General features: G+C 50.9%; 4 protein-coding genes across 4 annotated transcripts in view; all 4 read left to right on the top strand.

The window, feature by feature from the left end:
* The window catches only part of LOC142070056 (sulfotransferase 2B1-like), a 17,084-nt gene extending 4,018 nt beyond the window's left edge, over window positions 1–13,066 (top strand). Inside the window, exons 4-6 of the mRNA XM_075123031.1 lie at window positions 11,981–12,189; window positions 12,474–12,600; window positions 12,933–13,066. Coding sequence (XP_074979132.1) covers window positions 11,992–12,189; window positions 12,474–12,600; window positions 12,933–13,066 — 459 coding nt within the window. The 5' untranslated portion in view covers window positions 11,981–11,991. The remainder of the gene's footprint in view (window positions 1–11,980; window positions 12,190–12,473; window positions 12,601–12,932) is intronic.
* Window positions 13,067–14,838: 1,772 nt separating this feature from the next.
* LOC142069972 (sulfotransferase 2B1-like) lies at window positions 14,839–19,262 on the top strand. Its single transcript, XM_075122829.1, has 6 exons — window positions 14,839–15,376; window positions 17,193–17,401; window positions 17,684–17,810; window positions 18,143–18,237; window positions 18,737–18,917; window positions 19,111–19,262. Exons 1-6 carry the CDS (start codon window positions 15,241–15,243, stop codon window positions 19,218–19,220), a joined length of 858 nt encoding a protein of 285 aa, XP_074978930.1. The 5' UTR covers window positions 14,839–15,240; the 3' UTR covers window positions 19,221–19,262.
* A 12,868-nt stretch (window positions 19,263–32,130) lies between these two features.
* Window positions 32,131–59,791, top strand: LOC125626106 (alpha-tectorin-like). Its single transcript, XM_048828791.2, has 7 exons — window positions 32,131–32,161; window positions 49,455–49,618; window positions 50,348–50,629; window positions 52,329–52,466; window positions 53,369–53,528; window positions 54,079–54,500; window positions 59,219–59,791. The coding sequence occupies exons 1-7, from the start codon at window positions 32,131–32,133 to the stop codon at window positions 59,789–59,791; spliced, it is 1,770 nt and encodes a 589-aa protein (XP_048684748.2).
* Window positions 59,792–68,936: 9,145 nt separating this feature from the next.
* Window positions 68,937–70,496, top strand: part of LOC125626107 (IgGFc-binding protein-like) — a 12,808-nt gene continuing 11,248 nt past the window's right edge. The window contains exon 1 of the mRNA XM_048828792.2: window positions 68,937–69,016. Coding sequence (XP_048684749.2) covers window positions 68,937–69,016 — 80 coding nt within the window. The remainder of the gene's footprint in view (window positions 69,017–70,496) is intronic.

Here is a 70,496-nt window from a genome sequence, read left to right as displayed (position 1 = left end):
TTATATGAACTCTGGCCGTTAGGGCACACTACTCCGACCAAGGGGTGATTGCGTGGAGGGAGGCTATTAGGCCGCATCGGGCCGCTCACAGAGAGGTGAGCATGTGAACTTGGGAGTAGAGAGGTTCTGCCACCCCATTTCTCCCCCCCGCCCCAAAGGGGCTGTGCGGTGCCAGGCCCACCCCAGTATCACATTAGCTACCCTCCAGTCATCTGGTACAGAAGCTGATTTAAATGACAGGCTACAGACTACAGTTGGTAGTTCTGCAATTTCACCTTTGAGTTCCTTCAGAACTCTTGGGTGAATCCCATCTGGCCCTGGTGTCTTATTGCAGTTTAATGTATCAATTTGTTCCAAAACCTCCTCTAATGATACCTCAATCTGGGACAGTTCCTCACATCTGTCACCTAAAAAGAATGGCTCGGGTTTGGGAATCTCCCTCACATCCTCAGCCGTGAAGACCGATGCAAAGAATTCATAAGACCAATGCAAAGAACTCATTTAGTTTCTCCGCAATGGCCTTATCATCCTTGAGGGCTCCTTTAGCACCTCGATCGTCCAGTGGCCCCACTGGTGGTTTAGCAGCTTCCTGCTTCTGATGGACTTAAAAAAACTTTGCTATTACTTTTTGAGTCTTTGGCTAATTGTTCCTCAAATTCTTTTTTGGCCTTCCTAATTGTATTTTTACACTTCTTTTGCCAGTGTTTATGCTCCTTTCTATTTTCCTCACTAGGATTTAATTTCCACTTTTTAAAGGATGCCTTTTTCCCTCTCCCAGCTTCTTTGTCTTTGTTGTTTAGCCACGGTCATAGGCGCCAACTCCGCGGGTGCTCTGGGGCTGGAGGACCCATGGGAAAAATAGGGGGTGCTCAGCGCCCACTGGGGTGACCAGCTGTTGGCAGCCAGGGATCAACTCTTTTGTGGGTGCGGCAGACGAGCTGTTTCCTATGGGTAGCCTGCGCGCAGCTGCGATCAGCTGTTTGGCGGGCAGGCTCGGATCAGCTGTTTCCCACCTCCCTGCTCCAGTAGGGACTGAGTGAGTCTCACCAAAAAAAAAAAAAGCCTTCCGGGGTAGGCGTGGGAGGGAGTGTGGGGCTATCAGCAGCAGCACAGCCAGTCCCTGCTCACCTAGGGTCTCCCCACACCTCTTGGGCTGATGGCCAAGTCCTGCCTGTGTATGGTTGCTCCTTCCCAGCCAGACTCAACTCTGACCACAGCAGGCATCAACCCAAGGGAGCCCAGCTAGGCTAGGACTGGGGGTGGGTGCAGTGGTGGATTAGGGGGAGGAAAAGCCTTGGACCCCGGCAGGAGACGCACTGAGGGGGGGAGGGAGGAGAACCCCGGAGCCCGTCAGGAGCCGTGCTAGGGAGAATCCCTGGCAGATGCCACGCAGGGGGGCGGGGGGAGGAGAAGCCCCGGACCCTGGCAGAACATGTGGGGCTGTAGTCCCCGGCTTGGGAGCCCCAGCCACCCTAGTGGCAGAAGTTGCAGGGCTGAAGTGTCGACCCCACTCTGTGCGGAGCTGGACTGAGCCCCTCTCTCTTCCATCCCCTTTGCGCGGAGCTGGCTCTCACTCTCTGGCTGTGGAGAAATTCAGCTCAGATCTACTCATATTGGTATCTCCATTTCCCCCATCATCACACAGCCATGAATGGATTTAGCCTAGGAGGCAGGGTCAGCATTAGCCCCATTTGGCAGGTGGGATCTAAGGCACACAGAGGTGAAGTGACTTTCCCAAGACTAAGCAGGGAGTCTGTGGCAGAGCAGAGACTCAAACCCAGAACACCTGAGCCCGAGGCCTGTGCATTAACCACTAGGCAACCTCCCTACCCAAGGAGAGGGAACCTCCTCTGCCATTTTGAGTGGGTGGGTGGGAGGAGGCACTAGACAGAGCCACTGTTACCAGATATGCCTGTTACTTTGGGGTACACTCATTTATTAGGATTACTCTTCCGGGGGCGGCGGGGGGGCGGTTTCTATAATTCTGTTAATGTACGGCTTGTGTCACTTGTGTGTTCCTAGGGAGCTCTACTCCTTCCTTCTGCAAGTCCCCTCCCAATGGAGCTACCCTGCAGGACCTCGGTTCCCTAGGACTGGGTTCCTGCAGCCCTAGGACTAGATATGAGCACGCGCTCACGCGCACACACACCGGAGTGGACCAGGCCAATCAGCACTCTCCAGCTGATCCCCTCATATGTCCCCGTAGTCAGTGGGCTGGGTGAAGCAGCCTCTTCGAGCTGTCACCCTCATGTGCCCCTGGTCTCAATAAGCTGGGCCGAGAAGCACTTTCAGCGGCCCCCCCGCCCCCTCCCCGCCCCTTATGTGCCACAGGTTTAACATGTCACGTCACAACTGTACTGGTCGTAACCCACTTGATGACCAAACCCCACAGGACTTTGGGCGCTGTAGGGGACCTTTAGCTTCGGTACGAGGAGCGTTGCTGCAGAGTAAATGGGGAAATCTAAAAACACAGAAGAGTAAAGTTCAGAGAGAGAGAGAAGCAACCAGCTTAACCATAAAAGTTATTTATTGAATAATAGTGATAACCCAAGGAGAGCCTAAAGCAACATAACATATATTAGTAAAGGTTAATACCTGAGGTAGAAAGGAAAACAGAGAGAGAGAGAGAGGGATCTCACTGCTCCCTGAAGCATGAACTGGTCGGGGTTCCCAGGTGATGGTGGTAGTTTAGGGTCTGGAGGGCAGGAGACAGGCAGAGCCCCCAGTACGATCAGTCAGGAGATGGAGTCCCAGTGGAGCTGATGCAGAGTTGAGTCCATGCATCAGAACTCTTACTTGGGCATAGGTAGGGGTTTTTGTAGAGAAAATACAATGGTTCAAGGGAGAACACTAGATTTGTTTATGGGTAAACTGATGACTCAAGGGTTTTCTTTAGGTTAGACAATAGGAGCTGATCACTCCTGGCTATGGGTGGTGTTTTCTTCCAGGGAGCTCACAATGCAACTAGGCTGCTTTATCGATCAAGGATTTATTACTAGAATTGGTCTGATAACTGGAAGTCCTGGCACAGTCAAGGAATTATGATGTGATTGGAATAACAGAGACTTGGTGGGATAACTCACATGACTGGAGTACTGTCGTGGATGGATATAAACTGTTCAGGAAGGACAGGCAGAGCAGAAAAGGTGGGGGAGTTGCACTGTATGTAAGACAGCAGTATGACTCCTCAGAGCTCCAGTATGAAACTGCAGAAAAACCTGAGTGTCTCTGGATTAAGTTTAGAAGTGTGAGCAACAAGGGTGATGTCGTGGTGGGAGTCTGCTATAGACCACCGGACCAGGGGGATGAGGTGGACGAGGCTTTCTTCCGGCAACTCGCAGAAGTTACTAGATCGCAGGCCCTGGTTCTCATGAGAGACTTCAATCACCCTGATATCTGCTGGGAGAGCAATACAGCGGTGCACAGACAAACTAGGAAGTTTTTGGAAAGCGTAGGGGACAATTTCCTGGTGCAAGTACTGGAGGAACCAACTAGGGGCAGAGCTCTTCTTGACCTGCTGCTCACAAACCGGGAAGAATTAGTAGGGGAAGCTAAAGTGGATGGGAACCTGGGAGGCAGTGACCATGAGATGGTCAAGTTCAGGATCCTGACACAGGGAGGAAAGGAGAGCAGCAGAATACGGACCCTGGACTTCAGAAAAGCAGACTTTGACTCCCTCCGGGAACTGATGGGCGGGGTCCCCTGGGAGAATAACATGAGGGGGAAAGGAGTCCAGGAGAGCTGGCTGTATTTTAAAGAATCCTTATTGAGGTTACAGGGACAAACCATCCCGATGTGTAGAAAGAATAGTAAATATGGCAGGCGACCAGCTTGGCTTAACAGTGAAATCCTTGCTGATCTTGAACACAAAAAAGAAGCTTACAAGAAGTGGAAGATTGGACAAATAACCAGGGAAGAGTATAAAAATATTGCTCGGGCATGCAGGAGTGAAATCAGGAAGGCCAAATCACACCTGGAGTTGCAGCTAGCAAGAGATGTTAAAAGTAAGAAGGGTTTCTTCAGGTATGTTAGCAACAAGAAGAAAGTGAAGGAAAGTGTGGGCCCCTTACTGAATGAGGGAGGTAACCTAGTGACAGAGGATGTGGAAAAAGCTAATGTACTCAATGCTTTTTTTGCCTCTGTCTTCACGAACAAGGTCAGCTCCCAGACTGCTGCACTGGGCAGCACAGCATGGGGAGGAGGTGACCAGCCCTCTGTGGAGAAAGAAGTGGTTCGGGACTATTTAGAAAAGCTGGACGAGCACAAGTCCATGGGACTGGATGCGCTGCATCCGAGAGTCCTAAAGGAGTTGGTGGATGTGATTTCAGAGCCATTGGCCATTATCTTTGAAAACTCTTGGCGATCCGGGGAAGTCCCGGACGACTGGAAAAAGGCTAATGTAGTGCCCATCTTTAAAAAAGGGAAGAAGGAGGATCCTGGGAACTACAGGCCAGTGAGCCTCACCTCAGTCCCTGGAAAAATCATGGAGCAGGTCCTCAAGGAATCAATTCTGCAGCATTTAGAGGAGAGGAAAGTGATCAGGAAAAGTCAGCATGGATTCACCAAGGGCAAGTCATGCCTGACTAATCTAATTGCCTTCTATGACAAGATAACTGGCTCTGTGGATGAGAGGAAAGCGGTGGACGTGTTGTTCCTTGACTTTAGCAAAGCTTTTGACACGGTCTCCCACAGTATTCTTGCCAGCAAGTTAAAGAAGTATGGGCTGGATGAATGGACTATAAGGTGGATAGAAAGTTGGCTAGATTGTCGGGCTCAATGGGTAGTGATCAATGGGTCCATGTCTAGTTGGCAGCCGGTATCAAGTGGAGTGCCCCAAGGGTCGGTCCTGGGGCCGGTTTTGTTCAATATCTTCATAAATGATCTGGAGGATGGTGTGGATTGCACCCTCAGCAAGTTTGCAGATGACACTAAACTTGGAGGAGAGGTAGATAGGCTGGAGGGTAGGGATAGGATACAGAGGGACCTAGACAAATTGGAGGATTAGGCCAAAAGAAATCTGATGAAGTTCAACAAGGACAAGTGCAGAGTCCTGCACTTAGGACGGAAGAATCCCATGCACCACTACAGACTAGGGACCGAATGGCTCGGCAGCAGTTCTGCAGAAAAGGACCTAGGGGTTACAGTGGACGAGAAGCTGGATATGAGTCAACAGTGTGCCCTTGTTGCCAAGAAGGCCAATGGCATTTTGGGATGTATATGTAGGGGCATTGCCAGCAGATCGAGGGACGTGATCGTTCCCCTCTATTCGACATTGGTGAGGCCTCATCTGGAGTCCTGTGGCCAGTTTTGGGCCCCACACTACAAGAAGGATGTGGAAAAATTGGAAAGAGTCCAGCGGAGGGCAACAAAAATGATTAGGGGACTGGAACACATGACTTATGAGGAGAGGCTGAGGGAACTGGGATTGTTTAGCCTGCAGAAGAGAAGAATGAGGGGGGATTTGATAGCTGCTTTCAACTACCTGAAAGGGGGTTCCAAAGAGGATGGCTCTAGACTGTTCTCAGTGGTAGCTGATGAGAGAACAAGGAGTAATGGTCTCAAGTTGCAGTGGGGGAGGTTTAGGTTGAATATTAGGAAAAACTTTTTCACTAGGAGAGTGGTGAAACACTGGAGTGCGTTACCTAGGCAGGTGGTGGAATCTCCTTCCTTCGAAGCTTTTAAGGTCAGGCTTGACAAAGCCCTGGCTGGGATGATTTAATTGGGGATTGGTCCTGCTTTGAGCAGGGGGTTGGACTAGATGACCTCCTGAGGTCCCTTCCAGCCCTGATATTCTATGATTCTATGAATTGCTGAGCTGGGTGTGTGCAGGCGTAGGTTCATTAACATCTGGAGCAGGGATTCCCCTGATGCAGTGGGTCCCTGCTTTTCTGGTTCCAGAGTTCGGTGCAGTTCTCTGTTCTTCATTCTTTATGCTCATCCCTGTCCCATCTTTCATGCAGATGAGGCTAGGGGAGTTGTCTCTCTTCTTCAATCTGTATGCTAATGGAGATGTCTTAATCTTGTCAGGAGGAGTCTAGGTGTGTCTCCCAACACCCTTCACTGCTCTCTGCAAGCCTTTTCTCTGGTCGGTTTTGGTTCAAGCAGAGACTGGTGGCTGTGGGGGGAGGGGGCTGTCTTTAATGAGTCAGACAGGCTAGATACTGTGCCCTGGTTCCCCCAAAACACAGAGCTGACTGGTATCACCACCAGGAGGTGGGGAGCAGAGAGAGAGATGGGAAAAGGGACATGGGTGGGAAGCAAGAAGGGGGAACATCAGGAAGGGGAGCAAGGACTTAGAGAAGAAACAAGAGAAAGAGAAAGGGAAAGGGGCAGGGAGAGCGAAAGGAAGGGAGAGGAGAAAGGGGCAGGGAGAGAGGAAAGACTCTCCACTGCTTGTCCCTCCCATCCACCTTCTTCCCACAGCCATCAGTGGCCTCGGTTCCCAAACGGGCCTGAAGCAGGTGTGAAGCGCGGAGCGAACATAATGTCTTTAAACTGGGATGTTAGTGAAGACGGCTTCTAGCTGAGTGTAATGATTTTAGTATACTGTAATTCATGATAATATAATGAGAGATTTCATGACTATTTTAATAAATGATTACAATGTTAAGATGCCAATGATAGACACACATTCAGTAACAGAATATGAAAGAAGTGTATAAATATGCTGAAAATTGCCAGTTTTGGGTGGAGGCTGAGCCCCCAAACACACACCTAGCCTTCAAGGCAGGAGGGGGCAGAAAGGAGTGAGCAGTGGGCAGGAGATGCTCAGGGGAGAGGACCTAAGGGGAGGGTGCAGAGCAGGGGCAGGAAGAGGTGGAGTGGGACAGAGTGGGGTCGGGGCCTTGGGGAAGGGGACGGGGCCGGGATGGAGCACCACCAGCAAAATCAAAAGTCAGAACCTATGGCCACGGTGGCTTGTTTGGTTCTCTTACTGCGGTTTTTACTTTGGGGTATACATTTAAGTTGAGCCTCTATTACGGTGTCTTTGCAAAGTTTCCATGCAGCTTGCAGAGATCTCACGTTTGGCGCTGGACCCTTTAATTTCTGTTTCACTAACCGCCTCATTTTTGTGTAGTTCCCCTTCTGAAATTAAATGCTACAGAGTTGGGCCCCTGTGGTGTTTTTCCTGCCACAGGGATATTAAATTTCATTATATTATGGTCACTATTACCAAGCAGTCCTGCTTTATTCACCTCTTGGACCAGATCCTGTGCTCCACTTTGGACTAAATCAAGAATGGCCTCTCCTCTGCTGGTTCCAGGACCAGCTGCTCCAAGAAGCAGTCATTTAAGGTGTCAAGTAACTTCATCTCTGCATCCCGTCCTGAGGCGACATGTACCCAGTCAATATGGGGAGAATTGAAATTCCCCTTTATTATTATTATTTCATTTTAATAGCCTCTCTAATCTCCCTGAGCATCGAACCCCGGCCCAGAGGGCTCCCCCCAAGAGCTGGGAAGGAGCTCAGCTCGGAAATAGCAGCACTACTGACTGCAGAATGAAAGGGCTAGAAACTAAGACAGCAAATAGCATAATTGGGCTCTATGAAGCCTGGGTGCGCCCCGTCTCAGAAAGGATACAGGGGTTTGCAAAAGGTGCAGAAAAGGGGAACAAAAGTGCTGAGGGGGATGGCAGAGCATCCGTGGGAGGGGAGATTCTAGCCCGGGACTGTTCAGCTGGGAGAAGAGACGGCTGCGGGGGGATGACAGAGGTCTATGAATCCTGCCTGGGGTGGAGAAGGTGACTAGGGACAAGTAACACAAAGACTAGGGGTTGCCCAACAAAGACAAAGCAAAGGAATCCCCCCTTCAACCAGCACACTGGAAGCTGGGCCCCTCGCTGGCCGGGCGTGTGGTAACGGGTTCAACGGAGCATGAGGTGAGCACCTGAAGGACGGGACCTTCGCTGGCCGCTGGCCACTAGCCAGTGTTAGGGGGCTTATTCCTTCACCCACTTACTTCCCTGGTCCTTCTCGCATGAACAGAGAGCAACAATACCCGAAGTCCAAAGGTGCAAACAATTCGATGTTTATTGGGGTGAACTTCCAGCAAGCATGATTCCAGTTTCCTTCCTTAGTATCCTCCTTCCCAGCTCTGACACCACAGAGCCTTACACCTGTGTCCCTGTTCCCATTCCTACCCTTAGCCAAACATGATTCCAACTTCCTTACTCCCATTCCCTGTTCCCATTTCCCCCTTTAGCAAAACATGATTCCAATTTTCTTACCCCCATTCCCTGTTCCCATCTCACACACCCACATGCCCACCCCCCCGTCACTTCCTCATTGACTACAGATTATATAGTAAAACTTGAGTTCTGCTTAGCTATACCTTAACCAATCATTTTCCTGAAATTTAACTAACCAATCCTAACATATTGTAACATGATTATGTAACCAATTATATCCCACCACCTCAATTAGTTTACACCCAGCAAAATTAATTATACAGCAGACAGGAACAATCACAGAACCAGACAGAGATTATACAGACCAACAGTAGCAAAGTGGGAGCTATAATGACAAGACAATACAGAAGTGAGGATTTCACATCCCAGCTATTGATAAGTGAGTTCTTGCCAGACAGGATGCTATCAAACTAAGTTTCCTTTTACATTTTCTAGGCACTTCCCTTTCTCTGGAGGTGATAGGAATACAATCCTGTCCTGATAGTGTCTAACAGCCCAATAGCACCTTATTTCAATGTGACTAGTTTGGAATGTGAGGATGTAACCGGTCGCTTCCCAGTTTATGGCTGCCTCTGCTGCTTAGCCAAAGGCCTGAGCCTAAGCACAGGGCCACAAACTGTCACAGTAAGAGAAGGCCCTTACACTGGCAGACAGTGTTTTTGATTCTTTCTTTTATACCTCTAGAACTAGCCAAGTGATAAGAATACACCTAAATTCTTAGAGTATAGGCCTTTACAGACAGGCCTGAATATCTATATCCTAACAGCCAGGATGAGCAGGACGCAGCCCCACGTGCCGGGGGTCCCTAAACCTCTCACCACCAGAAGCCGGCAGGATCACTCCATAACTGCATCCCGGGGTGGGGGGCGGGACATTGTCAGACAGGATCCCAGGCTAAATAGACCCTGGGCTGACCCAGCAGGGCCCTTCTTAAATATCCACATCCCGCCCCGCACACACAAAGCTCAGGGACGGTGCCCAGGGGCCCATGTCCGCAGCCTGACCCTCTCCCTGCCTGAGAGCCCACGGGTGTGTTTCCCTCCAGGGCGCCAGCTCTGATCTGGCCCCAGGGCAGGGCCTGGCTGGCTTGATGGGACACGGGCCTTTCCCCCCCAGGTGCCAGCTCTGATCTGGCCCCAGGGCAGGGCCTGGCTGGCTTGATGGGACACGGGGCCTTTCCCCCGCAGGGTGCCAGCTCTGATCTGGCTCCAGGGCAGGGCTGGCTGGGTCAGGCAGAGGCAGGGCAGGGATTAGCTGTATCCCTGGGGTGGAGACATCTGCAAACCCAAACCCACAACGGGCACTAATCGGCGCCCCCTGTTGGCCGCCCTCGTGGAGCTGCTGAATGGGCCATGGAGCCTGAACTCCCAGCTCCCCATGGAGGGGTTGATGTGGAGCAGGGAAGAGGGGTGACTCGGGCTGGATGGTTCCCCCACCCCCGAGGCTGATGACCTGCTGCCATGGAAGCGACCCCTCCGGGGCGGGGAATGACAGGATCTGCCACACGCCTGCCCCCTCCACTCTCACACCAGGACCCGGGCACCTGACACAGCTGGGCAGGGGCACAGTGCCCTGGGGGATTAAAGGTGCCAGCTCAGCTCAGGTCCAAATGTCACTGTGCCGGGCAGGGAGCACCCGGCAGGGCCTCCAAAGGTTGAATGGCACTGGCTCTGCCCAGGCCCGAAGGTAGCTAGGGGGAGAGCAGAGAGCCTGGGCCTGTTGCAGAACCCCACAGAGGGCTCCCACCCCAAGCACGGGCTGTTGTCCCAGCCACAGCCACCAGCAAGGGCCCTACAGTCATTCCGGGAACAAGCCACGGAATCGGCTCAATCGTTGCTGAAATGCAGCTGGCTCTGGGATGGGACAGCCAAGTAACAGCTTCACCCCGTTCCCTGCAGCACGGTGCCCCCTACTGAGCCCCTGCCCCGCTCCCTGCACGACAGCTCCCCCTACTGAACCCTTGCAGCACGATGTCCCCAAGTATCACACAGGGGCCAGCACCGATGCTGGGAGGTCTGTCTCTGTCCCAGCCTTGCCATGGCACGTGAATACTTCACCCACAAGGGGTTGCTGTTCCCATGTCTGAATTACTCCCCCGAGGCGCTGAGCTACGTGGAGAATGAATTCCAGGTGCGGGACGACGACATCTTCAACGTCACCTACCCCAAGTCAGATAGAGGAGAGCGGGGGCAAAGCGGAGTGTGTGTGTGGGGAGTGCGTGGGGGGGGGTTCCTGACACACACAAGAACATTATCATAGAATCATAGAATCATAGAATATGAGGGTTGGAAGGGACCCCAGAAGGTCATCTAGTCCAACCCCCTGCTCGAAGCAGGACCAATTCCCAGTTAAATCATCCCAGCCAGGGCTTTGTCAAGCCTGACCTTAAAAACCTCTAAGGAAGGAGATTCTACCACCTCCCTAGGTAACGCATTCCTGTGTTTCACCACCCTCTTAGTGAACAAGTTTTTCCTAATATCCAATCTAAACCTCCCCCACTGCAACTTGAGACCATTACTCCTCGTTCTGTCTTCTGCTACCACTGAGAACAGTCTAGAGCCATCCTCTTTGGAACCCCCTTTCAGGTAGTTGAAAGCAGCTATCAAATCCCCCCTCATTCTTCTCTTCTGCAGGCTAAACAATCCCAGCTCCCTCAGCCTTGCCTCATAAGTCATGTGTTCTAGACCCCTAATCATTTTTGTTGCCCTCCGCTGGACTCTTTCCAATTTATCCACATCCTTCTTGTTGTGTGGGGCCCAAAAGTGGACACAGTACTCCAGATGAGGCCTCACCAATGTCGAATAGAGGGGAACGATCACGTCCCTCGATCTGCTCGCTATGCCCCTACTTATACATCCCAAAATGCCATTGGCCTTCTTGGCAACAAGGGCACACTGCTGACTCATATCCAGCTTCTCGTCCACTGTCACCCCTAGGTCCTTTTCCGCAGAACTGCTGCCTAGCCATTCGGTCCCTAGTCTGTAGCGGTGCATTGGATTCTTCCATCCTAAGTGCAGGACCCTGCACTTATCCTTATTGAACCTCATCAGATTTCTTTTGGCCCAATCCTCCAATTTGTCTAGGTCCTTCTGTATCCTATCCCTCCCCTCCAGCATATCTACCACTCCTCCCAGTTTAGTATCATCCGCAAATTTTCTGAGAGCGCAATCCACACCATCCTCCAGATCATTTATGAAGATATTGAACAAAACCGGCCCCAGGACCGACCCCTGGGGCACTCCACTTGATACCGGCTGCCAACTAGACATGGAGCCATTGATCACTACCCGTTGAGCCCGACAATCTAGCCAGCTTTCTACCCACCTTATAGTGCATTCATTATATGGAAACACCAAACCCAGTAGCTGGAAGGTTGCAACATCATATGACCTGCTTTACTAGATGTCAGAGCCCGGGCTCCCATACCCCCAGCGAGACAAAGCAGGCTGCTCCCTGGGGCCCAACTTGCCCACCTGGAGCTAAGCTGGCTCTCTGCAGACGCACTCTGATCACAGGCTTTCTCCAGAGCTGGCGGCAGGGCCAGGAGACCCCGACACAGCAAAACAAGACCTTCGGATTTTAGCACTGTCAATTCACCTCCGTGAATGTGGTGTTGGGGCTGGGAACCAGACTCCTGGAACCGATCCCCAGATCTGGGAAAGGGAGGCTGGTAGGTTAAAGCAGAAGCACTGGGAGCCAGGACTCCTGGGTTCTCTCCCCAGCTCTGGGAACGGAGAGGGACCCAGTGAGTCGAGGGATTAGTTCAGGCCCATTAACCCTTTCATCCCCAGGCACTAACTGGATGCTGGAGATTCTGAGTCTGATCTGTTGTTACGGAGACCCCGGCTGGGTGCGCAGCATGCTGAACTGGGAGCGGTCGCCCTGGGAGGACAACCAGAATGGGCTGAAGGCTGCCCTGAAATACTCCCCGCCCCGGCTGATCTGCTCCCATCTCCCCGTTCAGCTCTTCCCCAAGTCCCTGCAGCGCTCCAAGGCCAAAGTGAGAGGCGGGAGAGCGGGGGCTGCGGGTCAGATTTGAGGGGCACCTACAGGGCTGTGCGTCGGGACGGGGGTGAATCCAGGGCTGCTGCTGGGTGTGAGTTACAAGAATGTGGGCGTGCGAAAGTGCAGCCAGTGGGATGGGGTGATTCCTTCTCCCTCCGGAGAGGGTGGGGAAGTGATGGCCCAGGGTGGGTGGCTAATCACTGTGTTCACTTGGCACCCGCCTCCCCCAATTGGTAGCATGACGCCCCAGCAGTGACCCCCCTCCCCACCTCTCCCCAGATCATCTACACCCTGCGCTGCCCCAAGGACGTCCTGGTCTCGCTCTACCACTTCTCCAAGCTGCTGCGCCTGTTCAAGGACCCTGGCTCACTGGACTCCTTCCTCGAGGACTTCCTGAGCGGGAATGGTGAGCAGCACCCCGGGCCCGCAGGGGCCACTCTGGAGCCGGACGCCTGGGTTCCAAGCAAGCCACAAGTACTTTGAGTTTGTGCATCCCCAGCCAGCTCTGACCAGCCCTTTGCCCAGGGCCCGGCACAGCTCAGAGCCCCCCTCCCCAAACAGCCACAGCACAAGCAGGGGTCTGCAAACACCGCTGACCTCCAGCCCCCACTCTCCTCCCAGTGCCAGGATGGAACCCGGGTGTCCCAGCTCCCAGGCCCCTGCTGTCCCTGGCAGAGCAGGGTGGAGGGGCCGGGTGGAGCCGGCTCTGGGGTCACCATGCCGCTGTCCCCTGCACAGTGGCCTATGGCTCCTGGTTTGACCACGTCACTGGCTGGATGGGGCTGAAGGGCAACGAGAACTTCTTCCCCATCACCTACGAGGAGCTGCAGCAGGTAGGGAAACCCCGCCCTTTGGGCCACGCCCACACATAACTCTGCTTTCTGTGTGCATGACAAGAACCAGGGGAGGGGGTGAAGGGAAAGCCCTCTAAGAGAGCCCACTCCCCTCCCAGAGCTGGGGATAGAACCCAGGAGTCCTGGGTCCCCTCCTGGCCTCTGTGGGCTGCACTGTGGTGCCCCTGCCTCAATAACTCCGTATGTCCATCCTGTACAGCCCAGACCACATCAGGCCAAGTCTGGGCTGGGATCCAGGCCGTGGAGCTGGAACAGTTTGTACGGTAGGGGTGCTGAGAGGCACTGAACCAAACTGTAAACCCTGGATATAATGGAAACCACTTCAAGCCAGGGGGTGCAGCAGCAACCCTGCACTGCTAGTCCCAGCACCTATGGACAGGGTGGAGGGGCAGAGTTAAGGGGATTTCAGGCAGCACCTTCACTCTACATAGCCACGGGAAGCAGCCCCCAGCCCGGTGACTGGGTCCCAGCTGGGCTTGGCTCTTGACCTGGAGATTCACAGGGCTCTGGGGGCAATGCCCAGCCCAGTGCTCAGCATAGGAGCTGTTTTCCCAGCACAGGGAACCCAGGGGGTCTGATTCCACCCAGCCGAGCGGGAGCTGGGGTGGGTCTGGCCCCGCTTTAACTCTTTGAGTTCTCAGCACAGCCTTCAGATGGGGGGGTTCTCAGCCCTGGGGATGGGGGGATGGGTGGGCCCAGCCATGGGCAGTGGAGTGGCTGGGGGAGCAGGGAGGGTGGGGTAAGAGACGCAGGGGCAGCAAGAGGGCGAGTGGCCCCAGTGACTCCTATGGAGACACGTACACACAATCCCACACACAGACCTACACACACTCTCTGCCGGTGGCCAGGGATGGTGCGCACACCCCCACATTCCCAGTCTCTCCCCGTCTAGACACCACGGACAGTTCCCTTCACCTCAGAGAGATGTCAGCAGTGACCAGCTTGGAGCAAAGCCAGCTGAGCCCTTTAGCCGCTGTGTCTGCAAAAGAGAGACTCGCTCTGGGGCAGTCGGATGGGACCAGGGACCTTTCCCCTCTGCGGGGGGACCAGCTCCGGTCTGGCCCCAGGGCGTGGACTGGCTGGCTCAAGGGGGATGGGGCATGGGACATGGGGCCTTACCCCTCCAGGCTGGCTTGGGGGCAGGGGCAGTACAGGGATTAGCTGTATCCTTAGGGAGAAGACAGCTGCAAACCTGACCCCACAAGAGGAACTTGGGGGGCGGGGAGGGAGGGATAGCTCAGTGATTTGAGCATTGGCCTGCTAAACCCAGGGTTGTGAGTTCAATCCTTGAGGGGGCCATTTAGGGATCTGGGGCAAAAATTGGGGACTGGTTCTGCTTTGAGCAGGGGGTTGGACTAGATGACCTCCTGAGGTCCCTTCCAACCCGGAGATTCTATGATTCTATGAACTGACTGGCGCCCCCTGTTGGCCACCCCAGGAGACAGGTTGGGGTCTGAGTTCCCACCTCTCTGTTGGCAGGGGGTGGCGACCCAAGCTGGGTGGCTTAAACCCCCACACTCCAGAGCCTGGTAAGCATCCCCCACTGCCATGAAAGCACACAGATCAGTGACCCCTCCCCGGGATGGGAATGGCAGGATCTGACACACACCTGGCCCCTCCACTCCGACACAAAACCTCAGGCACCTGACACAGCTGGGAAGGGGTGCAGGGACCTGCCAGACACAGGCCACCCAGAGTCATGAGCTGCCTGGGATGACGCAGGGTCCTGGGAGGTTAAAGGCACCAGCTCCTCCCAGATCCAAAGGTCACTGTGCCTGCCAGGGCCTCCAAAGACTGAACGGCTCTGCTCGGGTCCAAGGGTAGCTGGGGTGGGGCAGGGGGAGAGCAGAGAGCCTGGGCCTGTTACACAACCCCACAGAGGGCTCCTACCCCAGGCGCGGGCTGTTCTCCCGGCTGCAGAGATCAGCACGGGCCCTAGAGTTGTTCCGGGAACACGCCAAGGAATCAGCTCAACAGGTGCCGAGGTGCAGCTGGCTCTGGGGTGGGACAGCCAAGGAAGAGCCTCACCCTGCCCCCTGCAGAGCCGAGCATCTGATTGCCAGGCTGAGGCACTGGAGTCTCCTGACTTTCAGGAGAGTGGCCCCCACACCACTCCCTGCAGTATAGCTCCCCTAGTCGTGCCTGGGGTCCAGCACTGGTGCTGGGAGGTCTGTCTCCGTCCCAGCCTTGCTATGGCACGTGAATACTTCACCCACAAGGGGTTGCTGTTTCCATGCCTGGATTACTCCCCCGAGGCGCTGAGCTACGTGGAGAATGAATTCCAGGTGCGGGATGATGATGTCTTCAACGTCACCTACCCCAAGTCAGGTAGGGGAAAGCGGGGGTTTGGGATGGGGGGTTTCCTGACACACACATGGACACCAAACCTGGTAGCTGGAAGGCTGCAATGTCACATGACCTGATTTCCTCAATGCCAGACCCCAGGCACTCAGACTCCCCAGCCCTGTGTGAGAGAAAGCAGGCTGCTCCCTGGGGGTCCAAAGCACCCACCTGGCGCTAGGCTGGCTCTCTGCAGACGCACTCTGATCACTGGTTTCAGAGGAACAGCCGTGTTAGTCTGTATTCGCAAAAAGAAAAGGAGTACTTGTGGCACCTTAGAGACTAACCAATTTATTTGAGCATGAGCTTTCGTGAGCTACAGCTCACTTCATCAGATGTTTACCGTGGAAACTGCAGCAGACTTTATATACACACAGAGAATATGAAACAATACCTCCTCCCACCCCACTGTCCTGCTGGTAATAGCTTATCTAAAGTGATCAACAGGTGGGCCATTTCCAGCACAAATCCAGGTTTTCTCACCCTCCACCCCCCCACACAAATTCACTCTCCTGCTGGTGCTAGCCCATCCAAAGTGACAACTCTTTACATAATCAAGTCGGGCTATTTCCTGCATAGATCAAGGTTTTCTCACATCCCCCCCGCCCCCATACACACACAAACTCACTCTCCTGCTGGTAATAGCTCATCTAAACTGACCACTCTCCAGGTTTAAATCCAAGTTAAACCAGAACATCTGGGGGGGGGGGGTAGGAAAAAACAAGAGGAAATAGGCTACCTTGCATAATGACTTAGCCACTCCCAGTCTCTATTTAAGCCTAAATTAATAGTATCCAATTTGCAAATGAATTCCAATTCAGCAGTTTCTCGCTGGAGTCTGGATTTGAAGTTTTTTTGTTTTAAGATAGCGACCTTCATGTCTGTGATTGCGTGACCAGAGAGATTGAAGTGTTCTCCGACTGGTTTATGAATGTTATAATTCTTGACATCTGATTTGTGTCCATTTATTCTTTTACGTAGAGACTGTCCAGTTTGACCAATGTACATGGCAGAGGGGCATTGCTGGCACATGATGGCATATATCACATTGGTGGATGTGCAGGTGAACGAGCCTCTGATAGTGTGGCTGATGTTATTAGGCCCTGTGATGGTGTCCCCTGAATAGATATGTGGGCACAATTGGGAACGGGCTTTGTTGCAAGGATAAGTTCCTGGGTTAGTGGTTCTGTTGTGTGGTATGTGGTTGTTGGTGAGTATTTGCTTCAGGTTGCGGGGCTGTCTGTAGGCAAGGACTGGCCTGTCTCCCAAGACTTGTGAGAGTGTTGGGTCATCCTTTAGGATAGGTTGTAGATCCTTAATAATGCGTTGGAGGGGTTTTAGTTGGGGGCTGAAGGTGACCGCTAGTGGCGTTCTGTTATTTTCTTTGTTAGGCCTGTCCTGTAGTAGGTAACTTCTGGGAACTCTTCTGGCTCTATCAATCTGTTTCTTTACTTCTGCAGGTGGGTATTGTAGTTGTAAGAAAGCTTGACAGAGATCTTGTAGGTGTTTGTCTCTGTCTGAGGGGTTGGAGCAAATGCGGTTGTATCGCAGAGCTTGGCTGTAGACGATGGATCGTGTGGTGTGGTCAGGGTGAAATCTGATCACAGGCTTTCTCCAGAGCCGCCGGCAGGGCCAGGAGACCCCTGAGACAACAAAACAAGAGCTTTGGATTTTGGACTGTCAGTGCACCTCAGCTGGGGGCTGAGAGCCAGGACTTCTGGGTTCTCTCCCCGGCTCTGGGAGCAGAGGGGGACTCAGCAGGTTTGAGGGGTTGTTTCAGGCCCATTAACCCCTTCATCCCCAGGCACTAACTGGATGCTGGAAATCCTGAGTCTGATCCGTTGTGACGGGGACCCTGGCTGGGTGCGCAGCGTGCTGAACTGGGAGCGGGGTCCCTGGCTGGAGACTCACCTGGGGATGGAGGTTACCCTGAAATACCCCCCACCCCGGCTGCTTTGCTCCCATCTCCCCGTGCAGCTCTTCCCCAAGTCCCTGCAGCGCTCCAAGGCCAAGGTGAGTGGTGGGAGAGCGGGGGCTGCGGGTCAGATTTGAGGGGCACCGACAGGGCTGTGCGTCGGGAGCGGGGTGAAATCAGGGCTGCTGCTGGGTGTGAGTTACACCAATGTGGTTGTGTGAAAGTGCAGCCAGCGGGATGGGGCGATTCTTTCTCCCTCCGGAGAGGGTGGGGAAGTGACGGCCCAGGGTGGGTGGCTAATCACTGTGTTCACTTGGCACCCGCCTCCCCCAATTGGTAGCATGACGCCCCAGCAGTGACCCCCTCCCACCTCTCCCCAGATCATCTACACCCTGCGCTGCCCCAAGGACGTCCTGGTCTCGCTCTACCACTTCTCCAAGCTGCTGCGCCTGTTCAAGGACCCTGGCTCACTGGACTCCTTCCTCGAGGACTTCCTGAGCGGGAATGGTGAGCAGCACCCTGGGCCCGCAGGGGCCACTCTGGAGCCGGACGCCTGGGTTCCAACCAAGTCACAAGTACTTTGAGTTTGTGCATCCCCAGCCAGCTCTGACCAGCCCTTTGCCCAGGGCCCGGCACAGCTCAGAGCCCCCCTCCCCAAACAGCCGCAGCACAAGCAGGGGTCTGCAAACACCGCTGACCTCCAGCCCCCACTCTCCTCCCAGTGCCAGGATGGAACCCGGGTGTCCCAGCTCCCAGGCCCCTGCTGTCCCCGGCAGACCAGGGTGGAGGGGCCGGGTGGAGCCGGCTCTGGGGTCACCATGCCGCTGTCCCCTGCACAGTGGCCTATGGCTCCTGGTTCGACCACGTCACCGGCTGGATGGGGCTGAAGGGGAACGAGAACTTCTTCCCCATCACCTACGAGGAGCTGCAGCAGGTAAGGAAACCCCGCCCTTTGGGCCACGCCCACACAGAACTCTGCCCCCCTGATGACACCCACACATAGCCCCGACCGAAGGCCATCCTCACATAAAACCGATCCCTGTGGACACCCCTGCACATAAAACCGCCCTGTGGTTATGCCCACATATAATCCTGCCCCCTGGGGCCAGGCCCACATGTGGACATGCCTGCACTTAACCCTGTCCCTGAGGCCATGCCCACATGTAGCCCCTCCCTGTGGCTATGCCCACATATAATCCTGCCCCTGGGGCCATGCCAACATGTAGCCTATCTCCCTGTGAGCCAAACCCACACTTAACCACTCCCCAGGCAGCTGACGTAGCTTGTGGCCAAGGCCCTCTGCCCTCAGAGGCATCTGTTTGTCTGGACCCAATGGGGAGCAGTACCTTGCAGGTGGGGAAACTGAGGCACCCATGGACCATAATAAAGTCACCCCAGATCCCACCCTTCATGGAAGTGAGTGTCTCCCCCAGGATCCACTGGGCAGCGTGCGGAGAATCTGCCACTTCCTGGGGAAGGAGCTGAGTGATGAGCAAGTGGCCGCTGTGGTGGAGAACGCTTCCTTTCAGAGCATGAAGGGGAACAAAATGTCCAACTTCTCCCAGGCAGAGGACGAGTACGTGGACCACCAGAAGGGGGAGCTCTTGCGGAAAGGTGAGTCCAGGGTGGGGGCTGCGGGCCAGGATTAAGGGGCACTGGCAGAGCTGAATGAGGCAGGGCTGGGAGACCCAGGGCTGCAGGTCCGGAGTGAGGGGCATGGGCAGAGCTTGCAGGGGCAGGACTGAGGAGCAGGGGCTGTGGGTTGGGAGTGAGGGGTACCCTACACCATGTCCCCTGTGGTTTGCAGGTATCTGCGGCGACTGGAGGAACCATTTGTCGGAGGCGCAGAGCGAACGATTCGACACCGTTTACCGGGAGCGGATGCAGGGTCTGGGCATGACCTTCCCCTGGGACTGACGGCCCTGCGCCCGCCACGTCTGTGCCCGCAAGACGCCACCCACGTGCTGCTGTGCTTAGTGTGCCCTGGGAGATGCCCCCTGGGGCAACGTCATTAGCGCATCTGCAATAGGCAGAGCCGGCTGGGCCTGTGTCCAGCAGAGGTCGGCTCTGGATTCTAAGAAATAAAACCGGGTGACACGGCAGGAGGAACTTACACACACACACACTCTCTCTCTCCCCTGCCCCCATTCCAAGGGGCGTGATTGCTGGTGACCCAGTTCCCAGGTAGCGCCCGGCAACACCCCCAGGGCCCAGGATGCTGTCACCCCAGGCAAGGAGGCATCAGCCCCACCCAGCTCCGCCCCTAGGGAAGTCAATGGCAAGACAGGGCCAAAAGGGTGATCCACTGGAGGTAGCCTGAGCCCTCGTGTGCAGGGGCCCATGGGGATGTGGTGGGGGGCTCCCCACACCTTGGAGTCCACGATGCGGTGGGTGAGTCCATGGGCCATCTCAACAGCATGAGGTGTTGGCAGGATCACAGGGCTCTGCTGGGCCATGGAATCCCCTCCTGGCTAGCGCAGGAACCCAGCAGATCAGCCCGGTCCCCAAACTGTCCAGCTCCATCCTCGGAGAAGTGGGGGTGTTTGCCCCCAACACCGATTGGGAGTCTGTTTATTAGGTGTGCCTCATTACAGGAGTGCCTAGGACCCCAGTCACGGCCCAGGACCCCCTTGCGCTTGGTGCTGTACAAACACAGAACAAACAGGCAGTCCCACCCCAAAGAGCTGACAAGCTAAAACAGGAAGCACCAGGTGGAGACAGACGGACAAACTGGCTGGCGACTTGGGGAGCATCCGGCACTGGTCAGCGTGACAGGCAGCTCACTAGTGGCCGAACTGTTGTCAAATGTTTTGCCGGTCTCCCGGCCATGGCAAGATTGGAGGGTGACCAGAGCGGCCTTGTGGATGGCTCCAGGTGTGGGGAGAGCGCGGAGGGGCTGGCTCGGGAACGGGCCGCACTGGTGGCCAGGCAGGCAGGCCTATGGGCAGCAGGAGCCGACAGCTGAGAGCGCTGGAGAGACGCTGGGCAGGGCAGGCAGTGGGTGGGAAGGGCCTTGGGAGAAGCCAAGTGGCCTGTGTCACAGTGCTGGGGACGAGGGAGCCGGTGGGGGCTGCAGAGAGGAGCATCCCCACGTGGGCAGAGCCCCAGGCGCGAAGGGTCTCGCCAGCAGTTTTCTGAGCGTAGGCCCGAAAGCTCATCCCTGCCGAGTTCGCCCGGCTCTACGTTCGCAGCTGCCCATGCGCGACGGGGGCTCACCCAGCCCAGCTGCCCAGGCCTCCGGCCGCCTGCCTCTGCACCTGGCCCAGGCTGGGCTCCTCCTGTTTGCCCACGCGGCAACTGGAGTTGGATGCGCTCGGCCCAGCCTGGCCAATGGCTGACTCACTCCTCTGCTCGGTGAATATTGGCCGTCAGGGCGGAGGGGTGTTGTCCCCATCCTGCCTGTCCTTGTCCTGAGCCCAGGGCCCGAGGCAGAGGGCGATGTGGCCACCTGGGCTGCACCGCCCCCCCCCCCGCCCCCACAGCATCACCCGATGCCCTCCCAGGGCAGCAGCACATGCCCTTACGACAGGAGAATGTCACACAGGGCAGGGCTCTTGCCTGGCTCTGGGAGGGGAGTGGGGTCTAGTGGTTAGAACGGGGTCAGGGGGGCGTGCTGGGCGCCAGGACTCCTGGGTTCTCTCCCCAGCTCTGGCAGGGGAGTGGGGTTTAGTGCTTACAGCCACCTGTGCCCCTCCCACACCTGCTCTTGTAGGGGCTGGGAGATGGGCCGGGCCCTGGGTCAGAGGCTCTTCCCACCCCACCCCCCCCCACACCCAAGGAAGGAGGATCCCAGCTGGGATTAGTTGAATAAATGGGGCAGCAGCCCTGTATGCCACAGGGATCTGCAGCTGCTTAACCCTTTAGTGTCTGCACGTGGAGGTGGGACCTGATCAAAATGGAATGGGGGATGATGGGAGAATGGGATCGGGTGGGTTAGAGCAGGGGGATGGGAGCCAGGACTCCTGGGTTCTATCCTGCTCCTGGTGGGAAAAGGCAGGTGTTGGCTCCTTTGTGAACCCCAGGCTGAGCAGCTGCTGCCAGAGCCTTTTGCATACCTTGGGCCATGGCCTCCGTTCTGGGAGGGAGGTTTAACTTGAGCTATATTGGGGGAGTCCTGTGGCATTGCTGGTCCTTGTATCCAGATGCCCCTGAGCGGCTCACTGCACCTCAAACCCTGGCCTGGAATCACTCCAGCCCCAACCACCAGCCCCTAGCTCCAGGTTAAGGACATGAAGGTCTTTGTGTCCCCCAATGCAGGGGGCTCAGCTCCCATCTGAGTGCTGGGGTCCAGGGCTGTACTGGGGCAAGGGGGAACCAACCAAAAGGAGCAGGGACCGCTCCCCCACATGAAATCAGACCCTTTTGAAGCAGCCAGTTTGCGCTCCACCCAGTCCTCCAAGGGAGAACGTGGGATGCCGAGATAACCTCCCACCCTGCAACCCACTCACCTGACCAGCTTGTCTCAGGGGTGGTCAAAGGGAGCCTAGAGTGTCCACTCCAGCGGTGGCTGCATCTCAGTGCCGGACGAGCCATCCCCATGCGGTGTCACCATGCGGCTGTTCCCTGGCTGCCCTGCCCCAGAGGTGGCTGCAGCTCTGTTCCAGCCCAGAGAGAACCAGTCTACCTGATCCCACCCTGATACGACTCGGTCCAGTTCTGTGCTTCCCATGGCTGGGCGGGCGGGGATACTGTCATTGTTGGATGAAAGTAATAATTAATACATTTATGTTATGGGAGAGTGTGAGAAAGATTGGCCGAGAACAGACCCCGGATTTGGCCTGACCATTGGAAAGAAATATGCCTCCCAGCTTGCTGAGTCCGTGCTAATCGAATTATGCCTGTCAGTTCACGAGGTCTATGTTAATTGTAGAAGCACATCCCGAAACATCCTGTTCTAAAGTGATAAGATTATCATTAAGGACAGCTGCTGTTACAACTGTTTTCCTGAACTCAGGAATGAGATCTGGTGAGCCCCACTCTTGCGTTTCTATCCTGCTTGTTTTCTTGTCATATGTAACAAGTGGCCGTGGGAGCCAGCTGAGGTCACTGAATTAGAGTGAACTGCAAACAGAACGGGGCAGACAAACCCCAAAAGCTGGTGGATATTCCAATACTTAGATTTACCAGCCCGCAGAAAAGAGCTTCTATGCAACCTTACCGCACGGGTTACTCAGAAATCAAACAACACAGTTCCCTTCAAGTCCCCAGCCTCAGGCCTCTCTCCAGACACACATGTCAGATATGATGATGGTGGCTGAACATCTTATCTCACCATCATAAATAAAAGGTTCTCCCAATCCCAAAGGATCAGGCCCCAGACCCAGGTCCAATTATAACTTATATCGTACCCAAAATACTTTGGCTTATAGCCAATTCTTAGTAACTAAACTAAAAATTATTAAAAAAGAAAAGAGAGAGAGTGTTGGTTAAAAGATCGATCTACAGACAGACTTGAATTCAATTCTTGAGGTTCAGATACAGAGCAGAGATGAGCTTTGTAGTTGTCAAAAGTCCTGTTAGAAACAGTCCACAGGATATAGTCCAATGTCCATATCCAGGGTGACTCCAGTGACTGGGGATCTCAATCCTTATGGTTTAGGGTTTCCCCTTCTTGAAACCCAAAGCAGATCTGAGATGAAGAAGGATCGTGTCCCAGGGTTTATATACATTTCCTGCAGCCTTTTGGCCTGAGAAAACAATTGGCTTAACTTTCCTTCTCCCAAACATCATGGTGATTAGCACAGGATAATTTATCCATTAAACTATTCAGACGTACTGGGACAAGGGGGAACAAACCAAAAGGAGCAGGGACCCCTCCCACACATGAAACCAGACCCCATCGAAGCAGCCAGAGTTTGCGCTCCACCCAGTAATCCGAGGGAGAACCTCCCACTCCTCGACTCACTCACCTGTCCAGCTCGTCTTGAGGTAGTCACACACATCCCCGGCTCCTGCACCAAAGCTATCCTCAACATTAGGCAGACAACCAATGTTGGGGTTCCAGGTGCTGGGTCTTCCAGGTGGATTTCTTCAAGGTGACAGGGGTCCCCACTGAACGCCCTGTGACCACTCTGGCACCCAAAGTTGTCATCAAGGTCAAGAGTCCAAAGATTATTGAGGTCCCCAACGATCTCCCTGTCATCCAGAATCCAGAGATCAAGGTCTCCAGTGAAGTTCCTGTTACACAGAACCCACAGATCGAGGTTCCCAATGAGGTCCCTGTCACCCAGAACCCTGAGACTGAGGTCCCCAATGATCTTCCTGTGTTCCAGAACCCAGAGATTTAGGTCCCCAGTGAAGTCCCAGTCATCCAGAACACAGAGATCGAGGTCCACAATTAAGTTCCTGTGATCCAGAACCCGGAGATCCAGGTCCCCAATGAGGTCCCTGTCATCCAGAAACCTGAGATTGAGGTCCCCGAAGAAGTCCCTGTCATCCAGAACCCAGAGATCAGGGTTCCCAAAGAAGTCCCTGTTATCAAGGTCTCAGGGGTTATCCAGAGCAGTGAAATAGACGAGTGTGTGTGATAAGTGTGTTTAGGATGGCGGGCCATGAATGGTCACAAAATTGGGGTTGGGTGTGGGAGGCGGTGAGGGATCTGGTTGGGAGTGTGGACTCCAGGGTGGGGCCAGAAATGAGGAATTCAGGGTACAGGAGGAGGCTATGGGCTGGGGGAGGAGGTCTCTGGCTGGGGGCGCGGGATCTGGGGTGGGGCTGGGGATGAGGAGTTTGGGGTGTAGGAGGGTGCTCCAGGCTGGGACCGAGGTATTCGGAGGGTGGGAGGGGGATCAGGGCTGGGGCAGGGGGTTGGGGTGGGGGGAGAGGCTCAGGGGTGCAGGTTCCAGGTGGCATGTACCTCAAGCGGCTCCCGGAAGCAGCGGCATGTCCCTTCTCCGGCTCCTACATGGGGGCGTAGCCAGGCAGCTCTGCACACTGCCCCTTCTGCAGGCACCGCCCCTGCAGCTCCCATTGGCTGTGGTCCCCGGCCAATGGGAGCTGCAGGGGCAGCGCTTGAGGTGGGGGAAGCATGCAGACTGGAGGCCCTTGGCTGCCCCTATGCATAGGAGCCGGGGATGGGGGGGCATGCTGCTGCTTCTGGGAGCCGTGTGGAGTGGCCCCCGACCTTGCTCCCTGGCTGGAGCTCTGGAGCAGGGCAAGCTCCAGACCCCGCTCCCCAGAGGGAGCTTGAGGGCTGGATTAAAATGGCTGGCGGGCCATAGTTTGCCCACCCCATGTTAGGATGGTGCCAGATTGCTGTGGCCATATTGAATGAATGGTGAGAGCATGGCTTGACGTGACTGAACTGCGAAAGAGGATTCTGGGAGCAGGATCCTTCTTTTAGCATCAGGCAGAGGTGAAACTGACTGGCTCCATGCTGCGTGTATGATCAGTACTGATCTTTGGGTCAGCAAATATGTCCACTTGAAAGCAAACAACACGTGCAAAACATCCTGAGTGGAGCATGGGCTGATCGGGGCATCTCCACCCTGTTGAAGGACATCACCCAGGGGCTGAACTGAATGATTGATAGAGGAGTGGATGTGGGGTAATATTCAGTTGGCACCACTCTGCAGTCTCCTCCTAAAGTATTAATTAGGTAAAAACCAGGAGCTGCATGCCCACTGGGCACGCTGTGAAGACATGTGACTCCTTTGAGGAAAAAGAGTATAAAAACCAAGCAAATTAAGTTACTGTTGGGAATTCCTTAATTAACTCTTAAAGAAGCAACGTATTAGAGTAGCCAAAACTCTGCTCCGTGGGCTCAAGTAGGACTGTGAGCCAGAGGGGTTTCCAGGCAGCCAAGGCCTTGCCTTGAGGGAATCCGAGATAGACCAGAGGGCTGAGGAGAGCAGACCTGGAGACAAGAATTTGTCCATAAAATTTGGTAACCACTTTCTCTGACTGCAAAGCAGAAACTGTGTGAAGCTAGCACAGGACTTTTTGTATGTTTGTGAAAGAGAGGCTTGCTAAGAGGAATTTATAGCTCTTAATGTATAGTTCTTTAATGTCTAACATAGGAGTTATGTGCCTAATGTAATTCTTTACTGCTTGTTTCAGAGTAACAGCCATGTTAGTCTGTATTCGCAAAAAGAAAAGGAGGACTTGTGGCACCTTAGAGACTAACCAATTTATTTGAGCATGAGCTTTCGTGAGCTACAGCTCACTTCATCGGATGCATACCGTGGAAACTGCAGCAGACTTTATATACACACAGAGAATATGAAACAATACCTCCTCCCACCCCACTGTCCTGCTGGTAATAGCTTATCTAAAGTGATCATCAGGTTGGGCCATTTCCAGCACAAATCCAGGTTTTCTCACCCTCCACCCCCCCCCCCCCAAATTCACTCTCCTGCTGGTGATAGCCCATCCAAAGTGACAACTCTTTACACAATGTGCATGATAATCAAGTTGGGCCATTTCCTGCACAAATCCAGGTTCTCTCACCCCCTCACCCCCCTCCCAAAAACCACACACACAAACTCACTATCCTGCTGGTAATAGCTCATCCAAAGTGACCACTCTCCCTACAATGTGCATGATAATCAAGGTGGGCCATTTCCAGCACAAATCCAGGTTTTCTCACACCCCCCCCACCCCCATACACACACAAACTCACTCTCCTGCTGGTAATAGCTCAGTTTGGATGAGCTATTACCAGCAGGAGAGTGAGTTTGTGTGTGTATGGGGGTGGGGGTGTGTGTGAGAAAACCTGGATTTGTGCTGGAAATGGCCCACCTTGATTGTCATGCACATTGTAGGGAGAGTGGTCACTTTGGATGAGCTATTACCAGCAGGATAGTGAGTTTGTGTGTGTGGTTTTTGGGAGGGGGGTGAGGGGGTGAGAGAACCTGGATTTGTGCAGGAAATGGCCCAACTTGATTATCATGCACATTGTGTAAAGAGTTGTCACTTTGGATGGGCTATCACCAGCAGGAGAGTGAATTTGGGGGGTGGGGGGGTGGAGGGTGAGAAAACCTGGATTTGTGCTGGAAATGGCCCAACCTGATGATCACTTTAGATAAGCTATTACCAGCAGGACAGTGGGGTGGGAGGAGGTATTGTTTCATATTCTCTGTGTGTATATAAAGTCTGCTGCAGTTTCCACGGTATGCATCCGATGAAGTGAGCTGTAGCTCACGAAAGCTCGTGCTCAAATAAATTGGTTAGTCTCTAAGGTGCCACAAGTACTCCTTTTCTTTTTACTGCTTGTTTAATTCCTTCTCGAATAAACTGCAGTGTATGCAAGTTAATTACTGTGGACTTTTTTCACTGGTATGACAGTAATCTGCTCTGCTGGGAGCCATTAAAGATCCATTCAGGGGTAGTCGCCCCTGGAGCCAACAGTTTTCAAGTACATAAAAAAGTTGTTACAAGGAGGAGGGAGAAAAATTGTTCTTCTTAACCTCTGAGGACAGGACAAGGTTTAGGTTTAGGTTCGACATTAGGAAAAACTTCCTAACTGTCAGGGTGGTTAAGCACTGGAATAAATTGCCTAGGGAGGTTGTGGAATCTCCATCACTGGAGATTTTTAAGAGCAGGTTGGACAAACACCTGTCAGGAATGGTCTAGATAATACTTAGTCCTGCCTTGAGTGCAGGGGATTGGACCTCTCGAGGTCCCTTCCAGTTCTATGATTCTATGATTTGGTAACAGAGGCTGGTTACTGCCGTGTCCAAGAAAAAAGGGTCTTTAAACTGAATCAAACTGTTTTCTGAACTGGTGGCCTTTGAGAAACTTGGTATCCTGAATCACTGATGTTAACCAGCTAATTTAAATATTGTTCTGAATCAGTTCTGCCTTGCATTAATTTTAGCTTGGGGGACCAGATTTAGTTACAGTATGCAGAGAGGGAATACACCGGTGAGTGGGGTTATATTGGTCATTCCTACAGTCGATGATGTTTTGAAACGCACACAGGGGAGGGTCATCGAACCGGAGGACAAGGGGAATGCCCCGAAACCTCCGGGTGTGGTTGATGAGTGTTTGTTAAGACAGGTGTTTAAAAGCCTGGGTCTGATCCATGTCTGGCTGATGCAGTCCCCACACTGTATGGGAAAGTTTTGGACAACTTGCTGTTGGGGTACTGAAAGGGTTACACACCCAAGAAAGCCCAAACAGCAGCATGTCATTGTGCTATGTATTGTGCTGTAGATGAGCTTGTAAAGGAGTGAGATGTTTTGGAACATCAGCGAGATGTTGTGCAAGAAAGTTTGGAACAGGAATGGGAAAAACTTTGTTGGCAGAAATTGAGGCAGAGTTAAACAAAGGTGACAGAGACAGTGTTATCCAGAAGTAGCCCGACACTTTCTGACCCCCTCTGAATTAAGAAGGACAGCTTTGTTGATACATCAGAAGGAAGGAGAATCTGTTATGGCTTATTGTACTAGGTTGTTATTGATATGCTCTCTGGCTGAAATTGAGGAGAAACAGCTGACAGATTTGATCTATGATGGTTTAAGGAAACCTATTAAGGTGTTTCATAGGATCCGGGATGGATTTAGATCAGGTGGAATTGATTAAAGCAGCTCAGAAGGCAGAAAGGTTAGTAAGTAGAGCAGATGGTTCTTGGAAAGTGATTAGTGAGGCTCCCTACAGCAATGAAGCAGGCTATAAAGGCTCCAGCCACACTGATATGGGATGTGGTAGTTGCAGAGAAATAGGACGAGGCTGAGGATGGTATGGTAGAAGCCGTGGAGTGATTAGTGCGGGATCATATGGGCTTGTCATAAATGTAAAGGGAAGGGTAACGACCTTTATGTATGCAGTAATATAAAATCCCTCTTGGCCAGAGGTACAGAATCACTTACCTGTAAGCGGTTAATCAGTTCCATTAACCTAGTTGGCTTCTGACCAGATGGACCAATGGGAAAAGAAGATACTTTCAAATCTGGGGTGGGGGGAAAGTTTTGTGTGTGCTCTTGAGACAAAGAGAGAGACCAAGCAGGTAATCCAGCTCCTACTGAAATGATACATCTAAAATTACAGAAATTGTAAGTAATAGCAAGGAAATGCGTTAGATTATCTTTTATTTTAGCTTGTGAATTTTCCCTATGCCAAGAGGGAGGTTTATTCCTGTTTTGTAACTTTAAAGTTGAGCCTAGAGGGGAATCCTCTGAGTTTTAAATCTTTTTATTACCCTGTAAAATTTCCTTCCATCCTGATTTTACAGAAATGCTTCTTTTACTTTTTTTTTTTTTTAAATAATAACGTTCTTCTTTTAAGAACCTGATGGGTTTTTAGTGTCCTAAAAACCCAAGGGTCTGGTCTGTGCTTACCTTGTTAACCTATTTGGTTGGTATATTATTTTCAAGCCTCCCCAGGAAAGGGGGTGAAGGGACTTGGGGGGATATTTTGGGGGGGACAGGGCTCCAAGTGGCCCCACCCTGAATGTTTGTTTAAATCGCTTGGTAGTGGCAGCAATACCATCCAAGGACAAGGAATTTGTGCCTTGGGGAAGCTTTTAACCGAAGCTGGTGGAATATAAGCTTAGGGGGTGTTTCATGCGGGTCCCCACATCTGTACCCCAGAGTGGGGAGGTAACCCTGACAGGGCTCAACTTCAGAAAAGAGGGGCAGATATGGCCCGTTTAAATGGGCAACCTCTGGAGCCTTTGCTAGCTGCTTTAAGTGATTTGATGGTAAGGACTAGATCACAGTCAACGCTGCAACCAGGAGTAAAGGCTGTTGAGAGCATGGGGACAGGTACAGAAGATCTGCCGGTGAGTTCTTATGGCTTCTTATCCCTGGAATTGGCTCAGATGAAATTGGCAGCTCCCTGTCAGGGTGGCTCCACATTTCAGTAAAAAGGCCTCACCCTTAGCAACCTCTGTCCCCAAAGGTAAATGTTAGTAGCCAAATTACAGCCCCATGTCATTGGTAAATCTTCTGTGGAAGGTGGGACAGAAGGAAACATATAATGGTTGCTGGCATTAATTAATACAGGAGCAAAGGCAACTTTAAGTATTAAAAGAAACTAAATTTTAAATAAATACAGTGGTTTGTAACAGCATAACTGGAAAAGTTGTATTAAAAGTATGGTACAACTGGGAAAGTGAATGATTCATGTGGCCGAAAGGCTGTTGTGAAGAAGGAGCCTGTAAATAACCAGGTTGTTTCAGAAGGATTAAGAAAGTGAGCCTGTAAAGCTTTGGCAGCTGTGGCATAGCCAGACAATAAGCGAATAAGGGAAATTTCTCACGGTTTGGGCTAGAAAGAAAAGGGAGTGGTAAAGATGGTGAGGGAAAAATGTGTAAAGTCAGCACCTCAGTATGCCTATCCAGCAGAAGCTGTTTCCCACATTAAAACCAAACCAAAAAAACAAAAACCAATCCCTGTTGCAGGATCTAAAAGCACAAGAGGTAGTAAAGTGTCAAAGCCCCGGCAACTCCCCGATCTGGCTTGTACAGAAACCGGATGGCAGCTGACATCCCATGATTATATTATAAAAATATAATTGTAAATCTACCCCTGTTGTAGCCAACCTTCCAACCATAATGGCCAAAGCAGTGGCCAGGACTAAATGATTCTCTGTACTGAATTTATCATTTGTTAATTGATTCTTTGTTATATAATTAACTTCTTTGAATTAATAACCAGGCTAAAGTATAAGAACTCCTGAGTTCCTGTTAACACCAAAGAAACAAATGCCCGAGCAGGTACAGAAGATCTGGGTAGCAAATTTGATGCAAACATTGGAAAACATTTGGACAGAGAAAGCAACACAAACAAAAGGAAGAGCCAAAGGAATAATTAAAATATCGACGAAAAATAGAAAACACAGTGATGCTTAAAACTGGTAAACAAAAGTAAAATAATCCCCATATAAGGGAAACCCTTTCCAGTTAACAGTTAAGTATATGGCCAGTCCCATGGCAGTTTTACTAACCACTCTGGATGGAGACGTTGTAATGATACTGGTTCTGGTAGGACCCAACTGAGAGTGCCAATTCAGGACAAATTGCTTAAAGCAGGGCAGTCACAGCCCAAGGCTGGGGTTCCTTTGCACACAAAGGCAAACCAAACCAGCCAAACAGAGAAGACTTTGGTTTTACCCTTAGACACTCCAATTTCCCAGTGCCACTCGTCATAGGGACAAATGGTTATGAAAACCAATGCTCCAGTAAAAGAAAAAGGGTTCTCTCGATCCCAAAAGACCAAGGCCCAGACACAGGTCAATATACAAATCAGATCTTACCCACAAATCACGCTGTTGCCAATCCTTCAGAATCTAAAATCTAAAGGTTTATTCATAAAAGGAAAAAGATACAGACGAGAGCTAGAATTGGTTAAATGGAATCAATGACATACAGTGATGGCAAAGTTCTTGGGTCAGGCTTGCAGCAGTGATAGAATAAACTGCAGGTTCAAATCAAATCTCTGGAGAACATCCCCAGCTGGGATGGGTTTTCAGTCCTTGGTTCAAAGCTTCAGTGCAGCAACGTCCCTCCAGAGGTACGAAGCAGGATTGAAGACCAGATGGAGGAGCTGCAGCAAGTTTTTATAGTCTCTTGCCATGTGGTCTCTGCTTTCTTTGTCCCAAAGACAAGCTGTCCATCACATGGCCTGGAAAAACCTCAGAGTTCTGTCCATAGGCAGGTCCCTGCACACCTTGCTGAGTCACAAAGCATATCTGCCTTCTCTCAGTGGGTCAGTTTTATAGCTGATGGTCCTTAATGGGCCATCAAGCAGGCTAAGCAGAGCTGATACCAACTTGTCTGGGGTGTCACCCAGAAGCAAAGCATAAGTTTGAAATACCAACAGTATAGAGCCAATATTCATAACTTCAACTATAACAATGATACACATATACAGATAGCGTAATCATAACCAGCAAACCATAACCTTGTCTTAGACACCTCATTTGACGCCCATAATATAAGATTTGGTGCCACTACAGGACCTTGGTTGCAACAATGATCTATATTGTCCCAGTTCAAGTCAATAACATTACAGAGGTGTAAAATGTTCTGATCAAATTCAATTATACGTGCCAAGGGACTAAATATAACAATGTTCAGAAATGAATGCACAGTATGTACTAACCTGTAAGGTCCGGTCAGAGGCCTTATGTGTTTTGTTTTTGCTTGTTTATGTTTTTGCAGGTTAATCTATACATTTATGGAAGCCAGAAGTATGCTATGAAATTTTCTATGGCTTGCTGGCGATGTGATTACTAGACCTGTCTGGGCCAAAGGATTCCATCTGAAGAATAAGCCAGAAGATTGTTCAATTACTCAAATTCCAATACAATTAGCACCCTTCTTAGGGGCCCAAGCATAAAAACACGCTGCATCACACTAAAGGCCCATCTAGCCCCGTGTCCTGTCTTTTACCAGTGACCAAGGCCAGGTGTTTCAGAGCAAATAAACAGAACAGGCAATGATCAAGTCATCATTATAGCCCATTCCCAGCTTCTGGCAAACAAAGGCCAGGGACACCGTCTCTGCCCATCTTGGCTAGTCCAATGTATAAAGTGGTTAATTTCAGATTGTAATCGTACTGTATATATACACAAGGAATCTAAATATAAGATTTCTGTAATCTTAGTCTCTAAGGAGTAGATAATCAACAGTCTGTCACGGAGTCACCAGGCTAATGCTCTAAATCCGCTCTCTAAAAAGCCAGTCAAACCCCTAGTGAGGCTTGCCTCCCCTCACACTGTTGACGGGGCAAAAAAGCCTAAGTGGTCTTGGCCTTCCTGTGTCTGACCTCTGGGCATTTAGCATCCGTGCAGTGAGTCCGCCTGGGCCAATGGTCCCTGCTCTTCAGCTGTAACTCTCAGCCAACATTGTAAAACGGAGGGTTTATTAATTAACAGGTACACAATGTGGAACGGACTTGTTGGCACGGGAATCGGTAACTTTTAGCCAAGTCCATCTGGGACTCCCCGCCTCTCTCCCCGCAGACTGTCCAGCTACTAGCAACCCAACTTCCAACACACCCATTGCTCCTCCTCCTGGTCTTTGGCTCCCTTTCTGGGCAAAGTGGCACCTGGTTGCATCCCCCTCCTAGGTTTTAGGTTACGAACAGCACCTTCTATAGCTTATGTACAGGCAACTGGAGTAGCCTCAACTGCCCTCAAGGGTTTTAGCGAGTCACACGCCCTTGTTCCTACCACCTAAGCATTGGTGCAACATGCAGGAAAACTAAGGCGCCACACAGTATTTATGCAAAACCGTCAGAACTCACATAGACTCACTTACAACAAAAAATGTGCCAGGTAATATATGCCAGCACCTGGGGAAATGAAACAGGGTACTATGAAATAGTACCAAAAGGGAGTGGATTATGGTGGATTAGAATGGAAGCAAATACTAGGAGCCCAATGGGAATGAGGTACCTTGGTTAAAGAAGGACACTGAAATTTGGATTAAAAAGGGGGTAACATCACCTTGCGTTTACAGTGGAAAAAGGATTGGTGGGAATTATATAAAATAAACCAAGACATATGTTGGTATCAAATGGAAAAGGGTACTGTAGTAACAAATAACCTGGCCTATGGACCAAGGAATGTAATGTACTCGTAAAAATGTAACTCCTTTCCAGTGTACACAATATCAGTGGCACCCTCAGATACCTAAAACCTTTCTGACTCACCCTAGATTAGTATCGCCAAATTTAAGGAAAATAGAGTAAAATTATACAGATTGGGATATGAAAATACAAACTAATCCACGCACACTAGACCAAATAGAAAGGTCACCTTGATTAATAATATCTGTGAAAGGTATGCTTGCTCGAAAGTATAAAATTGTTAAAAAAGCTGTAGAAAAAATAAGATCTCAAATGTGTGCTTGATATAATGTTGTATGTCAAGTAACAGCATAAAATGATGTTGAATGGGCAGTGCTATTTTAAATTTCTAAAACTGCAGCATTATTCCTTGGTAGTTTCTGTTTTGAATACCAAATGTGCAAGCCATATAAGAAAAAACAGGCTTTATGGAAAATTTATAAGATTGAGCTACTAAAAATCGTAAGATAATGCTTTACGTTTTATAAGGACCAGAAAAGGAAACACATGATCTAATAGTTAGCGTACAAATTGCGGGTATGATTTATGCGATATTACAAAAATTGTTCTTCTTAACCTCTGAGGATAGGACAAGGTTTAGGTTTAGGCTGGACATTAGGAAAAACTTCCTAACTGTCAGAGTGGTTAAGCACTGGAATAAATTATCTCTGGTAACTGAATATCGAATGGAGGGCTGCTGGGATGATGCCAAATTGGTGTGGCCATACTGAATGAATGGTGTGAGAACATGGCTTGATATTGATCCATCCCCCCACCATCATCTATCCATCCCCACCATCACTGATCCACCCCGCCCCCACCATCATCAATCCTTCCCCCCACTATCATCAATCCATCCTCCTCACCTCACCATTGACCTAACCACTCCCATGCACCCTATCATCTACTACAAATCTCCCCCACCATCATCTATCCATACCCCCACCATCATTGATCCATCCCCCGCACCATCATCGTCCATCCATTGTCTCCACCATCATCTATCCATCCCCCACCATCTACCCGTCCTCCCACCATCATCAATCCATCCCCGCACCATCATTGATCCATTGCTCTACCATCAGCTATCCATTCCCTCCACAACAGCATCTATCCATCCTCCCATCATCCATCCATCTTTGTCCCCCCAACTTTGATCCATCTCCCCCACCATCATCTACCCATCCCCCCACCATCTAATCACTCCCACATACTCTTTCATCTATCTTGCCATTCCCCCACACCCCATCATCTACCCATCCCCCCCACCTTATCATCTCTCTCGCCATCCTCCCACAGCCCATCGATCCGTACCTCCACACACTATCATATGTCTGGTTTCAGAGTAACAGCCGTGTTAGTCTGTATTCGCAAAAAGAAAAGGAGTACTTGTGGCACCTTAGAGACTAACCAATTTATTTGAGCATGAGCTTTCGTGAGCTACAGCTCACTTCATCGGATGCATACCATGGAAACTGCAGCAGACTTTATATATACACAGAGAATATGAAACAATACCTCCTCCCACCCCACTGTCCTGCTGGTAATAGCTTATCTAAAGTGATCATCTTGATGATCACTTTAGATAAGCTATTACCAGCAGGACAGTGGGGTGGGAGGAGGTATTGTTTCATATTCTCTGTGTGCATATAAAGTCTGCTGCAGTTTCCACGGTATGCATCCGATGAAGTGAGCTGTAGCTCACGAAAGCTTATGCTCAAATAAATTGGTTAGTCTCTAAGGTGCCACAAGTACTCCTTTTCTTTTTATCATATGTCTAACCACTCCCACATCCCTATCACCTATCTCGCTATCCCCTACCCTGCATCATCTATCCTCCCCCCACCCTATTATATATCTAACCACTCCCACATACCCTATCAAGTATCCCATCATCTATCCCACCATTCTCCCAAACCCCATCGTCTATCCATCCTCCCCACTCCTTATCATATATCTAACCACTCCCACATTCTGATGTTCCCCTCTGGTGTTATCTGGACCGGTGATCTGCTAGGTCTCTCCAGTCCTTGACTTACCCTGTTCTGCTTTGAGAACCCCCACTCCTGGGCCATTCACGCACAGCCTCTGGCATGTAAGCTGCTCCCAGCTACTTGCAACTGAATGACACTAGCCAATATCTCTGCTCCCAGACACACCCTTGGGAACCTCCGTCTTGCAGTGTCCAGTTATGCCCGCTGGATGCTGCAAGCCCATATGAGTTTGTCAATTTAACAAAGAAATTGATATGTACCAGGCTTGTTCTCCCAAGGGGAGTCTCTGACACATTGCAAACCAAACACACGGCTTCAGGTAGAATAAACAAACAGATTTATTAACTATAAAGATAGATTTTAAGTGATTATACATCAAAGCATAACAAGTCAGATTTGGTCAAATGAAATAAAAGCAAAACGCATTCTAAGCTGATCTGAACACTTGCAATGTCCTTACAAACTTCGATGCTTCTCACCCAGGCTGGCTGGTTACTTTTCAGCCAGGCTCTTTCCTTTGACCAGCGTTTCAGTCGCGTGGTGGTGGTGGTGTCTGTAGATGTAGGTGGAAGAGAGCGAGCGTGGCAAACGTCTCTCCCTTTCACCATGTCCTTTCTTTCCTCTTGGCTTGGCCCCCCCCCCCAGCCTCACTTCAGAGTCAGGGGAGCATTACCTCATCACAGTCCCAAACTGACCAAAGGAAGGGGGTGACGCCCTCCAGGGTCTAACAGATTCTTTTGTTGCTTCCTGAGCCAGTGTCCATTGTTCCTGTGAGGCTGGGCTGGGCTTGTCCTATCCATGCCCTGACGAGGTGTGAACTGCCTCTCTGCTCTTGGAGAGTTTTTGCCTGGGCTTGCTTTAAGCCATGAGGATACATTTTCAGCCTCATAACTACGTACGTGAAATTATTACCTATAACCTCACTATAACATTCCTGTAACACCCATGCTCAGTGCATCGTGAGCCTTCCAAAGACACCCAGCATGACAAACTTTGCATTGGATACCACACAATCATATTATAAAGGTGAACATGGGGGTGTAGGGTGTTCCCACGAGGTACAGAGCGTCACACACATACCCTATAATCTATCTCACTATCCCCTCACAGCCCACCATCTATCCACAAACCCCACACCCCATCATCTATCGACCCCCCCACACTATATCATATATCTAACCACTCCCACATACCCTATCATCTATTTTGCCACCCCCCCACATCCCAGCATTGAACCTTACCCCCACACCATATCATATATCTAACCACTCCCACATACCCTATTGTGACGTTATTGACATAAACTGTGACCGTATAGGTTTCAGAGTAACAGCCGTGTTAGTCTGTATTCGCAAAAAGAAAAGGAGGACTTGTGGCACCTTAGAGACTAACCAATTTATTTGAGCATGAGCTTTCGTGAGCTACAGCTCACTTCATTTGATGCATACTGTGGAAACTGATCCGATGAAGTGAGCTGTAGCTCACGAAAGCTCATGCTCAAATAAATTGGTTAGTCTCTAAGGTGCCACAAGTCCTCCTTTTCTTTTTGTGACCATATAGATCATTGTTGCAACCACTGTAATATATTTGCAGCAAATATTGTACAAAGGTTGACATGTGAGGTGTCTATGGAAAAGTTATGATTTGCTGGTTATGATTATACTATCTGTATGTGTGTACCATTTGCAGATTAAGTGCCCAACCAAGAAACACTTAACTGACAATGGACCTTGGGAGACTCCAATCCACATAAGAAGTCTTCCTGGGATGTTCAAGGCAGCATCTGAGCAATAGCTGCCGCCTGCAAACAGAGTCATGCATGGACATGTGACTTGCCCATGTGACTCCAAACTCCATCTTGCTGCTGTGATTTTCCACAGTAAGAACAAAGAGGTGTCCTTCCACAGGGCAGAGAATATAAAAGGCTCTGGAAACCCCTCCATTTTGTCTTCAGTCCTGCTTCTTACTTCTGGAGGAACCTTGCTATAAACTGAAGCTCTGAATGACCCATCCCAGCTGTGGATGTTCTCCAGAGACTTGATTTGAACCTGAAGTTTATTCCATCACTGCTACAAGCCTGAACCAAGAACTTTGCCATTAGTGTATGTCATTGATACCATTTAACCAATTTTAACTCTAATCTATATTTATTTCTTTTTATGAATAAACCTTTAGATTTTAGGTTCTAAAGGATTGGTAACAGCGTGATTTGTGGGTAAGATCTGACTTACCTAAACCGGGGTCTGGGGCTTGGTCCTTTGGGATCGGGAGAACCTTTCTTCTTTCACTGGGTTGGTTTTCATAACCATTCGTCCCCATAACGAGTGGCGCTGGTGGTGACACTGGGAAACTGGAGTGTCTGAGGGAATTGCTTGTATGACTTCTGCTTAGCCAGTGGGGTGAGACCGAAGTCCTCTCTGTTTGGCTGGTTTGGTGGGCCTTAGCAGTGAAGGACCCCCAGCCTTGGGCTGTAACTGCCCTGCTCTAAGCAATTTGTCCTGAATTAATACTCTCAGTTGTGTCCCGCCAGAAGCAGAATTGTTACACCTATCATCTGTCTCGCCATCCCCCACAGCCCATCATCTATCCACCCCCTCCCACCCCATCATCTACCCATCGTCCTCACTGCTTTTCATATATTATAGAGTTAACAGAGCTGGGCCTCATACAGCTTGGCTGATGGCTCATTATCCCCCTCCCCCCAGCCAGCTCCTAATGACTAATCACGCTGTGGATAATGGGAGCCAGCGTGTGGGGGCGAGAACAATGGCAGGCCATGGAGGGTGAGAGCTCCCACTGTTTGTAATTACACACTGTGGCACATTACTGAAGGAGACGGATGGCCTCCTCCCCAGGCAGTTAATGGCTGAGCGGCTTGTGCCTCTCCTGGGGGTTGAGAGCAGGAAATCAGCAAGCAGTGAACCCAGAGAATCCGGGACTGGCCAGGGCTGGGAAGCCAGGTTTATGGGCTCCGGAGCTGGGGCCACCATTCCATGAGTGCTGGGGCCTGTATGTTCCCTCGGTGCCCCACTATGGGATCTGGCCACTGGGCCTGACTGGACCGACTGGCCCGATTCACCCAGGAACCAGACCTGGCCCCAAGGCACGCACCCTGCCCTGAACCTGGCCTCATGGCATGCCCGCTGAACTGAACTGGAATCATGGTACACCAAGTGGCCTGGCCTGGACCCCATGGCATGTCCCTCAGCCTGAACCAGACCCCATGGCATGCCAGCCAGGTTGGACTGGACCCCATGGTATACCAACTGGGCCGAGCCAGACCCCCTGCATGCCCCCTGCCCCCCAGCCGTAGCTGATTCCATGGCATACACCAAGCCTGAACTGGACAAACCCCATGGCACACCGACTGGCCTATGCTGGACCCCATGGCACAGCAGCCAGCCTGAAACAGATCTCATTGCATGTCCCTTGGCCTGAACCGGTCCCCCTGGCACGCTACCCAGCCTAAACTGGACAGGCCTGAGGGCACTGCCCCGACCAGAACCAGACCCTTGGCACTTTGCGTGGCCTGCTGGGAAATGTCTATCCACACTTGTTTCCGGTGGAACACTAGATGTTCCTGCTACAGGACTTGTGGCGACATGTCAGCTCCCTGTGGAAATGTTTGATTTCCAAAACATTTTCAGTCTTTTCCCAACACCCCAAGTATTTTGGTGTGAGAACGTTGCTGTGGTACCTCATGGGAACTGAAGTTTCGGCTCCCTGTGCTTTCTGTTGCCCTTACATGCTCGGATCCCCAGCTGGGGGGAGGGATAGCTCAGTGGTTTGAGCACTGGCCTACTAAACCCAGGGTTGTGAACTCAATCCTTGAGGGGGGCCATTTAGGGATCTGGGGCAAAAATTGGAGATTGGTCTTGTTTTGAGCAGGGGGTTGGACTAGATGACCTCCTGAGGTCCCTGATATTCTATGATGACCATGGTCATGATGTGCCATGGGAGATGTAGTCTGACTGGGTAACCTGGCTCATAAAGGCCTTCCCCAGTCAGGGGAGTCTTGTGGCCCTGGACACTATGGGAACATGTCCCCCTTGAAGCTGAGAAACACCCAGGCTGGCCCCATTGCCCATAGGGATCAGTGGGAGCTGCTCCCTGGACTGCAATGGGCAGTGGGGCAACTCGGGGGGTGAGATTGGGCCCAGAATGCAATATGCCCCAGGGAGAAGGGGAATGGCGTTCATGAGGGCATGGGATTGCAGTCATGAAGGACTGGGGGCTCAGAGGAGGGGAATTCCAGCACATAGCTGGAGAGGGTCAGGCCTTTCTGTCCAGCTCTTAGGAGTCCTTCTTCCCCACCCATCCTCAGCTCAGGCCCCTCCCTTGTAGAGGGTCGTGGTTCCCAACTGATCCCCAGTCACTCTAGGGTGGATCGCTGGGCGTTCTGAGAAACTCCATGCACGGCTCTGCTTTGCAAGATGCCTATATCACCCTCCTCCCAGCCCAGTGGGTGTCAGAGGCAGGGTTGCTGTCTCTAGGACCCTCTGGGTGCTGGCCTAACCCTCCCTAGTGTTAGCCACCCAGCCTGGGCCTGGGGAACTGGGGCTTGTTCTTGGCCATGGCCCAAATTCTGCTCTTGGTGACATCTGGACAGCACGGGTGAAGACAATAGGATGATTCATAATCACACACCCATCTTAACTCCCAGTCCCGACTCGGAACCACTACTCCCCATCCCCTCCCAGAGCTGGGGACAGAACCCAGGAGTCCTGACTTCCAGCCTCCCCTCTTCTCCAACCCACCAGACTCCACTCCTCTCCCAGAGCTCGGAATCCGAGAGTCCTGATCCCCAGCCCACCTGCTCTAACCCATTAGACTCCACTTGCCTCCCAGACCCAGGGAGAGAACCCAGGAGTCCTGCTCCCCAGCCTAACTGCTCTGACCACTAGACCCCACTCATTATTTTTCCCCGCTGCCAACAGCAAGATGGCTTAGCCATGTAATCTGTACCTGCTTCATTTTCTGCTCCTGCCCCTCGGCTCCTGGCATGGAGAGAGGTGTCCATGCATTCCCTGGAGAAGCGCTGGCAAACCCACCCTCTGTCTGGTGGCGACACCATGGGGGCAGCCAGGCCCCCCACACCCCATTAGCACTCTTTCCTCTTTCCAGCTCATTAATACTGTGGCCCTTATTGCCCCAGCTTCTTGCCAAGGGCTTTGGAGAAGGAACACAATAGATCCACTTAATATTAGTGCCCAGAGAGCTGGAGGGGGAAACGGGTCTTGCCAAGAGTCCCAGCAGAGCTGGAGGTGAAAAATGGATCTATTCAGTATTATGATGCACCCAGGATTTGCTCCCGGTAAGTTACGCCCCTGGGATGTTAATATAAACCCCCCTATCCTGTGGAAAGACACCATGCTACTCACGCAGGACTGAGAAGCATTTAGGGGGATCACACTGATGGAACGCAGGTAAGATGCAGCAGCTTTATTTCCATGTCTTGGTTCCGGCTGATCTCGTGCAGCTTTAACAGGAGAATATTTGTGGGACCATTGGAAAGGAAAGGAGCACGTCTTGGACCCTCCCCAGGTGATCTAAGTTGCAGTGTGGCTGTTAAACAGCTGACAAAGCCCACCCCAAACGTGGCCTCATTTCAGTGACCTCTGTGTGGCATTGCTGCCCAGATGTTGCTCCTTACCCCAGAAGTGGCTGCATTGCAGTGCCGGCTGAGCCCCTGCGCTGCTCCTCCACCCAGAAGTGGGTGAACTGACTCCAAAGTGCCTTATCTTAACATTTTGCCTCTAGCTAGTTCCTTTCATCCCAGGATCACAGAGCCCTTCTTCAGCGTGAATTCATTCAACATTAGAACCCCTGGGAGGTAGTCCTCATTTTAGCAATAGGGACACTGAGTCACGGAGAGGGGAAGTGACTTACAGGGGCAGACCCTACAATTCAGGAGTCACAATCCTCCCTCTAATTACTAAATCACACTCCATCATAGATGTAGGAATAGGACCAGGAGTCCTGACTCCCAGCCTCAGCTGTAACCTTTAAACCACACTCCCCTCTCAGAGACATCTGCTGCACCCCACCCCAGAGCTGGCTGCCTTGTAACGCTAGGTGAGCAATGCATGTGAAGCATTGCTGAGTAGCTGTTAAATAGCTGGTTTCAGAGTAGCAGCCGTGTTAGTCTGTATTCGCAAAAAGAAAAGGAGGACTTGTGGCACCTTAGAGACTAACCAATTTATTTTAAGCATAAGCTTTCGTGAGCTACAGCTCACTTCATTGGATGAAGTGAGCTGTAGCCCACAAGTCCTCCTTTTCTTTTTTTGTTAAATAGCTGCCATTCCTCATCCAGAGGCAGCTGCATGTCAGCAGTGGGGGAACAAGCCTGGTGTATACAGCCTGTAAGGCACTTTATGACCCTTCAGGATTCAAGGCACTAGGAAACGCAAGACATGTTTATGATTAACGCTTAGGTTTTTAATACAGTTTCTGATTTAAGTGGCCAAGGGGACAGAAATGACAAGACAGTGTCACCTGCTGTTTCCAGGACTGCTAGCACTGGGTAAGTGCCAACCTGGGATTGAATGATTTTGGAAGAGCTATGGGAAGAGTGAAAGAAGCCTGCCATGGAAAAAAGAAATATAGAGATTTTAATGAATGGGAGAGAGAAGATAGATTTTATTCACCCTGATTTTTAACACGAAAACAAAGGGACTTCTAATGACACACAAAAGAAGCAAATTCAAAACTGAGCAAAAGAATTCGTATGTGGAACTCACTGGCACAAGGTATTGCTGAGGGCCAGAGCTTAGCAGGATGCAAAATAAAGATCAGCCTTTAGATGGATACTGAGACGTTGGAATAATAAAGGTTAAAATTAGAACTGGTCAGAGAAACTTTGACAAAACCATATTCAGCTGGCATATGCAGATCCACTGAAATCAAAATGCTTTGCAAATTTGGGTCAATTTCATCAGAAATTTGTTTCAGAAGAAAACGGGGGGAGATGTTCCAATTATGTCAAAAGGTGCTGTTTAAACTTTTCATTGTGAAATGCTTTTTGATTTGAAAGTATTAAAATTCTGAATAGAAAACAGTATAACAAAAAATTTTAAGAAGTCAAAATTAAATCCAAACATTTCAATTTTGTCCAAATGAAACATTTAGATTACCGGAAATTTTTTTTTTTCCCAAAATTTTCCTTCGTGGAAAATTTCAAAATTGGGACGTTTCTTTCTTATTCAGAGCAAGGTCCTTCACAAAACATCACTTCTGTCCTCCTTTAGTTAATGTAACCTAAAGAATCCTATTGTAAACTCTCCTGCTTTGGGGTGTCTATCTTAGGGGCTTATCTGGCCCCCATCACCCTGGTATCTGGGCAACTCACAGCCTTTAATACATTTATCTTCACACAGCCCTGTAAGGCAGGGCAGCACTGTCATCCCCATGGTACAGATGGAGAACAGAGCAGAGACTAACTGACTCATGTAGGGAGTTTGAGGCCAACCAGGGAACTGAACACCAGTCTCCCAAGTCCCTGGCTAGTGCACAAACCACTGGGCCACCCCTCCCCTGTGATGCCAGCCTGTAGGGGTGTTAGAAGGAATCTTAGAGGCAGATTACCCCAGAACAGTCACTGACCCTTCTTCTGAAGCCACACTCAGACCCAAGGCTCTGATCCAGGGCAGCTGTTCCAAAGTAGATAGCTCATGGGACTGGAATACCTGCGCCTTTCATCTCCAGAACCCTACCAAGAGCAGTAGTGACTGAACACCATCACCCCTTGAGGACCTGTGTGAAAGGAGGTTGGGGGTTCTTAGCCCACTTCCGAGAGGCTCAGGTACCTGACTTCCCACAGACAGTCTCTCTGGCTGTTGGCTTCTGGGTTGATGGATGTTGGTTTTGACCTAAGAAGCCCCAACTAACTGGGACCTGACTACCTGGACGGCACCTCTGCCCCCGAGAGGTACTGCCATGGTACCTGCCATGGTACATGCTTAAATAAATTGGTTAGTCTCTAAGGTGCCACAAGTACTCCTTTTCTTTTTGCCATGGTTCTATCTGCGGAGATGCCTGAACCAGTGATAGGAGAGCAAGGGGGTTGCTGGCAGCCTGTTTGTGCTTCCTGCCTTGGTTGGGAATAGCCTGAAACCTTCAGGGCATGCGGCTAGGTCATTCTTCAGTGACAGACAGGGCTGAGCAGGCTGGGGGACCCTCAGTGGAGGACTTAAAGGAAAGGTTGTTAGCAATTGAGCTATCTGACTTGAGGAGAATTAGGAGAGCAGAGCAGATCTACCCCAAGGATCAGCTGGCCCAGGATCCTGTCTCTGAGGGTGGCCAACGCCTGCTGCTTCAGAGAGGGTGTAGGAACACCACAGTGATGGGATAATCTGCCCCCAGGAAGGGCTCCTCAGCACCCCCACTAGAGAGATTGCCACCAGGTTTTATATCCCTCCCTACACTCATTCTTTTAGCATTTCCTAAGAGATGTGACTGGGCCCCCCAGACCGAATTCCCCTCTCAGCCCTAGGTGTCTAGGCCAGGTCAGATTTAAAAGCCCATCCAGGAGGACTGCTGAAGGGATTAGCACCTAGATGCCACTCAGATGGGCTGAAATAGAGAGAGAGAGAGAGAGAGAGAGAGAGAGAGAGAGAGAGAACAAACAGTGAAAAACACAAAAAGAGAGATTTTATACAGATCAGATCAAATGGATGGATAGATGAAAGAAGACAGACAAATACATTAAAGACAGATAGATAAATAGATAGATAGATAATGTGTGGGAATAGATAGATAGATGATGTGTAAGGGGATGGATAGGTGTAGTGGGAATTTTACACTGTCACTACCCCTGCTAGCCCTAGTCTGTGAAAATGATTAGGGGGCTGGGGCACATGATTTATGAGGAGAGGCTGAGGGAACTGGTCTTATTTAGTCTGCAGAAGAGAAGAGTGAGGGGGGATTTGATATCTGCTTTCAACTACCTGAAAGGGGGTTCGGCTGTTCTCAGTGGTGGCAGATGACAGAACTAGGAGCAATGGTCTCAAGTTGCAGTGGGGGAGGTCTAGGTTGGATATTAGGAAACACTATTTCAACAGGAGGGTGGGGAAGCACTGGAATGGTTTACCTAGGGAGGTGGTGGAATCTCCTTCCTTAGAGGTTTTTAAGGCCCAGCTTGACAAAGCCCTGGCTGGGATGATTTAGTTGGGGTTGGTCCTGCTTTGAGGAGGGGGTGGGACTAGACGACCTCCTGAGGTCTCTTCCAACCCCGATCTTCTATGATTCTATGAACAGAAAATGCCCCTGCACAGCGGTCAGCACTTCTTCCCTGGGCTAGTATCTCAGCCAGGAAGCAAGGCCACACAGCCACTGCTTGCCTCTGTTAATCTTCCTTTGATTTTAGCATTGCAGGTGCTCTCTGGGGCAGCGGTGGCTGATACAGGTAGGTGGACTGCAGTCGCTCCTCATTTCCACACATGCAGCAGGAGGGCATTAGCTGTGAGGTGTGTTTGTCCTTGTTAGCGGGGGGAGGGTGCTGGAAGCCAGTCATTACTTCTAAGTCCAGGAAGATGCATGGTTTGGGGCAAATGCTTCCCAGCCATGCCAGGGATCCCCATCAGGGAGCAAACTGGATGGGAGGCAGCAAGTGAAAGTGGCCAATGTGGGGTCAACCTCCAAGTGGAACTGAATGCCCTCCAAGGGAGTGATCTCCGTGCCCCCAGCAGCTCCTCGGACTCCACCCTGGGCAGGACTCTTTCTGCCGCGAAGCCTGTCCCCTGGATCTCCAAGCTCCATCACATCCTATCCAAGCCTCCATCTCTGCTCATCTTAGCTATTGTGGCTCCTTCCTCTATGCCCCTCCGCCCCAAACTCCAGGGAAGGCAGGACGCTGTTGCCACCTACTGCCATGTATAAAGAGGGGTGACCACATCACCCCACCCCTCAGCAGCCCCTGTTCCCTTCAGGCACAAGCTGCACCCCCATCTCACAGAAACTACCTCTCTACCTACTCTCTTCCCAGCTCCCAAGGCTCATCTAGCTCTAGTCTCTGCTCTGCTCCCTTCCCACGGCACTGTGGGTATGTGCAGCTCCCACTGTCTTCAGCCACATCCTTTTCTCTCTTCCTCCATGGCTGTTATGGAAGTAACAAAGAGAGGCCTCAGTGAGAACTGGGGGCACGTTGTGCTGGGCACGGCATGAGCACTAGGAGACAGTCCCTGCCCCAGAGGCACAGTGCTGGGCTTCTGGTACCACAGGGGGATGGGTGCCACGCTGGAGCTGTGGTGATGTGTAGGATAGGTGCACACATTGCTTATGTAGGGAGGCAGACAGGATAAATACACAGATAGGGAGATAGATAGGGAGATAATGCAGGGTTCTTGTAGCCATGTTGGTACCAGGATACTAGAGAGACAAGGTGGGTGAAGTGATGTTTTTTATTGGACCAACTTCTGGTGGAGAAAGAGATACACTTTCGAGCTACACAGAGCCATTCGTTGGGTCTGGAAAAAGTAATCAGAGTGTCACAGCTAAATGCAAGGTGGGACAAAAACCAAAACCACCCTATGACTGGTGGGCGAACACTTTTCACAAAGCCATCACTCCTTATCTGACCTGTTAGTCCTCGTCCTCAAAGGAAACCTGCACAGTGCCTTCAAAAGACAGCCTGCAACTTTAACTTTCCTAGACACTAAAAATCATGGACTCAACAGATACTGGTTTTATGACTCATTACAACAATCTGTAACCCACCATAGAATCATAGAATCGTAGAATCATAGAATATCAGGGTTGGAAGGGACCTCAGGAGGTCATCTAGTCCAACCCCCTGCTCAAAAACAGGACCAATCCCCAATTAAATCATTCCAGCCAGGGCTTTGTCAAGCCTGACCTTAAAAACTTCTAAGGAAGGAGATTCCATCACCTCCCTAGGTAACGCATTCCAGTGTTTCACCACCCTCTTAGTGAAAAAGTTTTTCCTAATATCCAACCTAAATCTCCCCCACTGCAACTTGAGACCATTACTCCTTGTCCTGTCCTCTTCTACCACTGAGAATAGTCTAGAACCATCCTCTCCGGAACCACCTCGTAGGTAGTTGAAAGCAGTTATCAAATCCCCCCTCATTCTTCTCTTCTGCAGACTAAACAATCCCAGTTCCCTCAGCCTCTCCTCATAACTCATGTGTTCCAGACCCCAAATCATTTTTGTTGCCCTTCGCTGGACTCTCTCCAATTTATCCACATCCTTCTTGTAGTGTGGGGCCCAAAACTGGACACAGTACTCCAGATGAGGCCTCACCAATGTCGAATAGAGGGGGATGATCACGTCCCTCGATCTGCTTGCTATGCCCCTACTTATACATCCCAAAATGCCATTGGCCTTCTTGGCAACAAGGGCACACTGCTGACTCATATCCAGCTTCTTGTCCACTGTCACCCCTAGGTCCTTTTCCGCAGAGCTGCTGCCTAGCCATTCAGTCCCTAGTCTGTAGCTGTGCATTGGGTTCTTCCGTCCTAAGTGCAGGACCCTGCACTTATCCTTATTGAACCTCATCAGATTTCTTTTGGCCCAATCCTCCAATTTGTCTAGGTCCCTCTGTATCCTATCTCTGCCCTCCAGCGTATCTACCACTCCTCCCAGTTTAGTATCATCCGCAAATTTGCTGAGGGTGCAATCCACACCATCCTCCAGATCATTTATGAAGATATTGAACAAAACTGGCCCCAGAACCGACCCCTGGGGCACTCCACTTGACACCGGCTGCCAACTAGACATGGAGCCATTGATCACTACCCGTTGAGCCTGACAATCTAGCCAACTTTCTACCCACCTTATAGTGCATTCATCCAGCCCACATTTCTTTAACTTGCTGACAAGAATACTGTGGGAGACCGTGTCAAAAGCTTTGCTAAAGTCAAGAAACAATACATCCACTGCTTTCCCTTCATCCACAGAACCAGTAATCTCATCATAGAAGGCGATTAGATTAGTCAGGCATGACCTTCCCTTGGTGAATCCATGCTGACTGTTCCTGATCACTTTCCTCTCATGTAAGTGCTTCAGGATTGATTCTTTGAGGACCTGCTCCATGATTTTTCCAGGGACTGAAGTGAGGCTGACTGGCCTGTAGTTCCCAGGATCCTCCTTCTTCCCTTTTTTAAAGATTGGCACTACATTAGCCTTTTTCCAGTCATCCGGGACTTCCCCTGTTCGCCACGAGTTTTCAGAGATAATGGCCAATGGCTCTGCAATCACAGCTGCCAGTTCCTTTAGCACTCTCGGATGCAACTCATCCAGCCCCATGGACTTGTGTACGTCCAGCTTTTCTAAATAGTCCCTAACCACCTCTTTCTCCACAGAGGGTTGGCCATCTATTCCCCATGTTGTGATTCCCAGCGCAGCAGTCTGGGAGCTGACCTTGTTAGTGAAGACAGAGGCAAAAAAAGCATTGAGTACATTAGCTTTTTCCACATCCTCTGTCACTAGGTTGCCTCCCTCATTCATTAAGGGGCCCACACTTTCCTTGGCTTTCTTCTTGTTGCCAACATACCTGAAGAAACCCTTCTTGTTACTCTTAACATCTCTCGCTAGCTGCAGCTCCAGGTGCGATTTGGCCTTCCTGATTTCATTCCTACATGCCCGAGCAATATTTCTATACTCTTCCCTGTTCATATGTCCAACCTTCCACTTCTTGTAAGCTTCTTTTTTATGTTTAAGATCCGCTAGGATTTCACCATTAAGCCAAGCTGGTCGCCTGCCATATTTACTATTCTTTCGATACATCGGGATGGTTTGTCCCTGTAACCTCAACAGGGATTCCTTGAAATACAACCAGCTCTCCTGGACTCCTTTCCCCTTCAAGTTAGTCCCCCAGGGGATCTTACCCATCCGTTCCCTGAGGGAGTCGAAGTCTGCTTTCCTGAAGTCCAGGGTCTGTATCCTGCTGCTTACCTTTCTTCCCTGTGTCAGGATCCTGAATTCAACCAACTCATGGTCACTGCCTCCCAGGTTCCCATCACTTTTGCTTCCCCTACTAATTCTTCCCGGTTTGTGAGCAGCAGGTCAAGAAAAGCTCCCCCCCAGTTGGCTCCTCTAGCACTTGCAGCAGGGAATTGTCCCCTACGCTTTCCAAAAACTTCCTGGATTGTCTATGCACTGCTGTATTGCTCTCCCAGCAGATATCAGGAAAATTAAAGTCACCCATGAGAACCAGGGCGTGCGATCTAGTAGCTTCTGCGAGCTGCCGGAAGAAAGCCTCATCCACCTCATCCCCCTGGTCCGGTGGTCTATAGCAGACTCCCACCACTACATCACTCTTGTTGCTCACACTTTTAAACTTAATCCAGAGACACTCAGGTTTTTCTGCAGTTTCGTACCGGAGCTCTGAGCAGTCATACTGCTCCCTTACATACAGTGCAACTCCCCCACCTTTTCTGCCCTGCCTGTCCTTCCTGAACAGTTTATAACCATCCATGACAGTACTCCAGTCGTGTGAGTTATCCCACCAAGTCTCTGTTATTCCAATCACGTCATAGTTCCTTGACATCACCAGGACCTCCAGTTCTCCCTGCTTGTTTCCAAGGCTTTGTGCATTCGTATATAAGCACTTGAGATAACCTGCTGATTGCCCCTCATTCTCAGTATGAGGCAGGAGCTCTCCCCTCACAGACATTCCTGCCTGTGCTTCCTCCCGGTATCCCGCTTTCCCACTTACCTCAGGGCTTTGGTCTCCTTCCCCCGGTGAACCTAGTTTAAAGCCCTCCTCACTAGGTTAGCCAGCCTGCTCGCAAAGATGCTCTTCCCTCTCTTCGTAAGGTGGAGCCCGTCTCTGCCTAGCACTCCTCCTTCATGGAACACCATCCCATGGTCAAAGAATCCAAAGCCTTCTCTCCGACACCACCTGCGTAGCCATTCGTTGACTTCCACGATTCAACGGTCCCCACCCAGGCCTTTTCCTTCCACGGGGAGGATGGACGAGAACACCACTTGCGCCTCAAACTCCTTTATCCTTCTTCCCAGGGCCACGTAGTCCGCAGTGATCCACTCAAGGTCATTCTTGGCAGTATCATTGGTGCCCACGTGGAGAAGCAGGAAGGGGTAGTGATCCGAGGGCTTGATGAGTCTCGGCAGTCTCTCCGTCACATCGCGAATCTTAGCCCCTGGCAAGCAGCAGACTTCTCGGTTTTCCCGGTCAGGGCGGCAGATAGATGACTCAGTCCCCCGGAGGAGAGAGTCCCCGACCACCACCACCCGCCTCCTTCTCTTGGGAGTGGTGGTCGTGGAACCCCCCATCTCAGGACAGCGCATCTCATGCCTTCCAACCAGCGGAGTCTCCTTCTGCTTTCTCCCCCCAGACATATCATCTGGTGCACTCTCCGCAATGGTACCTGTGGAGCCTCCTTTGTGCTATAACTCACAGATATTAATTGGCCACTAATGTGTGCTTACTCCTTATGCTAAACAATGCTGTCCCAACTTGCATTTAGCTGTGACATTCTGATTACCTAGTCCAAACCTGAAGAAGGGTTCTTGTGTATCTCCAAAGCTTGTCTCTCACCAGCAGAAGTTGGTCCAATAAAAGATATTACCTCCCCCACCTTGTCTCTCTCATATCCTGGTTCCAGCATGGCTAAAATTACACTGTAGACAGACAGCTAGTTCTCCATATGACACTGTTCAGTATCCCCACTGTCTGCTCCCCGTGTCTCCTCAGATACACTCATGTACCCATATGGACCCAAGTTCCGAGACAGAAGAACCCCCAAGGCAGACGATGGGTCGTCTCCTGAAATCCCCATCTCAGTGCGCTTCTCCTTCTACAGCAGGAGTTACCGCTCTCTTTACGTAAGTTGCTCATTGTCTCTGAGTGGGAGTGTTCTCCTCAGCAGCCCAAACCCTAGGATGTTCTCCTCTGCTGGCAGGCTCTTTGGTGGCCTCTGAGAAATGAGTGGATGGGGTCTCACTCCAGTTCTTAGTGGGCAGGCATCTGTATCCCCCAGTCAGCACAGAATGGCCTCCTGGCTTAATCACTGCAGAGATCACATGGGTGGAATGATCCAGAGAGGCTGAACTACCTACCCTCCAGGGGTGGGGTCCTTAGAGAGGGCAGCCACCAATTGCCTTTCCGTGGCCAGTAAAAAAACTCTGTGCAAACAGGCTCCAACATCCACTGAATGTGCGGTGACAGGGGCCAGGTAAGAATATAAAAGCTAAGCTGCTACACAGATGAGCGTTGGGGGTAGATAAATCAGTATGTATGGGGATGGATACCTAGACAGACAAGGTGGGGGAGGCACTATCTTCTATTGGACCAACTTCTGCTGGTGAGAGAGAGGAAGCTTTCGAGCTACACAGAGCTTTTCAGGTCATAATATATTATTAATATACACGTAAAAGATATTACCTCATCCACCTTGTCTCTCTAATATTCTGGGACCGACACAGCTACAACACTGCATACAACACAGACAGACAGACAGACCGACCAATCAATCACTCAGTGAGAATGGGACTGGATAGAAAGATTATGTGTGGTGATAAAAGATAGACCCTCAGCTCCTTTCTCACCCCCAGGTGAACAATAATGGTGTGGTGTCATTTGGTGCCCCCGTTAACCAGTTCACACCTGATTCCTTCCCACTGACCGATGGCCGGGCCTTTGTGGCGCCGTTCTGGGCGGATGTGGATAACCGCATCACGGGCGAGGTGTGTTACCGGCAGAGCCGAGACCCGCAGCTCTTGCAGAGAGTCACGGCTGACATCAACGCCTACTTCCCCCATGAAGAGTTCACCGCGGCCTGGCTCTTTGTGGCCACTTGGGACCGCGTGACCTTCTATGGCTCCAAATCCTCCAAGGTAAAGTACCAGAGGGTCTTGGATATAGTGGAAGGGAGAAGACCTGGGAGTCAGGCCTCCTAGGTTCTACCCCAATCTCTGGGAGGGCAGTGGGGTATAGTAGTTAGAGCTGGAGGGGGCTGGGAGTCAGGACTCCTGGCTTCTTTTCCCCAATCTGGGAAAAGTGAGTCTAGTGGTTAAAACAGCAGGGACATGGACTCAGGACTCTTGGGTTCCAGTGTCAGCTTTGGGTGGGGAGTGGGATGTAATGGTTAGAGCAGAGGGGCTGGGAGTCAAAACTCCTAGATTCTATCCCCACCTCTGGGAGTGTGTGTGGTCCAGTGGCTGAGCTCAGTAGCAGCTGCAGGAGTGGGCTTGTGTTTATCTTGAATCCCTATTGTGCAATGTCTAGCTGTGAATGGTGTGAGCCTTTGGCAGGGTCTGCATGGCTCAGTGGCTCCACTGAATGGGTGGGAGACAGAAAGATCCTGGGTTGTTCTTCTCGCTGGCTCCTTACACCCTCCCCTGTACAACCTCAGCCAGGGTAGCTGATATCTCCAGGGAAACTGGCTGGAAACAGGGATCTCTCTAAAGCCAGCTGCTGGGTCAGAGCTGGAATTCTCACAGCAACTGAAAGGGGGGGAGTAAGGGGGAGGCTTTGGGGCCAGATCCTCAACTGGGGTGAACTGGCATTGCTGCTTGGAAATCCATGCTGATTTGTACCAGTTGAGCGTCTAGCTCTCTATGACCTCCTACATTACTGTGCATTAAATAAATACCTGTTTATAATTAAACTGTCTTGATAAATCTTCATTAAATACTGTACGTTGTTAGGAACATTAGCGTTCAAAGACAATGAAACCAGGTTGCAGAGCTCCTCAGGCCAGAGAACTAAAGGGGCGCAGGAGCACAGGGCTCAGTTCTACTACTATTAATTTGCAAACTGGATACAATTAACTTAGGCTTGAATAAAGACTGGGAGTGGATGGGTCATTACACAAAGTAAAACTATTATTCACCCTGGTGTAGATCAGGAGTAACTCCATCGGAGTCAGTGGGGCTGATTCCCCTCTTGCTCACCCTGAGGTAGATCAGGAGTAACCCTACTGAATATAATTGAGATACTCTTGATTTAAAAAAACTCTGTGCAAACAGGCTCCAACATCCACTGAATGTGCGGTGACAGGGGCCAGGTAAGAATACAAAAGCTAAGCTGCTACACAGATGAGCGTTGGGGGTAGATAAATCAGTATGTATGGGGATGGATACCTAGACAGACAAAGTGGGGGAGGCACTATCTTCTATTGGACCAACTTCTGCTGGTGAGATTTATATGAGCTGAGATCAGAATCTGGTTCATAACCTCCAAAGTACTCAACAGTTGTTTCATTGAATAACCCTTTATTCCTATCTGGTGGCCCGTTTGGTGGCTTGTCTGGAGTGAGTGTGGTGGTTCTCAGCATATCTCCTAGGGGAGAGGCATCAACATGACAACCCCCCCTTCCCTGCCACTAACATTAATTTAGCCTGTTCATTGTCCACCTCAGCAAAGAGACCAAGCATTGATTAGGCCTTGGCACCTGAACTTCCTTCCCACACAGGTGGGGGTAGGGGGTGAACATGGGACTACACCTGGTGTGTGGAGAGAAGTGCTTGGTCTTAGGTGCTGGTTTGTGAATCTTCACCGATTGTCTTCCTCACGGTGGCTGCACTGTTGTAGGTGAACACCTTCCAGGTGGTTCTAACCACTGACGGCGACCTGTCCTTCATCATGCTGCACTACACAGACATCCAGTGGACTACAGGGGCGGCGAGTGGTGGGGACCCCCATACTGGATTGGGAGGCACCCCAGCTCAGGTAGGTCCTACCTCATTACTCCAGGCTGGAAAACTGGGAGACTGAGAAGGTATGTTCAGCACTTTCAATGGACATGGGGCCTAAAACGGCCACCTCTCTGTATTATGGGAGGCAGCGTTTGTCTCTCTATCCATCCCTCCATCGCCATACACAAAATGTGTGTAGCTACCTACTGGACTCATAAGCCTCTATCACCTTAGTACTAGTGATTAGGAAAGGAGACTAAGATCCAGGCCCTGAGTTCTAGTTGCAACAAAGCATGTGAGTCAGGACTCCTGAGTTCTTGGAGTCTATTCACAGCATGGGAGGGAGTGGGGTCTAGTGGGTCAGAGCAGGGGAGCTGGGAGTCAGGCTTCTGGGTTCAATCCCAGCTCTGGTAGAAGAGTGGGGGTCAGTGGTTGAAGTGGGAGGACTGGGAGTCCCTTCATTTGTATTCCTAGCTTGTGGAGGGAAGTGTAGTTTAGTGGTCACAGAAGTGACAAGTCATTATCCCTGGGGTGAGCATTGGCCTGCTAAACCTAGGGTTGTGAGTTCAATCCTTGAGAGGGCCATTTAGGGATCTGGGGCAAAAATTGGGGATTGGTCCTGCTTTGAGCAGGGGGTTGGACTAGATGACCTCCTGAGGTCCCTTCCAACCCTGATATTCTATGATTCTAAGGGTACTTTCCCAGTTGGTGTGACCCATTGCAGTGCTCCTGTTCCTGCCCAGTAGGGGGCAGTGGTACAAAAAACTGATTCTCTCGATGAGCCTTGTGCCTGCAGATGCCCCATTGCCAGGACCCATGTGTATCCTGGGTTCTGGCTGCCCATGGAGCTGGATCCGCAGCACTGGAGTCGTGTCTCTTTCCAGCACAAACAGCTGCCTCTTCCTTTGATCCTGCTCCTGTTCATTCCCCTCTCAGGCTGGATTTAACAGTGGTGGGTCCAAAAATTACTTCAACATCCCTGGCTCACAGACCCCAAGCATCCTGAAGATCAGCTCAATGAGCAACATCAAGAGCCCTGGGCGATGGGCCTTCCAGGTGGACAATTTTGCTGTGCCCAACGGCTGTGTCTACAACGGTGCGTGGCAGAGGTCGCAGCGGTGCCATCCAGTTGGGGGTGGCAACATCTCTCTCACACCAGTATATTACAGCCTGCACCGCACCTTGCACTTGCTTTGGCTAAGCCCCCTGTCTCTTCTCATCTCCGATCCACACACCCCGCTTTGACGCCACCAAGGATTTCCATGAAGCGTGGAAGCCTGGCTGCTCTGGGCCTTTGTCTCTGTCTAAGCCTCTCTCACCCAGGCACCCTAGCACCTTCCGACCCGTTCCCTTATCCATCCCAGCCCTCTCCCGGCACCTTCCTCCCCTCCCATCGCTCGGCCCATTTCTCTGTTCCCTTCCAGCCCATCCTTCTTTCTAGCCTCAACCTTCTCTAGAACCATCCCCCGCTTCCAGGCCCTCCGTAGCCAACAACCCCCCAAAACCCCGTCCTTCCCTTTAACCATATCTCCCCTGATCCCAGGTGTGCGTCTCCCTCCACCTGGGCCCAGGCAGCTGCTGCCTTCCTTGGCTGCCTGTCCTGCCTAGAAGGGCACAGACTCACACCTCCTGGTCTCTCTCTGCAGCCAACTTCCTGCCCCCTGGCACTTTCTTCTGGAGCGACCAGAAGTGCGATCGCCGGTGCCAGTGTATGTATGGGGAGGACGGGGTGACATGCCATGCAAGGGGTTGCTCCCCAGATGAGGCCTGCCACCCAGCCTCCTGGTACCACGTGTGTCAGCCCATCAGACGAGCAGCCTGCCGAGCCTGGGCGGGGCGGCACTACAGAACCTTCGATGGGCGGCTCTACCGCTTCCAGGGGGCCTGCACCCACACGCTGTCCCAGCTGTGCGCCCCCCTGCATCCCTCTGGCCTGGCGCCATTCCGGGTGGAGGCAGAGAGCGAGGACCCAGGAGCCGCACAGGGGGCACCCTGCACCCGCCTTGTCCGGGTGACAGTCTACGGACAGGACATCGCCATGGCCAGGGGGGCCACTGGACACGTCACGGTGAGTTGGGGGCTCCGGGGCATGAGCCCAGCCCCAGCGTAACTGCTCTGCCTTCATAGTCCCACAGCCCCCTAGCAACACAAGCCCCTCCCGTACTGCCCCCCAGTGCCCTCCTGCCTGAGCCCCTCCCATACCGCCCCCCGGTGCCCTCCTCCCCAGCCCCTCCCATACCACTCCCCAGTGCCCGCCTGCCCCAGCCCCTTCTGTACCTCCCCCAGTGTCCTCCTCCCGTACCGCCCCCTGGTGCCCTCCCGCCCCAGCCCCTCCCGTACCGCCCCCTGGTGCCCTCCCGCCCCAGCCCCTCCCGTACTGCCCCCCAGTGCCCTCCTGCCTGAGCCCCTCCCATACCGCCCCCCGGTGCCCTCCTCCCCAGCCCCTCCCATACCACTCCCCAGTGCCCGCCTGCCCCAGCCCCTTCTGTACCTCCCCCAGTGTCCTCCTCCCGTACCGCCCCCTGGTGCCCTCCCGCCCCAGCCCCTCCCGTACCGCCCCCTGGTGCCCTCCCGCCCCAGCCCCTCCCGTACTGCCCCCCAGTGCCCTCCTGCCTGAGCCCCTCCCATACCGCCCCCCGGTGCCCTCCTCCCCAGCCCCTCCCATACCACTCCCCAGTGCCCGCCTGCCCCAGCCCCTTCTGTACCTCCCCCAGTGTCCTCCTCCCGTACCGCCCCCTGGTGCCCTCCCGCCCCAGCCCCTCCCGTACCGCCCCCTGGTGCCCTCCCACCCCAGCCCCTCCTGTACCGCCCCCCCCAGTGCCCTCCCGCCCCAGCCCCTCCCGTACCGCCCCCTGGTGCCCTCCCGCCCCAGCCCCTCCCGTACTGCCCCCCAGTGCCCTCCTGCCTGAGCCCCTCCCATACCGCCCCCCGGTGCCCTCCTCCCCAGCCCCTCCCATACCACTCCCCAGTGCCCGCCTGCCCCAGCCCCTTCTGTACCTCCCCCAGTGTCCTCCTCCCGTACCGCCCCCTGGTGCCCTCCCGCCCCAGCCCCTCCCGTACCGCCCCCTGGTGCCCTCCCACCCCAGCCCCTCCTGTACCGCCCCCCCCAGTGCCCTCCCGCCCCAGCCCCTCCTGTACTGCCCCCCGGTGCTTTCCCGCCCCAGCCCTTCCCGCCCCAGCCCCCAGTAGCCTTCTGCCCCAGCTCTGTCCCCAATCAGGATTTATCTCCTCCCTCTCTCCCCCAACGGATGGGAGGGTGGGAGACCCCTGCACGTGCTCTCCCCGGCGCCCGGCTGCCCCCTCTGCTCCAGCCCCACGCTGGGGCCGTTGGGCTCTCCCAGCTGCGCATGCGCAGAGGAGATGGTGGGGGAAAAAGGCAGGAAAGACCTAAGCGGTGTTATTGCGCCCCTCAACCCCCCTCCCCTCCCCCCTTCCCCCATCATCTACAGCCCCCTCGCTTGCCCCTCAGCCCCCTTTGCTTCTTAGCTCCTCCCTTGTCTGGCCGCAGCCCCTTCCCCTGAGCCCCCTTCCTCACCTGCCCTCAGCCCCCCCACCTGTCCCTTGCCCCCTTCCTCACCTGCCCCTCGCCCCTCAGCCCCCCACCTACCCCTCAGCCCCACTTCCTCACCTGCCCTCAGCCCCCTTCCTCACTTGCCCCTCACCCCTCAGCCCCCACCTGCCCCTTGCCCCTCAGCCCCCCACCTGCCCCTCAGCCCCCCACCTGCCTCTCACCCCTCAGCCCCCCTCCTCACCTGCCCTCAGCCCCTCACCTGCCCCTTGCCCCCTTCCTCACCTGCCCCTCGCCCCTCAGCCCCCCTCCTCACCTGCCCCTCAGCCCCCCACCTGTCCTATGTCCCTCAGCCCTCCTCCCCACACCTGGCCCACAGCCCCGTCCCCTCACCTGCCCCACGGGCAGAGTGGCAGTAACATTTGCTCTCTGGTTGGGGCTGTGGGCAGATGCTTCCCCATCCCCACCTACCGGCACTGGTTACTGTTTCAGTTACTCCAACAAAAGGGCTCCCCTAGGGCGTGTTATCAGCGCTCTGCTCCTGAAAACGAGGGTGCCATGGCAGTCATTGTGTGAGTGCCAGTTCATCCCAGGCTGCTCCAGTTTGGCTGAAGCTCCAGACTGGGGAAGCTGGGCCAGAATTCCTGCCCTGGGGGTCTCTGACAGCTGCTTTCCCTGCCTTCCCGCTGGGTGGGGAAGGGCTGGTGTCACTGGCCATACTCAGGACACCTAGGTACTCCACTGGGAAGACACTGGCGTAGGGGTCACAATCCACAGGAGCTCTGCTATGCCCCAGCTTTTAAACAGTCCCTTGAAGGAACCCCTTCAGTGTGCCAGCCCCACAAGGGTTCCCACACTTCTTTAAGGGGAGGCCATGACTGAGCCTCAGGGCTCCAGCACTCCTGCTTCATGCCAGGAGCTCTGGCCAGTGAGTCCAACTGAGGCAGACTCCTGGTCAGAAACGTTTACCCTTTTCAGGGACCAATGCACCTGAATGAGTGTTTGCCAGGCAGCCCTTTTACATCAGAGCAGGGTTTATTAATCAGCTGGAGGCCAGCACTGAGGTCCTCAGCTTAGTGCAGAGAAGCAAAAGTAGAGGCAGAGTTCAGACTGGCCAGCATCAGGGCTGCTGCAGAATCCATTTTGGCTTGGGCTCCCTCTTTGTCAGTCCCAGCCTCAGGTGAGAGCTTCTGTGTCTCTCCAAAGGCCAGCTCTTAAGACAGCTACCTGACACCCTTTGGTCCATTGATCTCCTCCTGCAGGACTCCTGCTACGTTCACATGTCTGATCTGCCAGAGTTTCCCATTATTAGGTGTCCATTGTTAGGTCCTTGGGTTCACCATTGTCTTTTTGGAGCCTCTATTAATATGGGTTGGTTTCAGCCAGTTAACGGCTCATTCATTCCACCACAGTCAGTTAAGTGACATAGATTTCAGAGTAGCAGCCGTGTTAGTCTGTATCTGCAAAAAGAAAAGGAGTACTTGTAGCACCTTAGAGACTAACAAATTTATTAGAGCATACGCTTTCGTGAGCTACAGCTCACTTCAGTGGATGCATTCAGTGGAAAATACAGTGGGGAGATTTATATACATAGAGAACATGAAAAAATGGGTGTTACCATACACACTGTAATGAGAGTGATCACTTAAGGTGAGCAGGAGAGTGGTGGGGGGGGGGAAAGGGGGAACATTTTGTAGTGATAATCAAGGTGGGCCATTTCCAGCAGTTGACAAGAACATCTGAGGAACAGTGGAGGGTGGGGGAGGGGGGGAATAAACATGGGAAAATAGTTTTACTTTGTGTAATGACCCATCCACTCCCAGTCTTTATTCAAGCCTAAGTTAATTGTATCCAGTCTGCAAATTAATTCCAGTTCAGCAGTCTCTTGTTGGAGTCTGTTTTTGAAGTTTTTTTGTTGAAGAATTGCCACTTTTAGGTCTGTAATTGAGTGACCAAAGAGATTGAAGTGTTCTCTAACTGGTTTTTGAATGTTATAATTCTTGACGTCTGATTTGTGTCCATGTATTCTTTTACATAGAGACTGTCCAGTTTGGCCAATATACATGGCAGAGGGGCATTGCTGGCACATGATGGCATATATCACATTGGTGGATGTGCAGGTGAACGAGCCTCTGATAGTGTGGCTGATGTGACTAGGCCCTATGATGGTGTCCTCTGAATAGATATGTGGACACAGTTGGCAGCGGTCTTTGTTGCAAGGATAGGTTCCTGGGTTAGTGGTTCTGTTGTGTGGTTGCTGGTGAGTATTTGCTTCAGGTTGGGGGGCTGTCTGTAGGCAAGGACTGGCCTGTCTCCCAAGATCTCCCAAGAGTGGTGGGTCGTTCTTCAGGATCGGTTGTAGATCCTTGATGATGTGTTGGAGAGGTTCTGGTTGGGGGCTGAAGGCGACGACTCGTGGCGTTCTGTTGTTTTCTGTGTTGGGCCTGTCCTGGAGTAGGAAGGTAAAAGTGCAGTCTGTTTGGCAAAGAGAGTATTTTCTCCCAAGTGTTTCTTAGCTTTTGAGTTAAACAGGAGTTAACAAAACAAAGAGTTTTAAACAGTCTCAATGAAATTTTCTCCCCCTCTCAATCAGTGTGGTTTACTAGCATGGGGTCTCTAATGTCATAACCCTATTATGTTTCTGGTTGACCATAGGGTCTTTCAGGAAAAAAACAGGTAGGTACAATCTGGATTTCTAATGTAAATTAAAAAAAAATAAAATCCAGTCCTAAAACCAACCCTTTCAGGTCTTTAGATGTCATATATTCATAGGTTTTCTGGCTAGAAGGGTGGTCCCTTATGATCATTAAGCCTGGCCTCAGAATTTTACCCATTGATTGCTTCATCAGTCCTATAACTTCTGTTTAAGGTGAGCATATATGTTAAAAGAGACATGCAGTTTTAATGTAAAGACTCTTAGCGATGGAGAATTGCTAGGTCAGTTGTTCCAATAGTTAATTCCCCGCACTGTTAAAAAAATACATCTCATTTTTGGTCTGAATTTCTTTCTCTTCAGCTTCCAGCCATTGATTCTTATTCTGCCTTTTTGTCTGCTGGATTAAAGAGCCCTCTTCTCTCAGAAATCTGCTCCCTACATAGATTCTTACAGATTATAAGGAGGGGGCACGATCTTCAGCTGTTGTAAATCAGTGCAGCTCAGCTGAAGGCAATAGAACTGTGCCGATTTACGAGGATCTGGCCCAATGCCTCTAGAGTACTTTAAAATGAAGATTGCTAGAGAAGCGCTCAGTGTTTTATTCTTATCAATCCCCTGCTAGGTGAATGGGATAAAGTCTCTCCTTCCGGTCGCTCTTCTCAATGGGAAGATCCAAGTGCACCAGAATGGCTTCTCTGTGAAAGTTGCCACTGATTTTGGGGTGGAGATTTCCTATGATGGGATTCAACATGTGGAGGTCACCGTGCCCTCGACTTACCATGGCTTCACCTGCGGCCTGTGCGGGACACTGACTGGTGACCCCTCCGATGACTTCCAGACTCCAAATGGCACCTTAGTCACATCAGCTGCTGTCTTTGCCACAAGCTGGCAGGTGAAGGGTGACAGGCGCCAGTGTGCGGAGGACCAGGAGCTGCCTTCTTGTCCCCCTGCTGAACAGGCTCATTATTCTGGCCATGACTACTGCGGCATTATGCAAATGTCTCCAGGCCCCTTCACAGCCTGCGCTCAGGCCCTATCCCAGGAAGGCTTGGTGGAAAACTGTATGTATGACCTCTGCATGTCCAGGGGGAATCGGACTGTGCTGTGTGGGGTTCTGGGTGCTTACACAGAGAGCTGCCAGGCGGCCAACATCACTGTTGGGCAGTGGAGAGCAGACCGATTTTGTGGTGAGTAAAATCTCTACAAATCTTTAGCTAACCATCTTGTGTGTAAAGGATCTTAAGCACTTATATGGCCTCCATTACTGTAATAGCTGATTGCTTCACAATCTTCAAAGCATTTTTTTCTCACAGCACTTCTGTGAGGCAGGGCATTGCGACTCCATAGAGAGGGACCTGAGCCAGGCAGAGACTCAGGCCATGTCTATGTTGCACGGCAGTGTGGACTCCTGGGGTGTGAATTGTAGAGTACACCAAATTGTTGCACTCCAGTTGCCCCATGTGGACGCTGCTGGGGTGGACTAAAAGGTTCATGTTAACATAGCCTTTCATATAGGACTGTGCAAGCGTGAGCTAGTTACCTTTTAGTTCATGCCGGAAGCGTCCACATGGGGTAGTTAGAGCGCAGCAGACTAGTGTGCCCTGCAGGTCACACCCCCATAGGCCAAAGTCCGCCCCAGGTCACACAGGAAATGCCCTTTGGGCCTAATTCTGATCTCATCTGCACACTGCTCCAGTGGAGTTCCTTCTGACGTCGGCAGCTGCGAGATTCAAATCAGACCCTTCGTTTACTTCTCGGATTCCACTTACTTGGGGTGGAAGGGCAGCTAAGAAATAAAATGATTGGTGTCATTATTGCTCACAATTTCATCTATATTGGAGAAGAAGGATGGACCCCTTGGGTAAGGTACTGAACTGGGGTCTGGGTTCAGTTCCTGCTCTGCCACAGACTTCCTGCGTGACCTTTGGCAAGCCTGTGGGCCTCAGTTCTCCATCTGTAAAATGGTGGTAGTAATTCTTTTCTCTATCTGTTGTCTATCTAGATTGTAAACTCTGATGCAGGAACTGTTTCTTACTATGGTTACTATCTGTACAGTGCCTAGCACAACAAGGCCCTGATCTTGGTTCAGGTGTCTAGATCCTATTTTAATACAAATAGTAAATAATAATAACAGGATTTTCTCAGAATATATGTTATTCCCAGTACAGTACAGTATATGCCCAGCTGGTACTTAAAGTGTAATTTTTGCTGTCTAATGATCTGGGTTATTTCCTGAAACTAAATAATTAATTTTCATTATTTGTACTCCATCTGTTATCATCTAGAATCATTTAAATCTCATATTAAACATACATAGGTTTCACTCAAACTTTAGGATAAAGTTAAATTTATAACTGCCTTATAAAAAGTTAATACATGATTGATGGTTATTATAAGCATGTTACAGACATGAGCAGTATGAGTTGTTCTATCCAGGAGGTGAGACTAAATGATCAAATGGTTCCTTCTGGTCTTAAAGCTATGACACAGACAGATGGTTATATGTAGTCTGTTAACCAATGGAACTCTTTGACAATCATTTGATCATTTATTAAAACATCTATTAATCATTTATTAACTCTTTATAAATGGAACCTTAATATAAAGTGTGACTTATTATTATTTGATTCTAAACAGATAAGTACATATGTGGCTATGTACTTTAATTATGATCTGCAAGATTCTGCCAGTTAAGAATATGATGCTATAATATAGCTTCTTTCCTCAACCAGATCTTCAGCTGCTGTACATGGGTATTTTTCCAGCCCCCTACATTTCATACAAAACTTACCTTGGAAGTTTCTTGTCCGGTTCCACCCCATGCTGAGAATTACCTGGATCTGCTGGAGGTTGTAATACCTTCCCAGAGAAGGGTTGGAGATGCTTTAGAACAGGGGATGAGACAGCAGAATACTTTGTGGGGAGAATGGTTGACCCCAGAGGGGAATGCTGCAGTCTTGGAGAGCGGGACATGATTTTTTTTGTCAGAAAGGGAGGCTGAAGCAGCGGGTATAGCTAGGAATGGAAGAGAATCAGGGATCTGCAGAGAGGAGGCATGTAATCCTGGGACAGCAGAGATGACATTGTGCTATGTAGCCATCTGTCACTGGATCAGGCATGGACAGAAGTGACCAAAGGACATGGGCTCAAACCCTTTGGGTGTGTAACTCTATGCTGGGTGGACAATACCTGCCTCTCACAGATACCTGAGGGGTCAGTCTTTTTCCTACACTTGGGCAACATAGCTGGTCATGCCAATAATGCCTCATTGAATTGAATGGTATGGAACGGTGATGTTTCAGGTGGGGGACAGGAACAGCCTGGGAGATAGCACGACCCTTCCCTAGGATGAGGAGGAGATAGGAAAAGGTCTGATGCAAAGAAAGGTGTTGAATGGTTTGGAGAATAGGACATGGTGGTGAAGGGTAAATTCCTGAGGTGACTTGAGGACAAAGAGGGATGTTATATCCTCGATTCAGAAATGGGAATCCAGGGAATATGGCTGAGGAGGACAGTGATGTGTGAAATCCAGATATTGTATTGCTCCTGCAAGGCCCAGAAGAGACACTACAGTCTGTGGCATTGAGCAGAGGCAAGTTTATTTAGGCAGTTGAATAAACTGAAACCCAGTAGTTCTCCTACCTGGCTAACTCCCAGACTAACTAATGCAAACGGTGGCACTTCCTATCAATAAATAGGGTCTCCCTCTGTCCTGGTCTAGACACCCACAGCCTAGACTGCTGTCTGTGTTACAGCTAATAGGCCCAACCCTTCGACCGACTCCAGTGGGAGTTGCAGGTGTCCAAACATTGGTTCATTTATACGATTCAGGATGCGTTCATAATTTTCTCCTTCCTGCCTTCCTTTGATTCTAGGGATCACTTGTCCAGAGAACAGCCATTACGAACCCTGTACCAGTGCCTGTCCTGCCAGCTGCATGGATTCCACTGCCCCCCTGTACTGCACCCAGCCTTGCAGAGAGGGCTGTGTTTGCAACAAAGGCTACATCCTCAGCGGAGCAGCATGTGTGTCCCTGAGACAGTGCGGCTGCACGCTGAAGGGTCAGTATCACCAGCTGGGAGAGGAGGTGATCCTGACAGACACCTGCAGCAGGAAATGCAGCTGCCGGCAGCCTGCCCAGCCCATGCAGTGCCAGGATCATGCCTGCGGGGCTCTGGAGACATGCCGCGTGGTGGATGGCAGCCGAGGCTGTTACCCTGTGAAATATGGCACCTGCTGGGTGTTTGGCCACCCCCACTACACCACTTTTGACGGAGTCATGTTTGATTATCAAGGAGCCTGCAAATACACCCTGAGCAAATACTGTGGACCCCCTGGGAAACTCCCCGACTTCACCATCAAAGTAGAGAATGTGCACAGGGGCTCCATTGCAGTGTCCTGGACGCACCTGGTAGAGCTAGATGTCTATGGTGAGCGTATTGCTATAGCAGCAGGACAGTATGGCCAGGTGCAGGTGAGATAATTTCCATGACTTCTCTTACATTTTGCTTTTTTTCCCAATAAGTAGCTGGGCAAGAGCCACACGGCCACTCTAAATCAGAGTGGATGCAGCTGTCTTGAAGGGATGCTACACCAGTCAAGTACAAGTTGGAATGTGGTATTCTCTGGCATCTCCCCCTTCTCCAGCCATGGTCATGGCCCTCCTTGCCCCTGGGGTGGGGGAAGATAGTGTAAAGACTTCTACATGCCTTCTATGGAATCCTCATCACAGGGGGAATCCTGAGTTTTCCATGCCAGACAAGCATCCCATTCTTAAAGATTTCTGCATGTCTTGTTTGCCCCCTAGGTGAATGGATCCCTGGTCAATCTTCCCCTGGTCCTTGCATCGGGTAAACTCTACGCCTATTTCAGTGGCTCATCTGCTGTGGTTCAGACGGATTTTGGCCTTTCTGTATCCTATGACTGGTCCTATTCTGTGCTAGTTTCTGTTTCTGAAGCCTATTCTGGGTTCCTCTGTGGACTCGGTGGAGACTTCAATGGGAACCGGAGCGATGATTTTCGAACCCCAAGCGGTTCTGTGGTCCATGACGCTGTCACCTTTGGCAATAGCTGGAAGGATGCCGACTCCTCCTTTCACTGCACGGCCACTGGGCTCCCAGCCCCATGTAATGAAGTAGAGCTAGTCCAGTACAGAACTCAGCACCGCTGCGGGGTTATCACAGACACTGCCGGGCCTTTTAGAGCGTGTAACAAGCCTGCTGAGGCTCAGGTTCACTTAGAGAGTTGCGTGAGGGATGTGTGCGCGACTCGGGGCAGCCACGAGATCCTGTGTCAAGTGCTCCGCAGTTATGCCCAGCAGTGCCAAAGTCGTGGCATTGCCATTGAGCCATGGAGACAGCGGGCTGCGTGTGGTAAGCTGATGATTCCAAACACACACTCTTTACTAAGACTTCCTCTCTTATTGAACAGCTCAGACATTAGCCTGACCCACATTGGTCAGGGCAGGCTCTCCTGGTCTGACAGTCTGATGTCCTCCCTTTTAAAGATCAATATAAAAATCTCTAGATGATGAAGACAAACAGATAATTTATTTGTTCTCTCCCAGTTTTCTGTATTCAGAACAAATTAGCTTTTCTGATACAGTGTGGATTTGTACTTTTCCTGCTTTCAAATGTCAGGTCTCCCAAAGTGCCTTGCCAAGGTATGAGCCAGCCCTACAATGCTGATAAAGAAAACACAGGAGTCATTAATTTTCAACAGAGCTCTTAGGTCGGATTCAGTTTAAAATGAATAAAATACTAATAAGCAGGAGAAGAGTGTTTATCTCAGATGCAAAACTGCTATTTCTAATGGGGAGAATTTTGACAAGTGCCTATATGATTTAGGAGCACAAATCCCACTTGGGATTCCTGCTCCAAGTCGCTCAGGTACATTTCAAAATTCCAAACAATATGAAAATATTTTTTTCACACAACTATTTATCCTAATCTCTCATTTTCATGTCTTATTATCCCTAGTTTCATTCCTTCCCTTGGGTTTACTGCCTGGAAGGATTCCCTGGAGCATTCCTTCTGTATTTAACACTGCTCTTCATGTCCCTTTCAGAGTTAACCTGCCCCCCCAACAGCCACTATGAGCTCTGTGGACCTTCCTGCCCGGCCTCTTGTGCCCACCCATCTGTGCCCTCCCGCTGCCGGACTGCGTGTGAAGAAGGGTGCCAGTGTGACCCTGGCTTTGTGCGGAGTGGCACTGACTGTGTGCCTCCAGAGCAGTGCGGCTGCACCCACAATGGCAGATACCACCTGGCAGGGGAAAGCTTCTGGGAAGGAGAAAATTGCCGGAGATTGTGCAGATGTGACAGCTCCTCCCACGCTGTCCAGTGCTCCCGCTCTGCCTGTGCCCCTGGGGAATTCTGTGGCACTCGAAAGGGGGCTTATGGGTGCCATGAGCGAACCAACGGCATCTGCTGGGCTTCTGGTCTGCCCCATTACACTACGTTTGATGGGAAGCGATACAATTCCCAGGGCACCTGCAAATATGTGTTTGCGGAACTGTGTGGGGCATCAAAGTCCTTACCCTTCTTCAGAGTGGAAGTGAAGAATGGAAACCTGCCCCATGTTCCTGTGCCTGTGACCTCGGAGGTGTTTGTCCTTGTGAACAAGACTGAGATCCATCTGCAGAGAGGGCAGCATGGGACAGTCAAGGTAATTCACTGGGAAAGTATTAACTCAAAGAACTTAAGTTGGAAAAAAAATCATTTCCCAGATTTTTTTTCCACCTTCCCCCAATAAACCAGTCACTGCAACACTGCAATTTTTGCTCTACACTAGTCCAGTTTAAAGGCAGCTTATAACTAAAACCCCCAAGTAAGAGGACAGTATGGGTATAATGTCGAGCTGCAAACCAGATGATAGGTTTCTCCCTAAATTCCTCACCCATGTTCACATATGCACACCACAGACTTTATGTGTGCACTGCTCATAGAATCATAGGACTGGAAGGGACCTTGAGAGGTCACCTTGTCCAGTCCCCTGCACTCATGGCAAGACTAAGTATTATTTAGACCATCTCTGACAGGTGTTTGTCTAACCTGCTCTTAAAAATCTCCAAGGATGGAGATTCCACAACCTCCCTAGGCAATTTATTCCAGTGCTTAACCACCCTGACAGTTAGGAAGTTTTTCATAATGTTCAACTGAACCCCACCCCGCTTGCTGTATTTTAAGCCTATTGCTTCTTGTCCTATCCTCAGTGGTTAAGGAGAACAATTTTTCTCATACCTCCTTGTAACAACCTTTTATGTACTTGAAAACTGTTATCATGTCCCCTCTCACTCTTCTCTTCTTCAGACTAAACAAACCCATATTTTCAATCTTCCCTCATTGGTCATATTTTCTAGATCTTTAATAATTTTCGTTGCTCTTCTCTGGACTTCAGTTTGTTCACACCTTTCCTGAAATGCGGCGCCCAGAAGTGGACACAATACTTCACTTAAGGCCTAATCAGTGTGGAGTAGAGCGCAAGAATTACCTCTCATGGCTTGTTTACAACACTACTCCTAATACATCCCAGAACGATGTTCGCTTTTTTTGCAACAGTGTTACACTGTTGACTCATATTTAGCTTGTGACCCACCATGATTAGAACCCTACCAAATTCTCAGTCCATTCACGGTCATTGGATTTTAAAAATCATAAAGTTCATGATTTCAGCTATTTAGATCTGAGATTTCATGGTGCTGTAATTGTAGGGGTCCTGACTGAAAAAGGAGTTGTGGGGTGGGGGTCGCAAGGTGTTTGTAAGGGGTGTGGCGGAACTGCTACCCTTACTCCTGTGCTACTGCTGAAGACCAGCAGTCGCTGGCCGGGAGCCCGGCTCTGAAGGCAGAGCCATCGCCAGCAGCAGCGGAGAAGTAGGGATGCCATGGTGCGGCACTGCCACGCTTACTCCTGCGCTGCTGATGGCGGGGCCCTGCCTCCAGAGCTGGGCGCCTGGCTAACAGCTGCCCCTCTCTGGCCGCCCAGCTCTGAAGGCAGCGCAGAAGTAAGTGTGGCAATACCGCAATCCCCCCTTGCGACACCCCCCACACACACACCAACTCCCTTTTGGGTCAGGCCCCCCAATTAGAGAAATGTGAAATCTGTATACTATAGGGTAAAAGCAAACAGAAGACCAGATTTCATGGGGGGAGACATTTGCACTGTTGTTCGGTCAACAGCAGTCTGAAGAAAACATAACTGGTTTGTGGTTATTACATGTTTTGATTGATCACGATCACCTACCCATGTGTCTTGCTTTGATTTCCATGTGTTTTGAGATTGCTGTTCTGGGGTGCATCAGAGCATAATGCTCTTACCATTTTTGTTGCTCTCCTGTGGACTCTCTCCAATTTGTTCACATCTTTTAAAAATCTTTACCTCACATCTCACATCTTTAGCTTATTAGACCCAACAAATCCTGCATCTTGGCAGGAGTTAGACTAGATGACCCTTGCGGTCCCTTCTAACACTATGGTTCCACCCCAGCAAAGGGGGGATTTGATTTCAGCCTTCAACTACCTGAAGGGGGGGTTCCAAAGAGGATGGAGCTCAGCTGTTCACAGTGGTAGCAGATGACAGAACGAGGAGTAATGGTCTCAAGTTGCAGTGGGGGAGGTCTCGGTTAGATATCAGGAAACACCATTTCACTAGGAGGGTGGTGAAGCCCTGGAATGGGTTACCTAGGGAGGTGGTGGAATCTCCATCCTTAGAGCTTTTTAAAGCCTAGCTTGACAAGGCCCTGGCTGAGATGATTTAGCATCTTGATCAGCTCTGTAAGTAGGGAGAAGATCTCTGAGTTTTTCTTTAAGCCAGCAGACAAAAGAATGACAGGATTCAGGGGCTGAAAGTTGAAGTTAGTATAATTCAAAATGCAGATGAGAGAAAACGTTTTGGAAAGGAAGCATTGTCACAGTGAGAGCAATTAACGATGGGAACAGCTTCCCAAGAGAAGTGGTTGATTTATTCTCACTTGGAGTATTCCTATGGAGATTCGTATCTTTCGAAAGGACATATAGTTCAGCCACAAGATATTGGGCTCTCTGGTATCATTTATGTAGTAGAGAAGAATAATTCCCTCCACTGCAGGAATTACTGAGTGAAGTTTTCTGGCTTGGGTCATGCAAGGGACTCAGAGTAAATGATCAGAATGGTCCCTATCTATGACTGTATAAATTCCTGCGCTGATCTCTTTGGTGCTATTTTCCCTCACTCAGATTGATGGGGTGACTCTGACTCTCCCGGTGCATCTCAAGAGAAGAGGAATCGTCGTTTATCAGGATGGGTTTCATACAATTGTGCAAGCCGACTCTGGTCTGAGTGTGAGCTATGACCTGGCCCACAGCCTCTTTGTCAGCCTCCCCCCTGAGTACCGAGGCCAGACCTGCGGGCTGTGCGTGAACCTCAATGGAGCGGCTGAGGATGATTTTGTGATGCAGAACGTCTCCCATGGGAAGGACGCCTTCCACTTGGCTTTGGCTGGGAAGTCTGAGGATGTCCCTGGCTGTGACGACGGCTGCCCTGATTCCTGCCCTTTGTGTGAAGATGAGGAAAGTCTGGTGCAGTCCAAGTCCCGGTGCTGGGTGATCCAGGACCCTGATGGGCCGTTCTCCGCTTGCCACTCCCAGATTGACCCAGGCCACTATCTGTCTGATTGCATCTTTGACCTGTGTGTGTCAGGAGGGGAGAGCAGTGCCCTGTGCGAGTCCGTTCAGACATACGCAGCCGCCTGTCAGAGAGTGAATGTCACCATCTCACCTTGGAGGAATGAGTCTTTCTGTGGTAAGGCAGCACTGTGTAACTGTGCTACTGAACTGTGTGCTGGTGGTGGTCTGACTTTCCTTACGTGATGCTCTATATCAGATTACATGAATATTTGCAGCAGGAACTCAAATTCCATTGTTATCCAGTTCCCAGTTCACATCTGCCAAAGGGATTGTAGACATGTCAAAGACAAGGTCTGAGTTATATTCCACAGAAGGAGAAGATCAGCCAGGTCTAGGGTGTCACTCTCTTTCCAGGGTGAATTCAGAGCCATCAAAGTAAAGGACCCATAGTCTTCTGTGTTAGGTTTTCTTGTCCTTCATTATTATTTTGAAGAGGAATTTGAGACACACCAAGCCCAAAGCCCTCACTAGTAACAGTGGAAGTGTAAGATACAGTCATGCCAAAGTTTCATACCTGTCCAAATCTCTGAACAACTTTCCTCTTCCAATTTTCACAGACCCTCGCTGCCCAGCAAACAGTCACTACAAGCTTTGTGAGCGCCCCTGTCGGGACCTGTGTGCAGGCTCCTTTCTTGAAAATCACTGCAGCTCCCTGTGTTCTGAAGGGTGTTTCTGTAATGACGGGTACCTGTGGAGTGGGGATCAGTGTGTCCTGCCAGGGCATTGTGGTTGTGAGCACGACGGACACTACTATGGGGTGAGTTTCCACTTTTCTCTCAGACCTGACAACTCAGGACAGTGAAAAGACAGTATGAGAGAGAATCTGATTTGCTTCTGATTTGCAGGACTGAAGAATCTGATTGGTTTTTTTCTAGTGTATGTTCCCTGGAAAAGAACTGGAACTATCTATCTATCTATCTATCTATCTATCTATCTAGCTATCTATCTATCTTTGTTTTCTCTTCCTTTCAAGGAGATCAGAATATTAATCATAGATATGTAGTGCTGGAAGGGTCCGTTAGATGTCATCAGGGCCAGCCCCCTTCACTGAGGAAGGACCAAGTAGACCTTAGACAAGTCCAGCCCCTGGGCTGAGGCAGGACCAAGTAAGCCTAGACCAGCTCTGACAGGTGTTTGTCCAACTTATTCTTAAAAACCTCCAATGATGGGGATTCCACAGCCTCCCTTGGAACCTGTTCCTCTGCTTAACTACCTTAATAGAGAAAAAGTTTTTCGTAATATCTTACCTTAATCTCCCTTGCTACCATTTTAAGCCCATTACATCTTGTCCTACCTTCAGTGGATATGGAGAACAATTATCATTGTCTTCTCTATAACAGCCTTTAACATATTTGAAGACTGTTATCAGGTCCCTATTCAGATTTCTCTTCTCAAGACAAAACGTAGCCAGTTTTTTCACCTTTCCTCACAGGTCAGGTTTTCTAAACCTTTTGTAATTTTTGTTGCTTTCCTTTCAATTTTCTCCAGTTTGTCCAGTTTGTCCACATCTTTCCTAAAGTGTGGTGCCCAAAACGGCACACAGTTCTCTACCTGAGGCCTTTCTGGTGCTGAGTAGAGTGGGACGGTTACCGCCTGTGCCTTTCATACGACCCTCTTGCTAATAAACCCCACAATTATATTCGCTTTTTCGTAACTGCATCACATTGTTGACTCATATTCAATTTGTAACCCACTGTTACCATAAAACCCTTTTCAGCCACATGACCACCTCACCAGTTATTCCCCATTTTGTAGTTGTGACTCTGATTTTTCCTTCCTAAGCAAAGAACTTTGCACTTGTCTTTATAGAATTTCATCCTGTTGAATTCAGACAAATTCCACAATTTGTTATGGTCATTTTGAATTCTAATCCTGTTGTCCAAAGTGTTTGCAACCCCTCCCAGCTTGGTGGCATCTGCACATTTTATAAGCATACTCTGCTTCCCCCATGAGACCCCCCTAGGTATGCCCTCCCAGCCTGACCGCAAACCATTGATAACTGCTCTTTGAGAATGGTGTACCAACGAGCTCTGCACCCACCGAACGTAATTTCATCTAGTCCACATTTCCCTAGTTTGCTTCTGGGAATGTCATGTGGGACTGTGTCAAAAGCCTGACTGAAATCAAGGTATATTCCATCTACCGCTTCCCCGCCATCCCCGCCAGTAACCCTGTCAAAGAAGGAAATTAGGTTGGTTTGGCATGTTTTGTTCCTTGCAAATCCATGCTGGCTATTC

This window comes from Caretta caretta, chromosome 24 (genome assembly GCF_965140235.1).
Source record: "Caretta caretta isolate rCarCar2 chromosome 24, rCarCar1.hap1, whole genome shotgun sequence".
Taxonomy (NCBI): Eukaryota; Metazoa; Chordata; order Testudines; family Cheloniidae; genus Caretta; species Caretta caretta.
The sequence above is the reverse complement of the archived record's forward strand: the minus strand, read 5'-3'. Positions and strand labels throughout refer to the sequence as shown.

Bases quoted from the DNA above. Each gene is read 5' to 3' on its own strand.
- LOC142069972 (XM_075122829.1), top strand. From the start codon at position 15,241: ATGGCACGTGAATACTTCACCCACAAGGGGTTGCTGTTTCCATGCCTG. The intron at 18,238-18,736 runs GTAAGGAAACCC...TGTCTCCCCCAG, and splicing joins CCTACGAGGAGCTGCAGCAG to GATCCACTGGGCAGCGTGCG. The intron at 18,918-19,110 runs GTGAGTCCAGGG...TGTGGTTTGCAG, and splicing joins GGGGGAGCTCTTGCGGAAAG to GTATCTGCGGCGACTGGAGG.
- LOC125626106 (XM_048828791.2), top strand. From the start codon at position 32,131: ATGTGGAACGGACTTGTTGGCACGGGAATCG. The intron at 49,619-50,347 runs GTAAGTTGCTCA...TCTCACCCCCAG, and splicing joins GGAGTTACCGCTCTCTTTAC to GTGAACAATAATGGTGTGGT. The intron at 53,529-54,078 runs GTGCGTGGCAGA...CTCTCTCTGCAG, and splicing joins CAACGGCTGTGTCTACAACG to CCAACTTCCTGCCCCCTGGC.